Below are 62,310 nucleotides of genomic sequence, written 5' to 3' on the forward strand. Positions count from 1 at the left end.
CCCCAGATGCCCCCCGACACAGAGAGCAGCAAATTGATATCTGAGCCCCCCAGGTCCCTCCTGCACCTCCTTAAGGTCTATGAAAAGAAACCGGAGAATCATGTGGTGTTCGGGGGGGTTGTTCTGGGGAGACGTAATGTACATACATACATATAAATATATATATTTACATCTCCTTTTCCAGTGCCCGGAATCGCAGAGGTGTTTCCAGGCCACAGGCAGCTCTTCCTGGATTGCTTCTGGTTTATGCAACATCCTCTCCTCATTCCCAGTCATGTCCCAAGTCCCCCCTTCCATCTCCTCTGCACCTGGGGGAAAGTCAGAGGGAGAGCACAGATCAGGGTCTGTCTCGGGGTCTTTCACTCCATCCTCCCTCCCACAACACCCCCCCAACATGCCTACAGCACCCCACATACCCGTCCCTTGCACAGGACAAGCATAGGAAGCGGAAGCCAGGGAGAGTGGGGGGAGGAAGAAAGATGAAAACATTTGGGATAGGAGGAGATGGGCAGAAGGAGGGAGGCAGCCCGCCAGCAAGCCTGGGAACACATCCCTACCTCCTCCTGGGCTTTGGCAAACCCTGAGGCTTTAAGTTCCCAGCACAGCTCCTCGGGGAAAAGCACCCCCACCCCACTTTTGCAAACCCCACAAGTGGGACATGGTCAATCCCATTCCTTCGGCCTCCCACTGATCCAGGGAGGGGAGCTGGAGGAATCATCAGGGAAAATTAGAAATGGGCTTTTTACAGAGGTCAACCCACCCTCTTCTAGTAGGAGTGAGTTTAACCCGGTGCTGCTGCCTCCCCGGTGGTGCTCACTGCAACCCACCTGCTTTCCTTTCTCAGTGCAGCAAAAGGATGCCAGGAACCACACTGGTCCATCCCTCTCCCCAGTTATCACAAAGGGTACAGGCACAGAGTGGGGGACCCGCAGCACAGCCCCGAAAATGGGCTGAGCCTGGCACAGTACATCCCTGGAGGCGCCATCGGTGGAGAAATCCTCCCCGTGAAGAAATTACAGGGCATGAGGGATCCAGTGCCCACAAAGCCAGCACTGGCATCAAACCAGGGATGTGCTGGGCAAGCGCTGGGTGCCTCACACCTACCCCTCGCCCTGGGGTGTCACCTCATGCCACCACCCCAGCTTGCTCATCCTGAAACCGGCTCTGTCTCCAGCTCAACCCCAGGGCTGCGAGACGCAGGCTGGAGGCAGCACTGAGGGCCACCGGAGGAGAGCCCTGGAGTCACCAGGGTGATGGGGTGCTGGATGAGGCCATGTTGGGATGTGTGGTGGGGCAGGGGGCCCTATGGACCCCCTTCCCCTTCATGGCAGGGGTCTGTCCCCGACTCCGCTGCCAGCAGTAATTCCCATACCCGTGTGGTATGCGCCCTTGCGGCCGCTGTGAGTAGAATGGAAACATCTGGAAGTCACCCGCAAACGAGCGGCGCTCCCAGTTAATGAGGAAATATGAGCCGGAGACCCTGGGCAGCAACAGGATATCTGCTTCTTGTGCGCCGAGCGAGGCACCCCCTTCCCACCTAGCCACCCGCCTGCCCTCCTTCCCCAGGATATTTCCAGGGATGGGGCTCCAGGAGCACTGCCCCATCCCTGGAAATTTCCCAGGGAAGCAGGGTGGACAGGAATGCAGCAAATAGAAAAGGCAAGGAATAGAAACCCAGGTGTGAGCACCCCATCCCCAAACTGGGCTGCCCCCATCACCCTCCCTCAGCTCCCCCCAGGTGCTGGGGAAAGGGAGAAGTGGGTTTTTCTTCTCCAGAGGAGAGTCCTGCATCAGCCACCTTCAGGCATCGGGTCTGTGAGCAGCAGGGGCTGCAAAGCAAGGTGGGAGGAAGGGCCAAGGACCTGGAGGTGTGGGGCAGAGACCTCAACCCCACGCCCAGCACCCTCCATCCCTGTTGTACTCAGCCACCCATAAGACCTTGGCCCCATGCTGGAGGGATGAGTGCCGGGAAGAAGGTGGGGGGCACAATTTGCACAGCCCGGTCTTTGATGTTGCAGGAATCAAAGCAAATCCTCAGCCAGGAAGGCTGCAGGGCCACTTGTCTGCTCCCATGGTAAGCCCAATGGCCGGTCTCTCTGTAATGGTGAGGCTGGTACCGCTGCCTGGGGCACAGGGTTACGGATGGGATGAAAGCTTGGGGTGACTGAAGGTAAATGAGGTAGCCAGGCGTCTGTAGTGATGGGGCTGGGAGGGGTGCGGGTATTAGCTCCCGCCCAAGGCACCCACGGGTGGTACAGTGGCTCTGCAGCACCGTCCAGGCCCACAGCCACCTCTCATTTATCAGCCGAGATGGATAAACAGGCTGGGAGGCAGGATTGTATGGATTTGCATTCCAGGCAGGTGTATATGAAAGAAGGGGTCTCAGGAGGGTGCAACCCCTCCTAGGGAACAGCCGGAGGGGCCGCACCACCTCTGCCCCTACCCAGGCAGCCAGAGGCCAGGATGGGTACTGAGTCGTGGAGCTGGCACGTACCCTGGAGGTCTGGGGCACCAGCCCCAGAAAGACAGAAGTCACAGCCCAGCTGGCATGGCCGCAAGACCACAAGGTTTGGGAAGGGGTGCTGAAAAGGGGGGATTTCCAACAGCTTCCTGGAAGCAGAGCCCATCCTGGCCCGGAGCACAGAGATGCTTGGAGCAGGGGTGAGGAGGAGGAGGAGGAGGAGGTGGTGGAGAGCCGGCTGCCCCATGAGGAGTGGAGCGTGGCCCCTGTCCCATCTGGAAGAGATTTGTTCTGCATTCCCCGGCAGAGGCAGTTGCCGTCGCCCAGGCTCTGCTCCCTGCCGCAGCCCCTGCTGCAGGGCACAGGGATGGGGGTGAGAGGAGTGAGGGGGAGCCCCTCAGGCCGTGGGGGGACATGCTCTGGAAGGCCATCCAGAGGGAGGAGACCCAAAGAAAGGGCCTTTTCCTGCTTCTCCCACCACCCTCTTGGCTTCCTCTGAGCAGGAAGTGGGGGAACCATACCTCTGGCAAGCAGGGAGGATGCCGGTAACAATTTGTCCTCCTTTCCCTGCTAGTGGCACAGCCCACCTCACCTCAGACCTAAGCTCCCATCTCCCTCCATGATATATATTCACTTAGAAGTACCACTGAAACACATGGTCCATGTACTCTTAATCCCTAATGGAAAAGACCTCCACAGAAGGCAGAAAACCCAAGTATCCCATGTCACAGAGGAAAAGCCTGAGGCCGAGGGTGCCAAAATCCTACTGCTGCTTGGCAAACCTCTGAGCAATGAGGTGTTCCTGCCCGGGCACCCCAGCATGGGCCACCTGAGCCTAGCAAGAGGCCAGGCTCCATTTTGACATCTCCTCTGCAGACATCTTGTCATCCCTTCAGCCAGGCCCTGCTTAACCCCAACAAGTCTTGTCTCGTCTTTGCCAGCAGAGACACCTCCCTTCTCCTCCACAGGGCCTTGAATAGCTGCTTGTGCCTGGCCAAGTGCTCCCCAGCAGAGCCACCAAGTCTCACCTGGAGGTCGTGAGGGTGACCGATGGCACTGGTGATGCCGTACCCACCAGCAGGTTGCCCCTCCTTGGCACTGATAGGGTCTTCTGCCCTGTGACCATCAAGGGACAAAGCAACAAAGCATGATACCAGAGGCTTGCGGTGTCCCATATGTGGGCACAAACCTTCCCTGGTGCCACTAAGGAGCACGTCCTTGAATTTACCCAGTGCCACCCCCTCACCCTGGTCTGATGCTGTGCCGCTGATATGACGCTTGCCCTGACCTCGTAATTCTTGTCCTGACCCCGTAACTCCCATGGGGCCTACGCAGCCTTCAAGGAGGCTGTTATCCCACGGCTAACGCTCAACCCAATGCTACCCACATGTCCTGGCATAACCGCCCACCCCCAGACCCCATTCCTTGTTGGCACTACTACATCACAGGCACCATGGACTTCCCATCCAAGGCGGGATGGCATGACTCCGTGTGATATGCGAGGGGGTCACATACAGGGAGCAAACTCCTTTCCTTTGCCCCCCGGCCAGGCTTCCCTAACCAGGTTAGCCGATGACATGGGCTTCCCCCTTCCCCCAAACTCATTGGAGCAGGCGCCCGGGAGCAGGAGGCAGCCGATGCTGGAGGACGGGAAATGGCACTGGGGAAGCGGGGCGGGGGGGGGTTGGGGGGAAGCGGCAAAGAAGTTCCTGAAGTTTTCTGTCCTGGATAGTTGGAATAAATCTCATTTTCTCTGGTCTCCTTGCCGAGGCGAGGATTGGCTCGGCGGTGCTGCAGCCCGCCCTCCTCCTTCCCACGTCCCCTCCCCGCCAGCTTCGCTCCCTCTCTCCTGTGGCATCGGGGCGTCAGCCTGGGAGAGCCAGCCTTGGGGGGACAGCCGTGGGAAAAGGGGGGGGTGGGGGGCACGCCTCCCCTTTCTCCCCTCCCTGCTTCAGGACACAGAGCTGATAACCCTCGGAGCAAGTTACAGGGGCCCACGGAGAGCGGCTCCCAACTTTTCGGCTGGAGGACGGGAGAAAAAAAAATAACCCCGGTTCAGAAGAGGTAAATCCTGAAAGTTTTGATTCTTCTGTGTGGAGAGCTGGGGGGATTTTGGGAGCAGAAGGAAAAGGATGGAGAGGGTGGTAGGAGAGGGGAGAAGCAGGAGGGGTGGCAAGGCGATGGAGACAGGGAGGATGGCAAAAAAGAAAGGGAGAAGAAGGCAGGAATGCAACAGGAAACTGGGAGGAAGGAAAGCAGGAGCGAGGAGAGGGGAGACAGGCCGGGGGCCAAGGAGGGGGGGCTGGTGTCAGGAGAGAAAGGGGACGAGGAGGGGGTCACAAGGATGGGGGAAAGTAGCAGAGCACCCCCGTCTCCCACCCTGCTCTGGATACCCCTCGAAGCCCCACAGGCTTTCGGGCACCTCGATTTTGGGGGTTTGGAGGAAGAAAAGGAGCACTTTTGGGCAAGGGGGCAGGGAGGGGATGGCTGGAAACCGCCCACCTTTGGAGCCCCAGCCTCCCTCCACGTCCCAGCGTGTCTGCTTGGAAAAATACCCTTGTTAGACAGAGAGATATAACTATATATATATATAGCAGCCGGCAGCACAGGAGTTGAACTTAGGCTTGTCCGCCTACTGCCCGGCACTGCTCCAGGGAAGCTGGAAGAGGCCCAGCCTGGCCAGCCGAGCCCCTTTCTCCCTTCCCCAAAACCCTGTCCTTGCTGGCTTTCCCCATCCCAGAACAAAGTGACCCAACGGGGGAGCCTCTGCCTCCCTTCCTTTGGGGAAAAGGGAGGTTTTTCAGCACTTGGGAAGGCTGGGAAAGCCTTCCCGGCCGCCCACAGCCGTTTCCACCCGCTCTTCCCCCTGTTGAGACCACCCCAGACATGTCCTCGCCCTCTTTCGGAGTATGTCCCCTTTGGGGGGGGGGGGGGGGGGTGTAAGAAGAGGAGGAGGGAAGAGGCTGCTTTCAGCAGCTCCAGCCAACTAGACATCTGGATTATTTTCCCCCCCTTTCTGGTTTCCGCTCTTCCCAGCAAGCAGAACAGCTCTGGCCATTCCTGGCGAGTGGAAAACCAGTGGAAACCAGCTGAACTCGGGGGGGAAACAGGGGAGGCCAGGCTGGGAGGAGGAGGAGGAGGAGGTGCTGGCAGCTGGTCTTGGAGGGCAGGGGGCTTCCCGGAGGAGGCGACGAGGGAGCCGGGGAAAGGGAGGTTGGGACGAGCCGCGGGCTCTTCGTACCAGGGCTGGTGAATGCGGTGGGCTGCCGGACAGAAGTGGCATGATGACAGACGGGGGGTCCCCATGCCCAGTGGAGGAAAGGAGAGCGCACGGGTCACCCTTTGCCCGCAGAATCACGAGTTTCCCTGGCATGGAGGAGTCCGCTTGGGCAGAGGGGAGGGCTCAAAGGGGCACAGCCAGCAGGGAGACACACCGGGGCAGAGGGAAGGAGGAAAAACGGGGAAACTGGAGGGAGAAAAAGCCCAAAAGGCCTGCCAGAAACCTGCCATCCAGGTAGGGTTGGGCCTCCTTCCCTCCCTCCCTCCCTGCTCTCCCGGTGCCTGCTGCCTGCCAGCAGGCAAGGAGAGCCAGAGGCCAGGAGGTGCTGGCTCGTGTCCCTGTGGTGGCCAAGGGACAAGGAAAGGGAAACACTTTCCTCCTCCTGGCTCCCAGCTCAATAATTCTGCAGGCAGGGAGCAGGGGGATGCTCTCCTCTAGCATCCCCCTTTCCCTTGCCTCCCCACCCCGTTCCCAGGGTGATGTCAGGGGTCTGCAGGGCAGCTACGCTCTGCGGGGGACCTGGGGAGGGTGTGGAGTCCACCTCTCAGATTAGCCCTGGATGGTGCCGCACGTGCCCCACGTCATGCAGGTGCCACCGCTGAAGGACACAGTCCCAGCTTTGGGCCCCGAGCCCCCCATTGTGCTACAGGGACCACCCCAGTGGCTTTCCTTGTGCCCCGGGAGTGCCCTGACCCAGTGTCTATGGGTGGGCTTCTGACAGAGAGAGGCAATCGCTCCCCGGTTGTCGTCCAACCCCGGTTGTCCTCCCACCCCAAATCTGCCACGTGCCTGGCCCATCCCAGCTGCAAGGCAGCACCGCACCAGCCTTCGTGGGCAGGAGGCAGACGCGGGCAGCGCAAGCCAGAGAGCTGGGGGCCAGCAGGAAGCCAACCTGTCACTGTCCCAGCTGCCACCAGCCACTGCCACCCCAGGAGGCAGCCAATGGTGCTGGGAGCCTCAGGGGAGGTTTGTTTTCCCTTCCCCGGGCATTAACCCCTGGCAGATAAGAGGGGCCCTGGGTGAGTAAACATGGTCAGGGCAAGGCAAAAACACGTGTAGCCAGCCAGGAGAGCAGCTCCATGCCCAGGGCTCCCCCTCACCAGAGGATTTGCCTCCCTGGCACCACCTGCCTGCTCCGAGGTGACCTGGGGACAGGCAGGGCAGGCAGGAAGCAGCGAGGAGACCCACGTAGAGATGGAGGTCCCAGCACACCAGGAGCAAGGGATGTGAGGCTTCTGCATGGCCTCTTGGCACGCTGCCCTCCGCAGCTGGCCCTGCTGACGGGACCCAGCTCCATCCTCTTCCCCCAGCCCCTGAGTGGGGACTGAGCCCAGGGGGGCACATGTCCCCAGAGGGGCACCCAGACCACTGACGCTCTGAGCTGCCCCGCACCCCAATTCCTCTCCTTTCCCCAACCCACCCTCTCCCTCTTGCCACACACCCCGATGGGGCATCTGCTGATTTAAGTGTCCTCCCCACTGACTGGGAAGGTCATCACCGTGCCATTTTGTGCCCAGCCGCTGCCTCCCCACTTGCCCCCCAGCGCTTCCAGGACCTGCCTGAGCGCAGGGACCCATCCCACCTTCTCCTCCGACCTTGAGCCATCACCTCTCTTGGCCTGCCTCAGTTTCCCCTGCCTGCAAAGCAGCTGGCCTCCCCGCACCCCCAGCTCCCTGCTGCTCCAACGCCTCTGCTCAGCGCCTGGGGACCCAGCCAAGGGAGGACAAACCAACCAATATATAAATATTGCATTTTCCCTCCCTGCTTTCCTTCCCTCCCCAAGAAGCACGCAGTCCCCAGGCCAGGCCTCACCCTCTCCCCAAGGGTTCATCTGAATAGCAAAAAGAAGGGAGAGGTTTCTCGCCCCGGGAGCCCGGACAGCCGGGCAGGGCACCGCTCCGGGAGGAGGTGCTGCCTGGGAGGGAAATCCTCAGCCGGGGTTGCAGCATGGGTCTGGCAAAGTTGCTCTGCAGGCAGGGGAAACTGAGGCACGCCGAGGGAGGTCAGAGGGGTGAGGGAGCGCACATGTTTTAGGGGGAAATCCTTTTTCTTCCTCCCCAAGAGGAGGGCCAGGCAAGGGGGACAGCCGGTAGCAACCTCCTCACCGTTGCTCATGCACCGCCTTTAACCTCCACAGCCGGTCCCAGCGGTACAGCCGGTGTGGTCGGGAAAATCCTCTCCAAGAGCTTCACTGTTCCTCTTGTCTTGTTTAGGTGGCCAACGAGGGGTCCTGCCAGCCCACCCCAAGCTTCCGTTACCCCCTGCTCCATCTGTGACCGGCTCCCACTCACTTAGCAGCAGAAGACGGTGGATTAACCCCTAAACCCACAGCCAGACGCAGCTTCCAGCGGCCGCCATAGCACCGGGAGCGACCCCCAATCCTCCCCAGGGACACCTCCGGTCTGCCACCATCCTCACCACCGGGGACATACCCACTGCGGGTGATTTCATGAGCACAACGTAGTGCAGGGAAGCAGGGGGACAGGCACCGCTCCCACCCGCTGAAAGCCAAGGTGACGTGAGCTGTTCCTCCAAGAGCATCGTAGCAGGAGCGATGGGGAGGCCAGGGATGTGACAGGCCACTCCAGTGTTGGAAGCCCAGCAAGGGCTGTTTTGGGGGGCTTTTTCAGAGGTGGGGGTGAGGTGAGGGGTGCAACATGAGCCTGGGGAAGCTGCCGGTGCTCAGCTGGGTGTCAGGCTCCCATGGCAAGCGGCGGCTGAAGTCGGAGCTGACGCCGGACATGATCAGCCCACCGCTGGGGGACTTTCGGCACACCATGCACGTGGGGCGCGGGGGCGACGTCTTTGGGGACACCTCCTTCCTCAGCAACCACGGCGGCGCCGACACGGCCAAAGCCAACAACTTCTTCACCCGGACGCTGCGGCACGTCCGCCGGACGCCGCTGAGGAGCCGGGGCAGCAGGGGCCAAGGAGGATCATCACCTGCCCCCCCAGCCATCTCGCCCATCATCAAGAACGCTGTCTCACTGCCCCAGCTCAATGAGGGGATGTACGATGGCAGCAGTGGCCGGGGCTTGACCAGCAAGTTCTCCTTCAAAAGTGCCTCCAACAGCTTCTCCAAAACGCACCAGGCCTACGGTGAGTGAAGCGCGGGGCAGGGGCTGGCACCCAGGCACAGCGCTTCCTCTGCAGCCACTCTCCATTGCTCTGTGCCTCAGTTTCCCCACTGAGGGGCTTTAGGCTCTCAGCAGAGATAGGACATTTAAGAGTTCCCGTGAGGAGATAACCCTAACCTTGCTTTCAACTGCTGTCCTTCCTCTTGCACTTGGAGGGTCTCCTCCCAGGGTACCCCCCAAAGTGGGGCAGGGGTGGTTTCTCCTCCACTCCCTCCCCCATAGACCTACACAACTGGCAGCCTGCTTGGAGCAGTTGTAAGGGGATGCCCCCCATCTCCCCCCAGCTCTATTGCCTTCCCCATGAGCAGCCTCCCTGAGGAAGCCAAGAGGGTGCTGGGACAGGGATGCAATGCCCATGCCAAGGTAGCAAGGTCAAGGGGACCCAGGACACGGCCTTCCCCACGTCCATGCAGATGCCCCAATCCTGTCCCTAGCTGTGCCAAGCCCTCCATCTCCATGTGGTCCTCAAGGGACTCCATCCCCCCTCCCCTTTCCCATTGTGCCCAGATCCCTCCCTGCCGACCAGGGTCCTGGAGGGACCTTTGGGGCAGGGGTGTGGGAAGGACAGGACGGGACAGCTGAGTGGCTCTTCTCCGGCCCCGCAGCACCGGGCTATGGCTCAGCTTTTCCCCGGGGAGGTCTGGAGCAGAGGGTCCCGGCAGGGGAGGGATCTGGGGAGGATGCAGCGACGGGGGGGAGGTGGCTGGGCTCAGAGGGAAAGGCAAGCTGAGGCAATGCTGCCATCTCCTGGTCCCACCTGCCTGGCTCAGCCCCCACCGGCATCTTACCAAGCCCAGAGCCCACCTGGAGACCCTCCGCTGTAACTCTGGGCTTTGGAGATGTCCACACAGACACTGGCCTGTCCTCTAGAGATCAGTGCCGCCGATGGGAGCATGACGTGCCCCACTGCGGTGGCAGTGTCCCTTGTCCCTCGCAGATGTAAGGCAGGCTTCCTCCCACCTAGTTGTACCCCCCCTCACCAGCCATCTCTTCTGTGTCACAGGGCTGGAGTCTGGGTTTTGCACCATCCCTCGTGTCCCCCGCTTGGAAAAGGCCCAAGAGAGCACCTTCCCTGGGGAAGAAGAGCTGACGCGCTCAGACTCCCTTCTCTCCTTCCGCCTGGACCTGGGGCCCTCCCTGATGAGCGAGCTCCTCCAGGTGATGAGTTTCTCTGAAACCAACGGGAGCGAGGCGGGGGAGGATGGCCCAGACCTTCTGTGCGGTGAGGGGACCAAGGATGGGGTCCCTCCAGCATCAGCTGCATCCTACGGAGAGGACAAGGCAACGTCCAGCTTCTGGGACCGCTCTGGGCAGAGCAGCCTGTCGGGGGCCAGCTCGCTGCCGGGACTGTCGGTCCGTGCCAACGGTGAGGCACACACCATCGAAGGTGCTGGAGAGGACTCTGCCTGGGCTTCGGGGCTGGGGGCAGCGCCCAGAGGGACCCCATGGCAGGGGCACTGGAACGACTGCACCATCGAGGCGGGAGAGTTTGATCGGGCGGCCCAGGTCCTGGCCCGCCACTATGGTGGGACCAGCACCCCACGAAACTCGGAGAAGGGCGAGGGTCCCTGGCAGGCCCGGACGCAGACCCTGTGGGAGAGCCCCAGCAGCAGCTCGTGGCGGTCGCAAGTGACAGGGGAGACGCGGTCCCCCGAGGCCACCTGGAACCAAGGCGAGGAGGAGGAGGAGGAAGCCGAGCTCTCCAGCCTGCAGGAGGGGTATGCTGGTGCCCGGGGCGGGCACGGCAATTCCTTCGAGTACGCTGATGATGAGGAAGATGATGAAGTCAAGGTGTGAATGGCCACCCCTACCATCACAGCCCCCTGCCAGAGGCACTGGTGCCAGCGTCTTCGCCATCCTCCCTGTCCCCCTCCCTCAGGCACCACCTGCAGACCCAGTGGGCAACCTCTTTGCCAACCTGGGGGGACTGGGGGGCAGGAGGGGAGCCCAACTCCCGGGGGGCTTCCCAGGGCTGGGCCAGGCTGCTGTGGGGGGCCAGTGAGGGCTGTGCATCACAGCAGTAGGCATCACAGCCCTTCTCCAGCCTCACTGCCATTAGACACCAAAGGGACATTCCCATGTGCCAAAGAAACCCCAAACCCCTTCCTACCCCATCCCGTTCTCCCCGGCGCCCTCTCTCCCATCCCTCAGCCTGGTCCTGCCAGCGTGTCTGGGGACGTGCCCTGTCCTCCCACCAAAGCCCCCAGCCACCCTCTGTGCTGGCACGGGTGCCCTCCCAGAGATATTCCCACCCATAGCTCTGGCACATAGGGGATGGGGGCTCTCCCCAGCTCCAGCTGGTGGGAGACCCTCCTGTATGGCACATCTATCTACCTGGGGAGGTCAGCTAGGGGCTCAAGGGGCAGGCAAACCCCACAGAGATGAGCTTTCTCTTTTCCCCTCCCCAAAAAAACCCAATAACTCAGTGTTGAGGAGATGAGAGCACGTACAGAGATAATCGCAGGGGTCTTTCCACTTGCCTCCTGCCGCTGAGTGTCACTTAGGATGGCTCCTTTCCTTAGCTCCACCTCCTCGCAGCAGGGAGGGGAGAAAGTTCTTGGCTGGCTGGAGGCAGAGGTGAGGTTGTCAGGTCACCAAATTCTGCAGTTTGAGCCCTAAAAATCCTTTCCTTTCCCCCCGCCTCAGAACAAGGAGTCTCCCCCTCTGCAGCCACTCGGTCTGTGCCGCCTCATCTCCATCCTCGCCCCTTCTCCCCATTCCCCATGCACGCACCCCTCTTTCCAGCACACCCCTTCCCAGGGGTATGCACAGAGGATGGCTAATGCCCCTCGCCAAGTGGCCCTGGGCGACGCGGCTGCCCTGGAACGAGCTGCTCCCCACGCTGCCCCGCGTGCAAACCAGCCCTCACAGAAGCATCTTTGTGCCACACTGTCGAGCCAAGATGCTCGGGGGCTGAGGTCACTGGAGGGACCCTCACAGGACACCCCTTGTTCTCCAGGACAGGAGGGGGTGTGCGGCAGGGGGAGATGCTGGGCCGTGGCCACAGGGCTCTGCTCCCACGCAGCTCACCCGCCGCCCGGCCAGCTGCTTCTGGCAAGGAGCTCCTCAGAGCAGAATAAAGAGGCTCTGGCCTGCACGCGTGTTGTACGTGGGAGTGCCGCTCGCAGTCAGGCCATCGAGGTTACGGTCAAGCCCATCTCCCCCAGCCTCCCCGGGCAGTTGCCTCGTGCCGGCCAGCAGCAGCAAGCCGGGGCAGGCAGCAGCTTCAAGGAGTCCCCAACTCTGGCCACTGGCACCCAGCAGGATCAGCCTTATCACCCCTGCATCCTCTGGGGCGGGGATCCTGGCTCTCAGGACGAGCTCCCCCCATCCTCTGCTTCCCAGACCATAACACAAGCTCCAGACCAAAGACCCACATCCGTGGAATATCCTTTCTGCCTCCACTCTGTATCCCATGCACTTATTATTGTCCTTATTAAAGCAGTTTTGATACTAACTTCTCTTCTGGTGCCTCCCCTCAGCTGCAGCGACCTTATCATCTTCCTTGCTATGTCTGCTGGTGCCCCAGTCACAAAATCCCATCCTCTCCACTCTCAGCAGGATTTTCCAACACCTCTGGGATCCCTAGGTTAACTAGCCTGGTACTTTGCCGCTCACCGTGGCTAAAATGCAAAGCAACCTCCTAGCCACGCAGCCCTGCGTAACACGCAGGAGGGTGCAAAGCTTCCTCTCCAGCCTGGCAACAATTCATTTGCAGCCTGAAGTAGACGGGCAAAGCTGGCCTGGCTACCAGCCCTCCCGGCCCATCAGACATCAGCAGTGTGTGGGCTGGGCAGCGAGGAAGTGGAGAGGAAGGGCAAGGGCGCTGACACCTTGCCTTGGACCGGGCTCTCCGTAAAATGCTCTTCTACTCGGCTCTCCTCCCACCCATCCTGTTTGCTGTCACATACCGGTCTCTCTTAGGGCTGGCGAGACACTTTGTAATTAGAGCTGCGGCATCAGATAATCGGCACTAATTGCCTGTAGTCCCGTGCGAGGGACACTGACTGGGAGGTGCTGAGCCACGTAACCCAGCCCAAGTCTATCCTCTCTTCCCACTGCCTTGCCCTGCCTCACTTTCTCTGAGTAGGGTTTGGTGTGGAAATGTAGGAGTAATGGGTAACCCGGCTGGAATGTGCCAGCAGATAAGTGAGGTGAGATAAGGGGGAAAGCTGGAGGAGACAACTCCTTATCGATGGCAGGAATGCTGGCTCAGCGGCACACCTGTGCTCCCTTCCCGTGCCACCGCTTCCCCTGGTACCGCTCCTGTGGGAGGGCAAGGCACCCCTTCCTCCTGCCCGCTGGCTGCGAGAGCAGCCAAGAGGAACCTGTCAAACCTATGCCCTGAGGTTCCCAAACCTAACCTTTAATTGTGCACTTTTGTGGCACTGAATGCCACATCACTCACGTCAATGCTTTTGTTCCCTTCCCTCCCAAAAACTCGGGTTCGGGAAGAAATGGTGCATTGTGAAGAGATTACACAACCATTCCCCAAGCAATCACATAGCCTCCTCCTCCTCCTGAACCCCACCTACAGCCTGTATTGCCCTATATACTATCTGTTTAACCCTACATCCTGATCTGGAAAAGCACCTGGCGTTATCTGGGAGCTATTTCCATCCAACAAAGGCTCCTTTCCTGTCGGTGGAAAAACCTTGGGCTTCGCGAGTGCCTCGCACAGAGCCACGGAGACAGACATCTCACAGAAGCCAGAGCAGCCGGAGCAAGGAGTCTCCCAACTGCTTGGGTTTTTATTAGATCTAGGAAGCGACGCCCATCAGTCCAGCTTGAAGGAGGTGACCCTGAAGCCTCCCTTGACGCTCATGTAGCTGATCTTGTCGTAGCAGTGCCGGTTGGGGAACTCCACTTCATGCCCATCTGGTAGTTTCACCTGGAATTTGTCTGCCAGCATTTCAATGGTGATCTGGAAGAAGACAGGGGAGGAAGGGCAGGAATTGGGGACAAAGGGGAGATTAGGAGGCAAGCATCCAGGAGAAAGGCCTGTCTGTTACACATGAGGGTCAGACCCAGTCGTGACAGCCTTAAGCAAAGTGCTGGGGGTTGAGCGGAGGGTGATGCAGGAAATGAGCAGTTGATATTAAGGGTCTGAGCTGGTAACTAGGCTACGACCTGGGAACAGGATCTCTCCTGGGGCTCTTTCAGCTACTCGGATTGCAAACTCAGAGCAGGTAAACCCAAGCACGTCATTATATGCCACATGGCTTCGATTTGCTCTGAACAGGGCAGAATAAACCTGATGCCCCAATGCCCTCAGCAGCTCACCAGGACCTGGAAAAAGGAGCTTCACTGATAAACACACACAAGCCGACAGGACGAGAATGCATCGCTGATCATCACAAATTAAAGGGATCATTCCCCAAAGCTGTCACCTCGCCACCCCTTCCCCAAGAGCCAGCCACGACTCAGGAAACAAGCCTCATCTCCACAGCAATAAGAACAAGACTGCTTCTACATGCAGCCCTGGTAACTTCTCAGGACATCAGAAGGGGTGAGATAGCAATGAGGTCAGCATCCCTGGCAGGAGGAGAGGGAGGACAGATTGGCAGTATGGATCCAGGAGTGGTGAGGACAGAAGAGCTAAGGGAGAGGTTTTTGGACAATGCTCCCAATGCTAGGTTGCCTTAAAGCCTGTGTTTGCATAGGAGGGAATTAGGGAGAGATATAGCATAGAGAGCAGCAAGATCCTGCTTCTTGGAGACCTCCTTTACCTTCATACGTGCCCCCAGAGTGCTCACCTGCTGGGCAGGTACATGGGGCAGGAAGCACTTACAGAGCCTGAGATAGACAGGGCTCACGCAAAGTTCCCAGAGGATGCATAGGGGTTTTGAAGGAGGAGTGGAAATGTCAACCCTGAGGATGAGGGGCTGTTGGGAGGGAGCAGGAGGCATTGGATGGGACTGTCCTCCCATCCAATACAGCAATCTGCTAACCAGGGGCTTCACCCCACCACACACACCCCCCACAAACCCCCTGCTGGCACTGACCCCTCACCTTGATAGTGGAGCCCTTGGAGAAACAGAGGTTATCACGATGCTCTTCCTGCCAGGCACTGGAGCACCTGGAGTTGCAGACAATGACAGACTCGTTGAAGCGGGGATTTAAGTGAAGTGCCAGATCTGTGGACCTGCATCCGAGATTGATGCAGAAGCTGTGGGTGAACAGGAAGAAGGTGAGTTGTGTGGGCAGGATGGGGTCTAGGAAGACCTGAGATCCAACACACGGCTCTGCACCCCATTAATGCCTCCCATTTCCTCACTCTGTCCAGGAACCAGGACAGTTTGCATGGTGGTGGCACAGTGGCTCCCCTAATAATGAACTGTGCTCAAGCTTTTTGTACCTGGTGACCTTGGAAAACCACCTCCCTCTGCAGCCCACCTTCAGTCCTGGCAAGTTGAGGTGGTTTCTTTCTACTTACCCATCAGTATCTTCAGATATCTTGCCCTTGATCTTCAGGGTGTCCCCAGTCTTCATATCCAGGTTGAAGATTTCAAATTTTTCCTAAGGCAGAGAGAAAAATAGTCTGTGGGGCTCTCGGAGCCATTCCTCCCCCACCACTGCAAGTGAGACAGTGCTGCTTGGAGAAGGTGCCCCAGCCAGAAGAACATCTACTGCTCTCAGCTGGTGTTCCTCTCATGGCCTAAAACCCTCAGTGCTGGAGGTCTTGCATGGGCTTCTCACTCGGTAAGGGAAGAGTGGGCTGAGTGAAGCCAGGAAGTGAGAAAAGACATCAGAGAGAGAGGGGAGATGAAAACAGGCTTGTCCTCAGCAGAAGGAAAGAACATGAAAGCAGAGCTAGAAAGAGGGTTAAAGCAGAGAGAAACAACCCAGGGTTTGGTAGGCAGCATTTCCTGCGGCCCAAGAAATGCAAGTGGTGAGAGTGGAGGCAGCTGTGTCTTGCCAGTCCCTTGCTGAGCTTTGCTGAGCTGGGGACCCTGGGTGACAGACAGCAGGAGAAGCAGCCCTTACAGACATCTTCCTCAGAGAACAGAGTAACCAGGCAGGGAACCACCAGCAGTTTAGCTCAGAAATGCTTCACACGGAGGACTTTACATCCCTAGACTTCCTTGTGGCTTACACATTAACAGAACCCCCACCTCCACAAGGTCCCATGGAGTGCTATTAAGCCAGGAGACTTTGATCCAGAGAAATAGCTTCCCTATATATTTCCTCTCACTAGGGACTTCAGGAGATTTAACCAATTTCCAGCCTCCTCAGTGGGCTCCCGGTGGAGGGACCACCACACACAGCCCTTAGTGGTGCTACTCCAGCCACCGCATAGGACAAGCCTCTTCCCAGCTGGACACAAAGGTATGACTAACATGTTGATTTCTTTTCTGCATGTAACAGCTTGGACAAAAAAAAGCAACCCAGCTCCTTCCCTTCTTGCGGATCTAGATTCAGCCCCAGCTGCATGGATTGCACTAGCAATCCATGGGAGCTCTCTGCAAATTCCCATCCAAGTTCCATCAAGACCCAAACCTTTTAGCTTGAGGAGCCATGCCCAGAAGATTCAATAGCCCCATCCTCCCTAACCCTGAGACACGTGAATGTTCTCCTCACAGGGGGGCATCACCCCTGCTGTCTTCTTCCCAGGTAAGAGCTACAAGTCAGTAGACAGTGTCCCAGATTTGGCTGAACAAATTGGTGGTGTTTTGCCAGACTCTAGAAGTCAGTGGGAAGGTGAGAGGGAGGAGGCCAAGGCTCAGGAAACCAGCAGTCCCTCAGCCCCCTTCCCAAGCCCAGCAGAGAGCAGCTAAGTGCAGTCATCTTCCTGCTGCGCAGCCAGCTGGGAGGCAGCTTCTGCCCTTCCCCAAAACCTCCTGAAGCAAGCAGAGGTAAGTGCTGATAAGCACTCCTTCCCCGGCGGTGTCTCCTATTAGCAGGGGGTCATAAAGCCCAGCAGGCTTGGGAAATTTGTTTGCTGTTGAGGTCACTCAAGCTGTTGGTGAAACCTCTCCGGGCTGAGCGTGGAGCCAGCAGGAGCAGGTGCTGGGGGATTGGTGGTTTCTGGCATTGGGTCTGTTTCCCATCACGCTGCTGCATCCCACCAGCACACACCTTCTTGCCAGCCTGCTCCCCCACAGCCCTCCCAGAGAGAACGCAGAGCCCAGAGCCCTGCTGACAAAACACCGGAGCATCCCACCGCCTGGGAGAGGTTTCTCTTTCCAGCACCTCACGTTGTCCCTTTGCAGGGACAATGGCAGGACAAAGACACTGCATAGCCACCATCAGGGTTAGTTACCTGAGCTTACGTTAAGCCAGCAGGGAAAAAGAAAGAATTCTAGTGCTCAAGAGATCACATCCCAAGACAGACTCTAAACTTGGTGAGAAAAATCCTGTCCTACGTGGCTGGCGAAAGCGACACAGGAACACCGCAGCAGAGAAAAGACCCGGGTCCTGGGCCAGCAACGTAGAGGAGCCTTCACTCCACTTCCCACAGAAACCAGCGTGGAGCAGACAGAAACATCGCTCTCACCAGGATTTATCCACCAGCAGAGCATAAGGCTGCCCAGGAGGGAGAGCAGCATGTGTCTGAGGGATGGGGAAAACCACCCTCACGGATAATTATGTGCAGAGCTGCAAGTACCACGGATGTGAGAACATGCAGGGAGGGAAGACAGGCAGGAAAGAGGCACGAGCTGCTCAGAGAGGGGCCGTGAGATTGTATCGAGATAACATTAACCCCCCTCCTACAATGCTCAGCGGGGGCGTTCACCCCCCTTTTATTTGCCACTGGGAACAATAGTGGGAAACCAGGCAGCAACTCTGCCAGCGCTGGCGACTTCCTTCGTCTGCAGAGCTGAGCCTCCGCATGGTCGGACACCAGCCCTGTGCAGATGGCCTCTCTCATGCAGGGGGATGTGCTCCCCACGTAGGAAGGGTCTGAGACTTTACAGACCCCATAAGAGCTGAAATCTTCCAATGCAATTGGAGGTGGCGATTTGGATGATGAAGGGAGGGTGAAGGGGGCAGGTTGAGACTTCCCTGCAGACACTGCAAAGCAGAAAGCCTGAGGAAACGGTGATATGATGGGAACGTAAATCCCAAAGAAAGAGGAAATCCGGCTAAAGGGCATCTGCAAAGGAGGTGGAGGGTCTATGCAGTGAGGAAAATATAAGCAATGGTTGTGTAAGCTGGCAGCCACCAGTGCAAGGGATCCAGGAACCCTTCACCCCCAGAGAGTTGATCCTGTAATAGGGTACTTGCCTGGGAGTGCTTCTCCAGGGCTCCATAGAGATGCTCATCCTGGCTGGAGGGCAGTTGGCCTGTACTGGTGTGGGACACCCATGGTCACACCGCTGGCATTGGAGGAGGCTTTGCTGTGTTCCCAGAAGGTACCTTGGGACAGCAGAGACCCAACAAGCATTCACTGGCGAGAGGATGGTGGCCATGCCCTGAGAGCAAGCTGAGCTTCCAACAGGGAGCAGGTAGGCCTGCAGTTTTGCATGAGTAAAAAAAAAAAAAAAATCACATTTTAAGGAGGGAAGACACTAATACAACAAAGTGGGTTTTCAGCCAGAAGGGTGGCAGGGCAGGTCCTCTGTAGGGTGCTTCCACCACATGAAATGTGGCAGCTTCATTTGCAGAGGTCCCATAAGGTAGGTTTTGGGGTTAATAGTCCTTTCCAACCTTCCCTCCAGTCCTGGGGAGATCTCAGGCCACCAGGAGCACCCACGGGATCTCAGGACCCCCGAGGTGGCTCCAGACAGCAGCACCTCATGTACTGTAGCCTACAGCTGCCACCTCTACCACAGGGTACCCACATAGCTGTTAAGAACAGGCTGAATGCCACACTCTCTAGAAGATTGCCAAGATCCTCGGCAGCACCAGTGCTGGCAGCGGTATTTATTTTGTTTTCTTACTCGCGCAGGAGATAAGCCAGCTAGGTGTGAAGCCCTGAGGAAAACCACAGGCTCCCCCACTTCCCGGCTAAGGTAGCCCAACCGCCTGAGCTGCGCGAGGTTTCTCAGGGCCTTTTGTGGCAGGGGCAGCCCCCAAAATCCACACCAGCACACCAAAACGGTCCTCACCATCCCTCCCAATGGTGCTCTGAGGAAGGGCTCCAAGGGGCTCAGGGGAGAGGGCAGCCAACACATCCTCTCTAGACAACATGAGCTATGAACAGTCCCTTGCAGGAGTGACATGGGTCATCACCAGATGTGACACTCAGCCCAGAAGGGAAGAGGGAGAGAGGGGAAGGCAAGGCAGCCACGTTGGGTGTGAGGATGCATGTGCTGCTGCCCCCACATCAAACCAAGCTCTGCAAGAAGAGGTGAGAGATCCCTTTAGCACCCTCACGGAAGGCTGTGGTTTCAGCTCGGTGCTAATCAGACACCAAAGAAGCAGAGGAGGACGCTGCAGAGGGGAAAAGGAGCCTGTCCCACTTTGCACTGGAGGCACCAGGGAGTCTGTGCCGTGAATCGGGCATCGGCGTCCTCTCAAGGCAAAGGGAGCGGGAGAGACCAACCATGCATTCTTTCTTGGAGTAGCAGCTGCTCACTCTGCTATTATTTCCTACTGCTTCATATAATTTGTACTCCACAGCAAGCTATTGTCCCTTTCCACTGGCTATTTATTTCCTTGAATAGCCTCTGGGGAAGGATTTCAGTGCGGGAGTAAAGAAAAAAGAAAAACTCCACACAATAAATATTGAGCGGTGACCTGATTTAAACCGTGTTCTCTGACCTCATCTGGGTCCTGATTGCAGTTCCTCACAGCAGTTGCAATTAAGTCATGTTTCTGCCTTGGTTTCCCCCTTTTATGAAGCTTAGGGGGGAATGTCCCCTGCCTTAAAGGGCTGTGGGGTGGATTTCAAGAAGCTGAGCCCTGGATTTTCAGAGGCCAGGGCTCAGGACAGGACCATGAAGAGGCTTCCATCACCTCCTGATGGAGCTGCTCAGTCCTCCACCTGGCAGTTACAAAAATTCCCACATAGGTTTGACGGGACCGGTTTCCCCTTTAGTCAAAAGGTGCTGGTTTGCCTCTCAGCAGATAATGCTGCAACCTTCACCCAACCGATCCCTAAGCTCTGAAAGGCAGCCAGCTGTCTAACGGAGGAGGACCGAGAGAACAAAATGTACTTACCTCAGCCAAAGACTGAGGTAAGCAGGAGACTGGATAAGCAGGTCTGTGGATCTTGAGGGCGTGTACAGGAGAGGATTGTCCACAAGATGCAGGAGAAGCCAAGGCAATGATGAACACAAGGAGCCTAGTGCCCATGAACACTAACCTCCTACCTAAGAGGTTAACCAGAGCGGGATGGTTCCTCTGGGAACCACACTGAAGTCCCTGCATTCAGATCAACTAAAATGGAAAGGAACAAAGGACTGGAGGTGTAATCCCCTGCCACCCTTCCTGCCCCAGCTCCCTGACAGTGTGTCATCTGGAGCCCCTGTGGGAAGTATGGAAGCAGCATCCATGCTCTGAACCTGGGGGCAAGGGATTAGAGGCCATCAGCCTTTGGTAAGCTCTCTACCAGCATCACCCCCCTTCACCTGTAGGGTGCGATTTCTCTTCCTTAGGATGTGGGGAATAAGGAGAAGGAAGGACAAAGCTAGCTGAAGAGCTAAATTGTGGAAAAAAACCCCACCTTTCTGCAGGGCTAGGGGCAGCAGGGAAGGAGGGAACCTGCACCAAGCAGTGGAGCAGATCAAGAGGTCAGGGAAGGGGTGTAACCTCAGATTCCATCTCTCTCCCTAGAGGCTATAGTGCCACAGTGACTGGCATCTTCCATCTCCATGGGGAGCTCAAATGCGCTCTGATGGTTTCCATTCCCAGGGCCAAGTTATGTCCTTATACCTTTGCAGGGGACATCTCTCTTGAGCAGCTCTGAAGTCTGTGGCAATAATTTTGTGTGGTACAAGTTATGCACAGAGAGGGGAGGAAGGTAGTTCATGTGCAAGGAAGCTGGCTCAGGCTTCCTGATGCTTGAAATGGCATCAGGGCCATTTCATCAACCCAAGCAGCCAAATGAGTCATGTCTTATGGGTCCCCAACTTGCCCGAGGGAGAGGAGAATGAACCAAACAGGCAGAGGGTGGGGAAGGGAGGTCAGAGGACTGATTACATGCCACCTAGTTCCATTTCCAGCCTTCATTTCTCTAATTCTTTCCCTCATGGGGACACGCCAGGAATGTGGGTTGTGGGAAAAGCTTTCAAAAACATGCCAGGAGATAAAAATGCATTTGTGTTGAAAGCTTCCCTACTGGCAAAGAGAAAATGCATAGAAGACTCATGGCTTCCCCTTTCCTGGACTTTTGGGATCTCCGAGCTTTACCCAAACTTGCTGGATGAGAAATTATTAGCCTAATGGGAAAAAGATCTTCCAAAGAGCTCTCCACAAAGGATCAGCTTCATGAGGTCTTATGCTCCACTTGCATCTTGCACCAAAAGTTCCAACAACTTTACCCTATCGTTAAGGAAGATGGCATTTCCCTCATCTTGCACATGGGGAAATTGAGGCACAGATACCCAAATTCACATCTAAAAAACCCTCCTCTTGTTTAGATTCTCATCTTAAAGACCCCATGGACATATTTTTAAAAATAAATAAATAAAAAATCCAGCTTTGCAAACCCATCGTAGCTAAAAGGAAGCTGGGCTCCCCTAGCTAATGCAGCTTGAGTATCAGAGATGCTGATCTCTCACCACACCATCTACTATCAGTAGGAGGTACTGAGGCATTCAGCGCCTCTGAACAAAATTAGCCCTTGGGTTGGTCCAATTAAGTTCGAAAACCAGAGGCATTCAAAATGAATGGATGCCTTCCAACACTGGAAGCCAGGGGACTTCCGAGATGCCCCAAGCCTAACTCCCCTGACTTCAAGGGGACCATTTCCCACAACAAAGACAGCGTGACGCCAGCTGGCTGGAACTCGAATAAGCAAAAAAGAAATGCAGCATTGCGCCATACACAAAAGGTCCGCGGGGACCTCCCTCCATTGAGCTCCGAGCAGCAATCCCAGATATAACCCCACAGGACAGCAAGGGCATGCAGCGAGAGTGACTGCCGAGTCCCGGTGCGCCGTGGTCCATCCCGCGCAGGGAGAACAAGGCTACTGACACTGTGCAGCTCCCTTTGAGTGCATTTCTCACGGGCTCCAGTGCTGTGCCCAGGCGGGTTGGACAACTCTGAGGACTTGCAGGAATCCTTCAGACAAGCAGAAACTGTCTGAGTCACACGCACGAGGCACGATGCCAAGGGTGGCTCATCCACTGGGGGAAAAAGGGAAAAAAAAAAAAAAAAAGAAAGAGAAAGAAATGCTAAAGGAGAAATAGCAAGTTTTGAAAAGCCACAAGAATTAACAGCTCATGGGCTGGAAAGAAGGAGAGCAAAAAATAAAAAGGACTGCTCTCCCATGCTCGCGTCACTAAGCCAAGTACCCCTCACCCCGCTGGGAAGCAGCAAGCCACCTTACCACCCATCAGCTTTGAGAAGGTCTGAAGGGGCGACTCACCCTGCGTCTAAGGCCATGGCTGAGGTCTGCAGAGGAAGGGGTTGTCAAGTCAAAACTATCTGTTGCTCCAAAATCAGCTTGAACAAACTCCCTTTGATGGCCCTGCAAAATGAAATGATAAAAACCAAACCAGATGGAAATTGGAAAGAAAAGCTGCCAAAAAAAAGGGAATCCAAATCCCAAAATGACTGACTCAGTGCGGGAACTGCAGGCATCTGAAGGAGACCTAAGAAAAGACCAGGCCCACACAACCAACTCTCCCTGTTCCTCTCCTCCTCCCTCTTCCAGAGGAAACGGCACCAGAAATGTATGAACCCATGGACCTTCAGAGTGAGCCACAGGGAGCCTGACCTGCAACCACTGCAGGAGCTCCAGGGACAGCCAAAGCGCAGAGGTCCCGGCTCCACTCTCATCAGCACAAGGAGTGCTAAATTACTTTTTCCCAGTGAGGAACTACAGCCACAGCCTTTTTTAGAGTTGCCACCAGGTGAAGGAGCTTTCAAAGCCAGCACCTGAGCCTGCCAGGTCATGGCACTGCCCAGAGACGTTTCATCTCTGCATGGTACCGCAGGGAATGGGGCTGCAGATGCTTTGACCAGCTGGGACTCTCTGTCTCCCTTTCCAGCATTATACTGGGGACTAAGGGACACACCGTGCATTTGAGGACACCTTGTTTTGCCGACCAGTCCCATGGGCATCCTGTCCTTCCTCTGGACTGCTCCTGTGAGCCTCTGCTCCCGTTTCTGACACATCCCACGTAGCCAGTAGTACATAAGCCCTCACTTGACCACAGTAGATGTTTATTTTGTGTTCCCAACGGTCATGCTACGCTGTTTATTCTCTCTGGCTCTCTTTCCCTTCCCTCCAGTTTATGCCTCTTTCTGCTGTCCTTATTTTCCCCACCAAACCTATCTCTCTGGCTGCCCCCTGGTTGCTTCGTGCTGCTCCTCTCAAGAGTCCCCCTGCAGCAAAGCAGACACACAGCTTTAATGCAGTCAGATTGCTTTAATGCAAGCAAGAAGGCTTGCTCCCAAGAGGGGAAAAGGGTATTACAAACCCAATGCTTTGAACACGACTCACACCAGACAAATCTTATCATATCCCGGGATGGATAGCCCCAAACACTTTGCCATTCACAGTGCAACAAACAGACTTGCCAAGCCAGGAGATCCGATCAGAACAATGAGAGGAGGACCGTCGGCTGCAACTGCCAGGCAAGTTCCCATCAGCACACAGATACCTTATCTATTCTGTCAAGATGGGACATGCATCAACGTCTGCTGCACAACAGCAGGGAAAAAGCTAGTGGAGACCTGCTCTCTGGTCCTGAACATGCACGTAGCACTCCTTACAACACCGTCCCTGAGGAACATCTCTATTACTCACTCGGTCTCATTAGGAAAGGGGTGGGAATCTTTCCTGAACAGCTCCGGCAGAGACGCAGCTCCCCAGGGACCTGGCTCGGGATGAGCTGGAGTGCCTAGTGCCTGCTTTGGACACCATCAAGCAGCTGGCTGGCTGCAGGAGCAGTGGACAGCTTGAGGATGGCTGGAGGGAAGAGGTCTCATAGCCCACTGGTCAAGCCATGCCGCGACACTGTTGCTCTTAACCCCTCTGGCTCTCAGCATGCATCATCCTCCTGAAATTCAGCCATAGCGCTGCCACGGGCAGGCAAGCTACTCAAGATGCAAAGCTGTTTTGTGGAAGGAGGGAGGTGAAAAGAGGAGCAGCCTCTGCCAGGAGCATGTCCTCCTTCTGCACAGAGGAGGGGGACTTGGGCTGCAGATCAGGGACGGCAAAGGTGCGACATGCTTGTGGTGAGAGCCAGGACGTGGACATAGCCTTCAAAACACCAGCTGGGCTGAGGGGAACAGCAGCGCGCTGCTCAAACACAGCCCCTCCAGGCAGAGAGACAAGGCAGAGGCCGTTCGGATGCACCCAGAGGTGTGTGCCTGATCCTCCTCCTGGCTGGGGGACTCATCTGCCAGCAGCACGTTAAATGGGGGATACACAAGCTTTGCCCCCATTCTGCTACCCAAGCAAGTCCCCAAACCTGATGTAGTCTGGGGGGGGGGGGGGGAACAAGACAGAGTTGTGCATGCATGGGAAGCCCTTGGAAAATCATGTGCTCCATGGACGATGTGATGGGTTCCTCATTCTGCCTGCCCAAGGTAGGAGAGCCACAGGGGCATGTCTGTGCACCCAGGAACTGGCCCCCACACCCCCATGACCTCATGCGTTCGGGCAATGTTTCCTCATAGCATCTCTCCCACGCCACCAGGCGGGAGGTCAAAGACGGACAATGGTCCATCACACAGGGTGTAGGACACTTACTCACAACCCTGCATTCAGCCGTGCCCAGCAGACAGAGCCTTCCCCAGTTTCAGCCTGGCGCACACACTCCCACCCCACGCACACACCTACAACCTGTTGCGTGACATTTCCCATCTTCGGAGAGAGGAAAATGTGGAAAATTACGGGGTAAATATGCAGGCTGCAGGGGACTGCATTTCAAAAGCCTGCCTTCAGAGGGACCTAGGCTTACAGGGTGTAGCCATTTTGCTCTTGGCCCTGAGAGCAAGCAGCAGGGCGAGTTAAACTCTCGGCGACACCAAGACTCTGTTTGGAACAGTCCCCAGCCCGCCCTGTCCCCTAGCCGTGCCTGGGCACTGCAGCACCGCTAGCTGGCACAGCCCGAAACCACGGCAGGGAGGGTGCTAACAACCGCATGGCGTCAGCCATCGTCCCAAGGCAGTGTTTGGGCCTGGCCCCGCTCCTGTTGCATTTACTAAGACAGACAAATCCACAGGGACCAGAAAGGAGCCCAGGAAAGGCCAGGTCCGCCTTTTGAGAAATCTGCCTATGCAGACTCTGGGTCTCCCTCCTCCTCCTGGGTCGCAGTTTTCTTTTTATTCCTAACCTCACGTCCACCATGCCCCGGCACCGGGTTCACTCCGCCCTGCTGCTCCTCGCCGCCGCCAAAAGCGGGGCTGAAGCTGGCTGCGGTGCCAAGCGGCTGAGATCCGAGCAGCCTGGCTGGAGGGAGAGAGCCGCCAGACTTGCCTCCTCCTGCCTTTTCGCAGCCCAGACTTAAGCCAGCGCCGAAGTTTCCTAGGGAACCTGAGGCAGCTGCAGCCAAAGCAGGACTGGCTGGCAATGGGGGACTTTCAAACCCGGGGCCAAAAACCATCTATTCAAGCTCACCAGCTGCCAGACCTGAGGCAGCTGCACAACCCAGAGCACGTGCATTCAGCGCCGGGGCACCCTGCAGCGGGAATGCCCCCTCCCTGTGCCGCGTTGTAAAAGAGAGGCTGCACACGGCTGCGCCTCTGAGCTCCCTCCCCGGGCTGCTGCTACGCTAAACATCCCCGGCAAACGCTTCACTAAGTCACACTTCGTTGTCGCCGCAATGCAGGGAGGTATTCATCATCCAGGCCTGGGGATTTGCCGCAGCTGGGCTGCCTGATTTGCTCCAGGATGCCTAGTTTTGTGCCACCAATCTCTGCTCAGATCATGCTTGGATGCCTGTGAAAAATGCCTTTGCAATATGATTTTTCTCCTTCTCCTTCTCCCTCCCACTGTTCTTTAGAGCCAAACTGTATCTCAGCAAAATCCAGGCTCTTAAACCATTTCCCCCCAGTACTTGTGCTTTCTAATGATGCCACTTCCATCTTTGAGCGATAACACAGCAAGCCAGGGGTAGAGCGAGAACAGGTGAATCCGTTCACCTTTTCAAGCACCTCTCTCTAGACACCTGAATCCCGAGCGCACTGTATCAGCAGCGGATCTGTTCCAGTCTGGAGCTGATCTCACCAGCAGTGCAGCAAATGACTTCATCCAGGTTCCCCCTCGCGGGCTCGGGGCCTTTGATGCTCACTTCAGCCCCATAAATTTAAGGAGCTCTCTCTAACCTGGCACGTCTTCCTCTCCCCGTTCTGTGTTTGGCTCACCCAGATACATAACCTATCAGCCCCCGAGCCATGGCTATGACTAGGGCTTCTGTCCTGTCGGTTTTCTTTCATCTTTGCCTGCTGCTGATACTGTTCCTCTGCAGCAGGAGCGTTCCCGTGTTCTCGGAGCATCCCCTGGCTGTCCCAGACTCTCTTGGGAAGAGGCTATTGACAACATCAAATCCAGCTGAGCCTTCTCCAGGGGGTAACGAGGCACTGCCACCCCGCTACGCTGGCCAGGAGGGCACTGCCGCCCCCTCGGTCGAGGGATCAAGACACCTCCTGAGTTGCCCGGTCTGGAAGGAGGGCTTGAACACAAGGAAGTAGCAAGCTGCGCAGCTCATCTCTGACTCTGGTATTTGCTTCTCTCGCTTGCTTGTCTCGCTGAGCCAGTTGCTCTAATGACAGAACCAACGTGGAAAGGAAATTTAGTGTACAGAGGTCAAGGCAATTTCCCAAAGGAAGAAAGTGCAATTATCCCCACGCTAACAACCAGGGAAACTGAGGCAGCGAGCATAGATATGCATTTCCTTGAGTCTTGCTCCAAGACATGTTTAATTGCAGAGCTCTAGCCAGCAGGTTTTCTGATCCCTTATCCAGCATCCTGTTTCCTCATTCTGCTCCTGTAGTTGTAGAAAGATGCCTTTGATCACCAGGGACAGGTCTTCCTACAGCGAAAAGGGAAATGCTGAAAGAAATGGAAGGGAGCAATCCTGGTGGATGACTGCATACCACAAGAAAGTGCTGCATATGAAAGGGAAGGAGACATTTCCTATTAGATTAAAGGAGCTAAAACCTGCTCTCCCTCTAGAGAAGTATGCAACTCTGTACTTGCCTCTCTAATTGCAACCCTCCGCTGGGAAAGGTGCTTAGAAGTATTGCAAAAGGAAGGAGATTAGTCAAGGTCAGGGAAGAGCAGGGCTGCAAATCCAAGAGGATTGCGTAAGAGGTGCGTGGTCCGAGGTGATGTCAGGAGAGGTGCTGCCAGCCCCACTCCAAGAGAAAGCAGGAGAGGTAAAACCGAGCCAAAAACCCAGGAACTGGCTACTGCAGTCAGCCAGAGCAGGAAAACAAGAAAAGGGAACAAAAGACCACAGTATGGAGCGAGCTTCAGGAAAGTGAAAGGTCTCTGGCAGAACGCCTTGCCAAAGAAAGAGGAATATGACAGGGGAAAGGGAACCTCACATCACGGGCCAGAGCCGACGATCCAGCAGGAAGCACACAAAAGCTCTTGCTGTCGCACACAAGCGCATCTGAAAAACATTGCAGGCTTTGCATAAACACACAAGGCAGAGAAACCAAACAAACGTCGGGACAGAGCAAGGGTGACGGGGTGGTTTTGGCTGTCTGAAGAGGACCTGGTGGGTGGAAAAACTATCTCCCAGGCGACCCGGTGACTCCTGCAAGGCCGCCTTCCCTTCCCCACGGAGGGGGTCTTCGCCTGTTTTGTGATCCACCACGACAGCACAGCGTTTGCTAAATCCAGGTTGACCAGGCAGGAGGAGCTCTCCTGCCTGCTGCTGCCCTCTGCGGGACAGCCTGCTGCAGGGCCTGCCAAACCTGGGATCCCGCACCCCTCTGCCAGCATAAACTTTCCTTTTGCCCGCACACCAGCTACCCAGGCCTCCAGCTTGCACGTAATCACTTTCCTCTGCAACTGGCTACGAGCTAATTATAGTTCCAGGACTTTCATTCTGGAGCGGCGTTAATTACAACATGGAACATCTCACTCCATCCAAACCTAGTTTGGGATTCCAGCTGTCAGTAAAAATAAATGAAGGAACAGGAGAAAGTTTTTTCCTCACACATCATCTAACCACTATTACAGGGGGGCAAAATCCAGGCTCAGATCTCTTTTTTTGTTGTACCGAGGGTCCTTGTTATACAGAGAGCAGACGTAACCAAAGGGGAAAGAGACTCCTAAATCTATGAGAAGTAACAGCAAGGTTTGCAAGGTCACTGCTGACATGACTGTTGCGCATGAGTTCTCTCGACATTGTTTGCAACCCGCTGAAAAGAGGTGCAGCCTTCCATTCATCCTAGACTTGCTAACCACTGGGTGGTTGCGAAAGAGAGGAAAACAAACAACCTCCAGATGCAGACAGATCGAAACCCGAGCAAAAGGGTGCTGTGAAGCACCAGGCTGAAAAACCACTCCTTCAGAGGCATCGCTTTGTGGGTTGGAGAGAAGAGACGCATGCCTTCTACACAGATCATACATGACCTAGAAGAGCAGTATCTAGGCCTCAGTCTCCTAAAGATGACTTAAGGATTCTCAGAAAAATCAAAGAGGCAGTAGTGACAGGCAAGGCTGACTCATAAGATTAAAATAACTCCTGTAAAACGTGCCTGAACACAGCGGAGGGAAGGATATGGCAATTTTCTATGAAAGGCACTTTAAAAAGTCTTTGTGATGCAAGGCAGTTAACAGTTAAAAAAAGAACTACATTCAAGTGCCAAAAAGTACCTTTTAATGGCCAAAAAATCCCCCCCAAAACAATGGCTATCCATACGGAAAAGACATTAGGTGTGACATCAGGGCAGTTCCCTCGCCTGCCATCTGCGGGATTAGCACTGTAAATGAGTAACCCAACACAGGGCCGCTCTGACTCAGACATCTGTCTCCAGGATTAGACACTATAAGGCTGAATAACTCATGCTCTTATCGCGGAGGCTCCTCCGGCAGGGCCTGCCCCAGCGGCCTGTGCTTTTGAGCAGCCAGCCCTGATGAGGTGCACTGGGGACTCTTCAAACAGGTGGAGGCCTGCGCTCCCTAAAGGTCACTGAGTTGGCATCTTTCACCGGCATTATTTAAAAAGACGGGGGGGAAAAAAAAAAAAGAGCAAACAACAAAAGTAATAAATCACCAGAGGGACACAGACACACTGTTCCTTCCAAGACCCACTGGAGCAGAGAGAAAAACAAGCGATATGAAGCGTCACAGCTAGGGCTGGCCTGGATTACCAGAGCCGCAAGGAGAAAGAGGACAAATGGAGTTCGTACTCATGGAGCTCTTAGTTACTTGCAGGCCTTCACAACCTCCCGCCCCCACCGCCCCCAGCCAGGCGGGAGAAGGCCAGGCGGGGCCGGACCCTGCCAGGGCAGGCCAGGCAGCTATTTAAACATAACTCCCACCGGGGCACGGCACGTCGCTTGCTAACGTTTATAACGTCTCCTAAGCCACCGCCCGCCGAGAGGCCGCCCCCAGAACAAGGCAGGGGGGAGCGCTACGGCCGGGGCCTGGCGCCGCTCCCCTCCGGCCAGGCCAGGTGGGGCACGGGCGGGGCCGGCGGGCTCGTGTCCTTTTAAAGGACACGCGGCTCCCCCGCGCCCGGCGGGCGGAAGTGCCCTGTCTCCGCGCCGGAAGTGGCCTCACCTGCCAGCACAAGGGCTTTTCCGGGAAGGGCCGGTTTCCGCGTAGCAGGCGGTTTCCGGTGCTCTGTCTCACCCCGGTCTCTGTCTCCTTCTTCCCGGAGCCCTTCCGCTTCCTTCCCCGTCCCGCGCGCCTTTCTTTCCCCTGCGCGGGGAACTCGATGGTGCGCCGGGGTGTGGCTCGGCAGGGGGCGCGCTGGGCGCGGGGCGGCGCCCTGCGCCGCCGACTTCCGGGCGCTCTATGGTTGGGACCCGCCGGAGCGGCGCTCTAGACGGTTCGGTGCGCTCTCGATGGCTCGGCGGCGCCGGGCCGGGCGGCTGCGGGGAGACGGCGGCGGCGAGGGCCTGCCTCGCTGAAGAACCGCCGGGGCCTTCCGCCATGGAGCCCGAGACGTTGGAGGCGCGGATCAGTGAGTGCGGACGGGACCACCCTACCCCCCCCCCCCCCCCTTCCTCTGACAGGGCCTGGCCTGGCCCGGCCCGGCCGCCCCGCCAGCGGGCCCCGGCGGGGGAGGGCGGGAGCGGCGGGTAAATGTGGGGTGTGGGGGCGTATTTGGGGGGGCACTGGGGTGTGAGGGAACGGAGGGGGCTTTGGGGGGGAGTCTGAGGGTCGCACGTAGCGAGGTGTCAGGGTGGGCCGTGCGGAGGGGGTGGCTTGGGGCAAATGGGGGTGTCGGGGCCACGCGTGAGGGTGGCCGGCCGTGGGGATGGCTGTGGGTCTGAGGGTGCAGCCCTGCGGTGGAGCGTGGGGCAGGGAGTGTGTTGGGGGGCAGCCGTGTGGCGACAGGGGAGTCGGTGTGCACTGCTGGCAGGGGGGTGGCAGTGGGAGAGTTTGTGCACGACTGGACACGAGCGTGTTTTTACCTTCCACACCGTCCTCCGTCGATGGTGGAGTTGGCGGGGAGGTCGTGGGAGCAATATTGCCCCTCACCTCCACAGGGTGGGAGCCTGGGGAGATGTTCTCACCGCCTCCTTCTCCCACCCGCAGACAAAGCGACAAACCCCCTGAACAAGGACCTGGACTGGGATGGTATCAATGCTTTCTGTGAGCAGCTCAATAAGGAGCTAGAGGGGTAAGTGCTTCTTCCTTCCCCCAGGCTGTTCCAGGTCACGGGCCTGGGTTACGATTGCCTAGTAGGATTCAGTGGGGTTGTCCTGAGAGCTGAATAGGCACAAAGCTCCTCAAAGTAGGGGTGGGTGGGGTGTCCTGCTCCAGTAACAGAAGGTTCCCACAGGGTTTTAGTGTCTTATCAATGCCTTAAACTTGAAACGTGCTTTTAAACCCTGGATTCCCTGCTGAAACACTGGTACCAGGCTTTTCATAAATAACCAGCCACCTTTTTCTTTTCGCCTCACTCCTTCCAGTCCTCCCCTTGCTACCCGACTTCTTGCCCACAAGATCCAGTCTCCACAGGAATGGGAAGCTATCCAGGCCCTCACGGTAAGGGCATCTGCAGGCTGGTAGAACTAGATGGAGGGCCAGGGTGTTGGGTTGCTCCAGTTTGACTGGAGGAGCACGGGAAGCTTTGAACTCCCTCTAAGAAAGCCCCCAAGCACCTGAGGGTGGGAGAGTGGCTGAAGGTAATTCTACAAGAGAGGAGGGGTGACTGTTAGGGAAGGTCTTGTTCCTGTGCAGGATCATAGCCTATTGAAGTCGATGGGAAGCTTTTTCTTCCTTTAGTGTCATTGTGGATCTATACTGTGAAATGCCAGTATTTGTGAACTCTAAGGATATCTTCTCCCATGGACTGTTGTTGTTTCCTCCAAAGAGGAAAATCTTCCTGCTTCCCTTTGGAAGGGTGATTGGCCACCTGGGAGGGAAAGGTGGTGTCCCCCGGCACTGCTGTGAGGATAGCTACAGGCTCCATGCCTGGTGAGGGGGGAGCAGGAGGGAGCTGGCTCTTGAACCTGCTGCTGACCCTGTGCTGGGGCTCACCCGCCCCCTCTCCCCAGGTGCTGGAGTCCTGCATGAAGAGCTGTGGCAAACGCTTCCACGATGAGGTGGGCAAGTTCCGCTTCCTCAATGAACTCATCAAAGTGGTGTCACCCAAGGTGGGTCTCAGGGCATCGTGCTGGAGGAGACTGGAGCCTGGTGGCAGGAGGGCTTTGGGAAGAAGTAGTGGCTGAGCAGAAAGGTCAAATGCCCACCGGGATGTGGGGGAAACAGGACAGTGCTAGAGATTTAGTCCCTGTTCCCTGGTGGGTTTTCCGGTGGAAAGGTGAGCTTTCACCTGTCTGCTCCCAGCTGATTCTTGATGCAGGAAGCTGAGGGCCAGCTAGACATGATGCAACCAGCGCTTGTGAGACTACTGAGCTCATCTGTGTGCCTGGAGTCACCTTCTCTGCATCTCTGTTGGGCCCTGTCTGTACTGCATGTGCTCATGAACCTCCTTCAGCTTTGACATCGTGACCATGTCTCTCCTGGGTGTCCCAACCTGGTTGAGACACTCTCAGAGGGCAAGCCCAGGCCTGGTCAGTGGTGCTCTGGTGAGTACACCTGAAGCACCAAGTCATTACCTGCTTCTCTGCTGATGCTGCTGTTCCTGCAGCAGAACAAGCTGTGCGTGCTGTCCTGTTCAGTCAAGGCAGTTAACACCAGCAAGTATGGAGTTAAGGGAACACAAAGTAAATATGACTAAGGAAAACCTTCGTCTGCCAGTCACAGCTTGTGATCTATGATGATGAATAGCCAGGGACAGTGACAGCAGCACCCTAGAGAAAGTCCTCTACCTTAAACTGTTGGCCTCTGGTGGCATATCACCGTTTCTACCACCAGCGCCCCCAGCAGACCCACAGGAGAAGGCTGAAGGATGATTGTACTGCAGGGGGAGAGCAATAAGATTTGGACATCTTACCGCTGCGTGCTGGGTTGTCTGGGGCTCACCCAGCTGTAAAGGGTGTTGGGGAGTGCCCCTGAGAGAGGGCTGGGCCCTGCCCCAGGGACTGTTACCTACAGCCCTTCCCCTCCCAGCCCTGCTGCCTGCTTATTCCTGAAGGGCTGCCTTGCCGTCAGCTTCTGTAAGCAGTACCCTTTCCTTCACAAGGTGACAGAGACCTGCCTGAGCCTTGCCACCTGTCCCTGCATGTCACTGAGGGGCTGCTGGTGCAGCATTTCTCCTACCTCTTGTATTTGCTGTGGTGGAAACCAAGCACAGCATGGGACGTGTTGCAAGGGCCTCGTGAGCTTTCCTACTTGCTTCCTCTTTCCTTCTCCTTGTGCCGTTGGGAACGGTCTCACTTCTCCTGGGGGAGGGGAGAAGAACAGGCCAGGCTTGCAACAGCTCAGATCAGCTTCAAGCCACCTCTTCTCTCTTCCTCTAGTATCTTGGCAGTCGGACACCAGAAAAAGTGAAGTCAAAGATCCTGGAGCTGATGTACAGCTGGACGCTAGGGCTGCCTCACGAGGTGAAGATCTCAGAGGCCTACCAGATGCTGAAGAAACAAGGTGAGAGACAGTGCTCTAGAAGGAGAAGGTGAACAGATGGTTTGCCCTCCTTCCTTTTTTTGTCTGGGTAGAATCTGAAACAGACTCTCCCTTTCCTGTGCCCAGACCCAGCACGTCCATCAGTCTGCCTGATTCAGCAGCAGGGGCAGGCAAAGGAGCAGGCTCCTGGGGGCTCCTAGCTGGGCAGAGGGGGTTGCTGGTGGTCTGAGGAGTTTGGTGGGTTGGAGGAGACATCTGCTTGCTCCTGGAGGAGATGGGGCACTGGAAGGGGCTGGGGCTGGAGGGCTGCGAGTGCTTTGGCAGTTAATGCTGGATTTTTCTAAGGTAGGATATTAATGGAGAGCGGGGGGCAATTCTTGCATGAAAACACAATCCAGGATCATGAGTAGTGGGAACAGACCCAAACACCCTCAGTCCCAGCTGGGTTTGGTGGTTTGTTAGGGAAGAAATGACGTAGGTGGCAGTGCCATCCCCAGTGGGTGAGGCTTCCTGACTTCTCCATTGGTCTCCACTGCAGGGATCGTGAAATGTGACCCAAAACTGCCTGACGACACTCCTTTTCCGCCTCCTCCCCCTCGGCCCAAGAACATCATCTTTGATGATGAAGAGAAATCCAAGGTAAGGGCTCTGTGCAAGGAGAGGAACAGGAGGCAACATCTTCCCTGCGCCAGGATCTCCTGTCCTGTTGGGGTGGAGATCCAGAAAGAGTCAAACCCCCTGCTCCATGTGTTGTGCTTCAGAAAATGCATCACAGGAAAGATGAGGGCCTGCTCCAAAATCATGGCAAAGGAAACAGCCAGAGGTGGGGAATGTGGGTCTGTTTGACCTTTGGAGCTCTTAGCTGCAGGGTGGTGCAAAGGGTGAAGCGCTGACATTAGCCCAGCAGATTCTGGGAGGTTTGCTGCTGTGTGGTCTCCAGGCTTCTGAGTTATCTGGCCAGGAGGTTTAAATCCCAGCCCCAGATGCTGCTGCTGTTATCTCTTCCCCACCCCCAGCACTGCAAATTGCTTATTGCCTAACTACTTAAACCCTCCTGGACCCATCTTGTATTGTCTTTCCATCAGAATTGCATCACCGCTCAGGCAAGCCTGCCTTCTGATACATTTAAGCAAGTATTAGGCTCCTCTGGGTCTACTTCTGCAGCAGAAGTTTGCCGCAGGGGTCACAGTGTGCAAATGAGGATTTGTAGGTGGCCAGTGGGACTGTTCACTGACTACAGAAGGAGAGGGAAAGTGGGAGCTCTCCCTCTTCACCAATTGCACTGGCAAAGAGGCATGTGAAGAGGTCTGAGTAGGAGTCCATTACAATCACGTGGCAATTGCTGCGTTAAACTAGACTTTCTCTCTTTCTCAGTACTAGTCCTGCTGTGCTCCGGGGTCTCCATGGTGCATAATGGGCTGGCAGGAGCAGGTTTTGGATGGCAGGGGTTCTTCAGGGGAAGACCTATCTTACATAACCAGAACCACAATAGGAAAAGGAAGACGAGTTGTACTTCTTCTCTCCCTGGTCTCTGATAGCCCATGGGCTCTTGTGGCTGGGCTTTCAAACAGCTGGCTTTGTCCGCTGCCTCCGTGAGATACAGGTTTGGGGCAGGGGTAACTCCACTCGTTCTAGTGTTGCAAGGGTGACTCTGGCTTGGGCTCAAGAGATAACCTTCTCTTTTGCAGATACTGGCTCGTCTTCTGAAAAGTTCCCATCCTGAGGACCTCCGGGCTGCCAACAAGCTCATCAAGGAGATGGTTCAGGAGGTGAGACTGGGAAGAAGGGGAGCTGGGGGGATCATGGTCTGGGTGGCAGTGGTTAGCACCAAGGAAGCAGTGGCTCTCTGTCCTCATGCAGAGGAGCTTCTGCCAAAAATTTTGTGGTAGCAGCTGCGAAAGAGTCCTTGTGTGATTTCTGACATCCCTTGGCTACCCAGAGAAATGCCTCTGGGTGCTTTTGGTGGCCCAAGCCCTGCTGTAGCACTAGATCTGCTGCAATGCCACTCATGTCTGGCAGGTGCTGCCCCAGAGGTGATCTGGAGTTTTCCACTGAAGTAGGAGCTGTTTTGAGGGCAGTGTTGTTGTGACTCAGTCCAGGGAGTTGGTGTGTTGGCTGGCCCAGCCTTCCTCCTCTCCAAGTTGCAGAAAAGAGCAAGGACATCCTTCCCCATGTGCTTCCCCTCCAGGACCAGAAGCGCATGGAGAAGATCTCCAAGAGGGTGAATGCTATTGAGGAGGTGAACAACAATGTGAAGCTGCTGACAGAGATGGTGACAAACTACAGCAAGGGGGAGACAACGGAGAGCAATGAGGACCTAATGAAGGTGAGGAAAGGCCATCCCAGCATCCGTCCTGAGTTTGGCAGATGGGTGACCCTTATCCCCTCAAGTTCCTCCTGCGTCTTTTGCATCCCCAGCTGAGCATCCTGCTGCTCGCCTCAGCACCCCTTTCTCCTCTCCCTCAGGAGCTGTATCAGCGCTGCGAGCGCATGAGGCCCATGCTTTTCCGGCTTGCCAGTGACACAGAAGACAATGATGAAGCTCTGGGTAAGCATATCTGGCCTTTCTCATTCTGTCTCCTTCTCCCTCCGTCTTCTTTCAGGGACTCTGTGCTTGGGCTGATCATGGCATGGCATCCATCAGCAGCCGCCGCTCTGTTTCGGGTGGCTGTTCACTGTAGATTATTAGTCTGTGGCTTGGCACTAAGCAGGGACACATGGCAGCAATCAGGAGTGTTGCGGCTTCCTCCACTTCGCTGTAGGAGCAAGGCTTGTGCTTGTCCTGCTGAGACTGCCATGGAGGTGTCGACGTACCCTCATGCAGTTCACAGCAATAATTGCAAAAATGCTATCTGCAGTGGGCTGCTGTCAGCTCCTTGGGCCTTGCTTTGAGGGAATAGACAAAGTTGGGGTATAAAAGTCACTCACTTTGTTTCTTTACGATTTTCAAGCTTAACTCCCACCTATTCCATTTCAGCGGAGATCCTGCAAGCCAATGACAATCTGACACAGGTGATCAATCTCTACAAGCAGCTTGTGCGGGGAGAAGAGATCAATGGGGAGACGGTGGCTGGTCCCCTTCGAGGTGAGGAGACTTGGGGAATGGTGACAGGAAGGTCAAGCAGAGGGGACCCTGTTGCTGGTTTCCAACAATGTAAGAGAAGACTGAGAAAAGTGGAAAGGTGAAACCTGCAGGTCAGAGTGGGGCTGGTGAGATGAGGAAATGGCTTGTGGAAATGACTGATGCATGAAGAGAGAGAATTGGAAGGAAGAGCAGAGGGGGAATTCCCTGTCCCAGATGTGAGGAAGGATGGTAACTGGCATCAGTACACCAGATAAGGACTGGATAAATTTTCTGTCTTTCAGCTTGTTCTTTCTTTGCAGGCAGCACCTCAGCCCTTCTGGATCTGTCGGGCCTGGATCTTCCGGCAACAGGCCCATCCTACCCAGCCATGCCCACCCTTTCAGGTGGCTCAGCAGTCCCTGTGCCTGACCAAGCTGGCTCTGTCTCCTTGCTGGATGATGAACTCATGTCTTTAGGTGAGAAGGCCAGAGCAAAAGCTCACTATTCTCTCCTTGACTCTAGACGGTCTGCGTAGATGTATCTCCTTGTGGCAGGAGCACAAATGAGGAAGAGCTCTGGGAGAGGTGAAAGACTGAGAGGTAGCCTTTACTTAGTGTGAGGGAGAAGGATGGAAAAACCCTACTGTGACTCTGAACTTGAGTCCCATGCTGTTTTCCTGGCTAGTCAGAGAGAGCCTGCAGGGACATGTCCTCTGATTTGCTCTGGGAAAACTGACACAGCAGGTAAATCAAGAGTGATGCAATGGCCATCCCCAGATGGGATCACAAGGGTGGATCACCCCCAGCTCCTCATGTTTACTCCATGCAGTTGAAGTCACAAGCATCAACAGATGCATGGGACTTCCAGAAGTGCTCACATGGAAGTCTTGTGAGGTGCCAGTCCTAGAAGGGTCTAGAATCCTGCTTTTTCCAACAAAGAGTCTGTTTCCTAAGATAGGTGCTTTGAGTACAACAGCGTGAAGTAGACCGTGTGGTCAGTGGGGCTTGTCAGCCCAGTAGCATTCACTTCTCTGCCAATTGCAGTGAGAACTACACTGTAAAGGAGGATCTCTGGGCAGAAAAAAACACTATTGCCCTCCCGGCTCTCCCCTGTGCAAGGATGGGGGCCAGAGTTGGAGACCACGTTGGTGGTTCTACCCTGCTGCTTCCGTGTCTTATTCAGGCCCCGTTTAATGCTCTCACCCACTTGGAAGCTAAGCTTAAAGTTTGCTTTTATCCCTGGCAGGCCTGAATGACCCAGCACCACATCCTGCCCAGACTGGTGACAACGGTGGCTGGAACAGCTTCCAGGTAATGTGCTGGGAGCTGGGGCAGAAGGTGGGGACAGTGGTGGAAGCGACAAATGGAGTATGCAGGGAAACATCCCAAGTGTGATGGCTGCTGCTGATACACAACCCTACTTGTGGGGGCTCTCCTGTGCGCTCTTTCTACAGTCATCAGATAGCAACGAGCTCAGTATCACCCCTATCATGGCAACGCCACCAGTCAAAGCAGATGCTGGCGCATCCTCCCCCAAACCTTCTCCTTTCACCAGTGGCCTGGATGACCTGGACCTCCTGGGCAAGACTCTGCTGCAACAGTCTCTGCCTCCAGAGTCCCAGCAAGTGCGATGGTAAGCAGAAGAAGATCAGTCTTGCATATCTCCCCATCCTTTCCTTTTCTGGGGTGCTGGACATGACATTTCTGTACCCCATTCCACTCCTGGCTCTCTCTTCCTACAGGGAGAAGCAGCAGCCACTCCCCCGGCTCACCCTGAGGGATCTCCAGAACAGGAGCAACTCTGGCACCACGGCTCACAATCCCAGCGCTCTGCCTGTGCTCCAGAGTGTTTCCCCTAACCCCACGTTGCCCCTGACCTCAGAGCTGCCTGCCCCTGCTACGGTTCCAAAAGCTGCCACCACGCCAGCAGGAAGCGCTGCAGTCCCGCCACGGCCTCCTGCCACCGCGCTGCCCCAGGAGATCTCACTGGCCAACATCACTGTGCCTCTGGAGTCAATCAAACCCAGTGAGCCAGGGCGACAGAGGGGGGACAAGCATGGGGGGGAACAAACCATGTGCATGTGGAAGGGAAGACTGCGAGGAAACTTCTTGCTTGTTGGATTTTGTCGAGGTTCAGGAGGAGTAGTATCTCTTGTCACTTCTATAGAGTTTGGGTGATGGGGAAAGGTTGCTGCAGGGCCACTTCCCTCCTGGCTGACTGTCCCTGCTTTTCCCACAGGCAGCATTCTCCCTGTGACAGTGTATGACCAGCACGGCTTCCGCGTCCTCTTCCATTTCGCTAAGGATGCCCTGCCTGAGAGGCCTGACGTGCTTGTGGTGGTGATTTCTATGCTTAGCACGGCCCCGCAGCCCATCCGCAACATCGTCTTTCAGTCTGCCGTCCCCAAGGTAAGGTGGCTGCTGGGGCTGAGTTCCCCAGGCTGGGCTGAAGCATGATTCTCCCTTTGCAGGAAAGGCAGGGTGGGTGGAGAGAGCTCTGTGGGGCTGAAAGCGAGTTGTGTTACCTTCAGGTTAGCAGCAACCAGGACAATGGTTTTCTCTTTGACTAGATAGTGGAAGCTCCCCAAGTATGGGAGCAGGGCTTCTGCCTGCCAAGTCCCCGTCAGGAATGTAGGATGCTCTTCTCTCTCCCTAGGTGATGAAGGTGAAGCTACAGCCTCCCTCAGGCACAGAGCTGCCGGCGTTCAACCCTATTGTCCACCCCAGTGCCATCACACAAGTCCTGCTGCTCGCTAACCCACAGAAGGTAACAGCACAGACCCTGGGGTGTGAACAGGCTGGTCTTGCTGCCTGGGCAAAAGCCTGGTCACCCTGTCCCACTTCCCTCTATTCTCTGCAGCTTCCTAGAGACCTGAGTGGTTTGTACCTCATGACTTACTTTTCCCCCCTTCTGACTGCTTATCCTTTCTCCCGTCTCCAGGAGAAAGTGAGGCTACGGTACAAGCTGACCTTCACCATGGGAGAGCAAACCTACAATGAAATGGGGGATGTGGACCAGTTTCCCCCACCGGAGTCCTGGGGAAACCTCTAGGGCTGCCGCACGTTGCAGGCACTACACTTGCAGAGTCCTTGGGAAGCCAGCCCTGCCGGGCTGGAGCAGCCCGAGGAGATGGGGAGGGTGGGTGGGGGGCTGCTGCTCACGCTCTATTCTCCAGATGGCCGGGTGAGGGCCAGAGGGAGCGTGCCTCAAGGAGGAGAGCAGAGACGCCAGGAGATGTTCATCCCACAAGACTAGGAGTGGAGTGAAAAGCTTCATGTGGGTGAACAGTTGCCTTCCCTGCTCTTCCGAAGGCGTCACTCCCTCCCTAGTCTGTCCAGCTTCTCTTCTAACCCTGCTTTCCCCCTAGGTGCAGTGGGGAACAAGGATGAGGAGCTTAACAGCCTCAGCCTGGGGCAAGGCCTAGCAAAGGAAGATCCTTTTCCTTGTCTGTCCCTGCTGTTCTTCCCAGCCCTTCAGCTGCTTCGTGCTCTGCAGTGCTCCTTCTTGTCCCCCTTGTCCCCTCCTTGGAGCTGGGCCCCAGTGGTTCCCTGTCTGGTGGGATCGCACTGGAGCTGGTGTGGAACAAGGTTGGACAGAGACTGGGTGTCTTTCCAGCACCAGAGAGCAGGCGGCTGCTCTTGCTCTGGGGGGGATCAGGGGAGAGTTCTTCCTGTATCCCCCTCCTGCCAGCTACCAGCAGAGCTGGTGGTGGGAGGTGGGCCCTGGGGTGGGAGCCTGGGGGCTGGGAAGGTCTCTGTGTCTTCCCATCCCATCTGCAGCTGGAGCTCCTGAGCACTGAACCCCCGCAGTGGGAGCCCACACTCTCCGTATGTGCTTTTATCTACCACAGCGAGCTTTGGGGGCTGCTGCTGGACTTTGTCCCACATGCCAGCCCTGAGAGGGGTGTGCTGGGGGGGCTGAGTCTCCCCGCAGCCTCCTGCCTAACAGGGAGAGGAAGCAGCACATGGTCTTCCTAGCCCTGGCTGGGCTGGAGAGTGTGGTGGGGCAGGGGGCTTTCTCAGCTCCTCAGTGCCTTCTCACCGTGGGGTAGGTGATGGTCTGGGAGTCGAGGAGAGACTGGAGCCCAGCCTAGCACCAGGGGGCACCACCAAGCTCTGCACTGGGAGCCCGGCTCTGTACTGGGGGGGCCTGGGTGGGTACAGCTGTGCCTTGCGCACCTTCACCCGCTGCCGTGGGCTGGCCTGGCTCCCTGCGGCGGGGAGGGGGCTCACCCCAGCCGCCTGATCACTGTGACACAAGAGCGGGGATCTGCAGGCACGGAGGAGACCAGGGGGTGGCACATCCCAACCGATTCCCCATCCCTGTGGGACTCGAGACCACAGGAGCTGCTTTCCCATACCTAAGCTGGTTTTAACAGGGCCTGATTTTAAAAGCAGGGGCAAGCTGTGCCCTGCGTTGGCTTGCCAGAGCTAGGAGGAGTGTGCGAGATGGTGAGCGGGGTGCCTCATGCTCTCAGCTTGGGGACAGCAAAGATGAGGTGTCTTGGAGCTGGGCGCAGCGAGTGATAGAGGAGAGGGGGAAGGAAAGTCTTTACGCTGGGGTTCTGCTGTGTCTTACTTCCCTTTCTGGTCTCTTTTCAGGGTTTTGTATGGGTTTTTTCTTTGCAGATCTTGTTTGGTTCTTGACAGACTTGTATATATTTTCAGTGCAAAATTCTGTAAATGGAAGAAAACAAAGAAACAAAAAGATTTAAAAAGAAAACGCCCGGCGCGAAGAATCTGCTGTATTTATGGGAAATAAAGAGTTCTTTCCTGATCCTCTCCCTCTGCCCTTTGACCCAAGAAATGCACGTTCCCCTCGCCTTCCCTGACTGTGGAGGAGCTGATTCCACCCTGTGGAGGGGTCGTTTCCAGCTTGAATCCTGCATAATCACCCGTTGGTCCCCTAGGGCCTTGCTGCAATGGTTTCCCCACTCCCATGAGCAGGGAGAGGGGACGGTGGAAGTCCCCCAGCTGCTCTCAATTCCTGTTTGAGAGCAGCACAGCCGCTTCCAGGCTGCAAGCTGCCTGCTGCCTGCTTCCCCCCTTCCCCCGGGGAGAGGCGGTGGGCAGGGGTTGATGTCCCACACCCCACGGGGAACAGGTCTTGGGCTTGCTCCCATGCCCCACACGGCTGTTTGCAGCTTCACCGCTGCCTGCAGCAACACCTCTTCCTCTTCCCCGGGGCTGCCTCTCGGATGTGGCTTCCCGGGGCAGTTTTGGTGCAAGGGTGCAGGGAGGGGGATCTGCTCTGGCAAGCAGCAGCTCAGGGCTGGGAGCAGGTTTCTGACATGGTATGGGAAGGAATAGCCACGGCTCTCCCTGGCCATAGCTTGGTCACGGCTCTCCCTGGCCATAGCTTGGCCACTGCCTAATGCAGCCAGCGAAGGGCTGGGGGAGCTTTTCTGTGTCTTTGCAATAGGTGCTTGAAGCCCTTGTCTGCTTTCAGCGACCGCAATGCCTGTTAGGAGCACCCCCCAGGGCTCGTGGCTGGGGGATCAGGTCCTCGGCCACAGGTTTAGAGCAACCTGGTGTTTGGCGGGGGGAGAATGGTGCTCACTTGCTCAGCCCCAGGTTAGAAACAGAGGTCCGGCACTGCTTTGCTACGTGCTCACTGGAGCCTCACCCCTTCCACTAAGAGCTTGGCAGCCCCCACATTATTGCTCCTCAGGCTTTGGGACATAGGTGGAGTGGCCCTTCTGCCTCTTTTTCCTTTGCTGCTTGTTTCATCTGCCCACAAACTGACCGCTTCCCATCCGGGCTCGGGTGCTGGTTCCTTTGCCAGCCACATAATCTGGCCGACAGCAACCTCCGCTCGCTCTTAGTGCAGAAGGAGGAAAGTCCCAGCTGCAGGTAGCCCAAAGATAAGGCAAGGTTTGCATCTCGTAGATCCAGGAGGTTGGTGGTGGTGTGAGGGAGATGTTTTTAGACCGAATGAAAAAGCGAGCTGAGCCCTGGTGCAGCTCTGCAGAGAGCAGGCAGCACCCCAGCCTGGGAAGCGGGAGTTTGTGGTCCCTGTGCAACCGTGCGCGGGCGCCTGGCCCAGCCGTCCTGCTCGCAGGAGCCCTGCCAGCGGGCAGGAAGGGGGCCACCCCAGGGCACAGGGCAACAGCCCTTCGCCGCAGCTTTGCGGTGGCTCCCAAGAGCCTCGGCGGCGGCGGGGAGGAGGGCACAGCAGGTTTTGCAGGGGTGGCTGCGCTGCTCGCCTCCCCCCAGCTTTGGGTCCCAACGAGGGGGCGATGTCGCGGGGGTAGAAGAAGTTGGAGCTGCACCTTGAGCACGGAGAAGTGGCCCAGGGGCGTTGGCAGAGTTTGGGTGACCAGGTAGGGTACACCCCCACCCAGGAGCTGTATATCAGGCACCCCGCAGTATGCGCCGCACAGCCAGCTGGCATGGCCACGGGCTGTCCCCCGGCGCAGCTGGTGGTGGGTAAGGCAAGGTGGGGGGGACGGCAGGGGGAAATCACCCCAGCTGAGACAGAGAGCAAGCAACAGAGCGTGGGCCTTTCGCTCAGGCTCGGCAGCAGCGTGTGCTTGTCCTGCCTTGTTACGTGTTTGCTGTAATAATATTTCCCCTTTAAGGCTGGGCTGAAGTTATTTATACTTGCGGGGTGGTGACAGGAACACAGAGCGGAGTAAGAGCCCTGAACTGCTCTTACCTGATCTGCGGCGGAGGGGCAGCCGGAGGAGGAAGGAAGCTCAGAAAAAGAGAGGGAACAAGAGAAGGGAGTCCAAAGGAGGGGAAGAGAAAGCAGGCAGGGCATCCCCAGGGAGGGACGAGAGAGGGGACCAGCGGGGGAGACAGAAAAAGGGGGAAGAAGGGAAGGAGGAAGGAGAGGAGTACGGAGGGAGAGGTTCTTGGGGAAAAGCAAGGGGCAGAGCGGCTCCAGGGAGCCAAGGGGCTGCCTGCGTCCGATGCCAAGTGTCGCTGAGGGGTGCTGAGGGTACAGCTGAGTGGAGCAGCTCTCGTGGTCTCCTCCCGGCTCTCAACATGATGAAGAGGCAGTTTAATCGGATGCGGCAGCAGCTGTCCCATCCCAACATCACCAGCCGGTAAGGACTTCTTCGCTACCTGTGCCGGAGGGCTGGGAGGGAGCGGGATGCGTGTCCTGGAGGGCTTGCGCTGGGGCTGGACTGACCTTTCGGAGCCGGTGAGGGAAAAGGGGAAAGGTGGAACAACCCTGGGTTTAGAGCATCTTTGGTGTAAGCCGAGGGGCTGCAGTTCCCCAGTGCCTGTGGGGCAGCCTGTGTCCACCTGGAAACGGGCCTTCCCATAGCTTGGCTTCCGCAGGATGTGAGTGCAATGGAGAGGGACCTTCCAGCCACATGCCCATTGCTGTGCGGTGACCAGGAGGGTGTTCGCAGCTGGGACCTGCCCTCCCCACTGAGCCCGGGGTGCCCCACAGAAGCCAGATGCCCTGCATAACTCTAGCCAGCCCAGCAGCGTGGGTGTCCCGGGATGCCCTTTGAGGAGAGGACCGGGGATCCTCGGAGGACCCATGGAGAACTTAGAGTTTCATGCAAATCCCTCCAGCCCCATCCTACCTCCACTTCTTCCTTATTTTTCTCTTCGTCTTTCCAAAGCTCTCCCCTTGCAAAACCCAGAACTGAAATTACAGGGCTGGGCCCTCCCTTCCCAGCCCCCTCGCTCCCTCTCTCCTACAGCCACCTCTGCAGGTTCTCCAGTGCTGGGAGGCTGAGCAGGACCAACTGTGTCCCCTGGACCACTGAGGTCCTTCAGCTAGCCCAGCAGACCAGCCACAGCTCCTACATCCAAGTGGCCTCTTGCTCTTCTTGCATTCCCTGGAGGGGAGCATGACCCGCCTTCCCATCCCTCTTCCCTCAAGATGTCTCATCTCCGTGTTGCCTGCACCTCCCTTTCGTTTAATGCTGGGCAGGCAGGAGGTCTCAAGCAGCTCCTGCAGCCCAAGAGCAAGCTCTTCACCCGCTGCAGAGCCTTTCCTCCGTGGGCCACAATCTCACGTGATGTTGCTTGCCTTCAACCAAGCCGCCCCCATTTCCTGTGGCTCCACGGCCTCCTCCCGTGTCGGCTCTGGCGGGCGGTGAAAAGAGAGAAACATGAACTGGGGAAAATGCAGCAGCAACAGAAGCAGCAGGAAAGCAAACAGGGTTCCTGGGGCGTAGCAATGGCAGCGGGCCGTGAAGCGAGGTTTCCTCTCTGGGAGGCATCAGGGAGGTTTGGTGGTGATGGCGGCTGGTGGGTTTTGAATTTGGTTTTGAGCAGAATTTGTTGCAAAATTAGTTTCCTTTGTCAGATTCGCTCCTAACACCTGCTGCAAAACCGAGCAGAAAGCTGTTTTCATGTAGGCATTTCTGGAGGGGCTGGTGTTGGTCTCAGTCCTGAGCTTGACCACAAAGATACCCTTGCTCCGGCACTGGTGGCCCCACAGCCAGTGGCCACCCTAGCCTGCAAATATGCATGCTGGGCTCCAACAGCACTGCCCTGGATTCACCTTCAGGGGAGAGGCAGGCGGTGGGGGGTAGACGGTTTCACCAGCAAACATCCCACCCATGACATGCCCCTGCTAGGCACCCTGTCTCCAAAAAGCAGGCCACGTCTGGACGTTTTGACTGTGGTGCTCTGAACTGGAAGCCCTGTCTGATGGAGTGTCCATCAGACAGCAAGATTGGCTGCCTTGCCCTGCTCCTGCTGTTCTTGCCCCCCCGGGCTCATTCTGCCCATAACCTTGTGCACGATGGTCCAGGCCATAGCCAGCATCTCCTGCTCCCCGGAGCCCAAAGAGTGAGAGATGGGACACATAAGGACGTGCCTTCCCGAGGAGGCTAGGTGGAGGTCACCCCCATCTGCTGATGGCTTTTTCTCCTTCCTCCGCAGAACCCAAGAAGCAACCGAGCTCCTGCCAGAAGATTTGCTGCAGGTGAGGCACGGGCTGGGCCAGCAGGCGTGTGCCTGCTTGTGCCTGGGTGTGGGAACCTGCCCCCTTCCTGCCTGCCATTTGCCCTGCCAGCATGTCCAAGTCACAGGGCTGGCATCTGCCCGCATGCCGGAGGGTGACTCCAGGACCACGGCGCTCAGAGAATGGCTTCTGCCACGGGAAACGGCTTTCCCCAGCTGCTCACAGAGGGATGAATCCTGACCAGGACCTGTGCTCCCTTTTCCCTGGACCAGGAATGCTCTGGGCTGTGGCGGGATGCTGGGCAGGCTCACCTACCCCCAGAGCTGGGTGGGGGTGAGGTGGCCTCAGGGTGCCCACGGTTGGTGAAAGGCCTTCCCCAGTCCCACCATTCCACCCCCAGATTGAGCAGAGGATCGAGCCGGCCAAGCGAGCAGCTCACAGCGTGTCCAAGAGGCTCCAAGCCTGCCTGCAGGGGCAATGCGGCTCTGAGATGGACAAGCGAGTGGTGAGTAGAGTCCTCTTTCCGCAGCCCATGCTCACCTCAGCTCTGTCCCCATCCAGCAAAGTGGACAGCAGGACTCCATTTAGCAGGCTTTGCTGAAGGGTGGCCTAAAGCCCAGGCCAGGTCCCACATCTAGCAGTGGCCACCAGCAGGTGCCCAGGCAGAGCAGAGTAGGGCAACCCTCTCGACCATCACTAACTTGAGGCCTCCTGAGGCAGAGACAGTGTCTTTGCATTGAATAACCCTCCTAAGCCCTGTTGTCCACGTCCAGCCCACGGGGATGGGTGGGCCAGGGGAAGATGTGGGGACCCAGTGCAGCGTTTGTCCACTTGCTCCCATGCCATGGTGGCATGCTTCATGGGGAGGGAGCTGCCACACACCAGCTCACCACCCCTTTCCCGACTCCTTGACTCTGTGCAGAAGAAGCTGCCCTTGATGGCTCTGTCCACGACGATGGCTGAGAGCTTCAAGGAACTTGACACAGAGTCCAGCCTCGGGTAAGTGCCGAAAGGGCCAGGGGTGACCCCAAAAGATGGCAGACGCTGGCAGAGCCACTGTCTTGGCTCAGGGTCTGCCACAGTCAAGCTGAGTTGTCAAACCCTGTCCTCAGAGACAGCATTGGTGTCACAGGAGGAGAAGGAACAGCCAGTGCCTTCAGCCTCCAATTGCAGAGGGGGACAGGGTCTGGCTCAGGGTCCCACGTGGGTATGGGTATGGTGGGGGATGTAGGGTCAGAGGGTGGCATGGCTGCAGCCCACAGTCATTTCATCTCTCTCCCCAACACAGGAAAGCTCTGGAGATGGGCTGCTGCATACAGAGCTCGCTGGCCAAAATCCTGGCTGAGTTTGAGATCGCCCTGGAGCATGATGTCCTGCAGCCACTCAACAAGCTCAGTGAGGTAGCCCTAGCCACCCTCTCAGCTCCTTTCTGCCATTCTACCTCCCCTTCCCACATCCCCAGGCCTCTGCAACTCCCTCTGGCCCCTCTTTCCCACAGGAGGAGCTTCCCATCATCCTAAAGCGCAAGAAGACCCTCCAGAAGTTGATCTCTGACTGGAACACCATCAAGAGCCGGTACAGGGCACACCGTGGCTGGGGGAAGCAGGGCATATGGGGCACAGCTCCCGCTCGGGTTGGGGGAGAGAGGAAGACGACTGCCCTGGGTAGCAAATTTCCCAGGACTGGGGGCGAAGTTGAAGAGGTAACAACTCTTCGGGAGCACCCAGCCAGCCCCTCTCTGTGGGTGCATCCCGCTCTGGGCTGAGCCATGGCTCTGTGGCACAGGAGAGAAGGGCAGTGCTGTTGCTGAAGGCAGCAAAGTGCCCTGGCACTGCTCTGTGCTTCTGAGATGGCCCTGCTCCGACTCCTACAGGGTAGCCCATGTCCTGCTGGGTTCCTCTGGGAGAGCAGGGCAGCCGTGAGTCACTGATGGCTCATTTCCACACTGCCCTCCCTCTGTCTGGAGGGAGGACAGGAGGCAAGATCTCAGCAGCGGGGCTTGGGAAGGGTCCTGCAGACCCTGGGTGTTTGAGGCAGCCAACTGTTCCCTGTCTTGACCCCTTGGTGTGGCAGCATCTTCCTCTGGGTGAGGGAAGTGAGAGGTGCTGGCCCAGGAAAACCACTGCAGAGTAGCACTGTGACTTGTCATCCCCCTCGCAATTCATATACCCCTTCTGCACACCCGTCCCACTCTCCCCTGGCACTGAGGCTGTGGGTGTGCCTCTTCTCTCCCACCCCAAAGGCTGAACCAAGCTGCCAAGAGCTCCAGTAACATCACTGGCACCGTTGCTGGCCCGGGGGCATCTTCTGCTGCCAACAAACTGGAAATCTTGAAGGAAGAGGAGGAGGAGGTGAAGAGGAAGGTGGAGCAGTGCAAGGTGAGAACATCACTCACTCTCCCCGATGGGGCCGCTCCGGGGCTGGAGACCTGTTCCTCTCCAGCGGCTCCATCCGAGGTGACCACCGTGCCAAGACAGATGCAGCCAGCCAGCACATCCCGCAAGCAAACCAGTCCCTCGAGGAGCAGAACTGGGGAGATGCCCCAAGCCCAGGGGAAAAGAAGAGTAGAGGATTCGAAGCACAAGCTGCTGCAGAGAGGAGGCTCCAGGGGCTGGAGCAGGGAGCTCATGGGGTCCCCCTGGGCTGGGAGCCAGCCGAGCTGGCTGGGGTCTGTGCTGGGTGGCGGGGGACTTTCACATCAGCTTTCTCCATCTCTGCCCTGTTTCTCTGAAAAGCCCTGTGCCTTGTCTGGCCAAGCCCATGGGCTCGCGGCAGCTGGAGGTGCGTGACTTGTACCAGGACCCTGACCATTGGGCAGGTCACTGCTGCTACCCGAACGGGGTAGCAAGGCAAGGAGGAATCCCCATATGGTCCCAGTCTGTCTCACCACCGCACCCCAGAGACCCTGTCTGGGCAACTCACGGCCCGGATGGAGGGCTCCATGAAGGTGTCCCCTCTTCCTTGGGTGCCAGGGAGGAGACAGAAGGTTGCTCTTCTCTGTGTCTCCCTTCGCAGGACGAGTACATGGCTGACCTCTACCACTTCTCCACCAAAGAGGACAGCTACGCCAGCTACTTCATCAGAGTAAGTCCTCTCTCACACTCTCTCTTCAGCATGTGAACATCTCCTGGGGTATGCCTGAGCCCAGCTTTGTCCCTATCCACACCAAGCCCTTTGGCCATGGCAGGAGAGAGCCCCAGGCACCAGCAGATGCCCAAAACTGGCCTTGCTCCATGCACTGTGGGTTAATGCCACCGCCAGAACCAACTGCACACAGAGGGGCTTGTCTCAAGGACCCTCCCTCTCCAGTTTGCCCTCTACCCCTCGCTATAGTCAAGGTCCCATGGACCCCAGCGGGGAGTTTACTTGCAGTTTCCCCTTTGCCCTGTCTCCATGTGGGTGCAATGTCCTGGGGACAGGAGGGAGTCTCTCAGTGAGGCCGGTGCCGAACTGAGTGCTGTTTGCCTGTCCCCTGTGTGGCAGCTCCTGGAAATCCAAGCTCAATACCACCGGCAGTCCCTGGGATCACTGGACTCGGCTCTGGCGGAGCTGAAGGAAAGCCACAGCCAGACAGGTACCCACTAGCTCTCCACACAGCCTGGGGAGGGCCGTGGCCGAGCCTGGGGGATGTGAGAGTGGCTGGTGAGGCTGGGAAAGGCGAGTTTTCCCTCTCTGCACCTGCTGGTGCCTCCCACTTTGAGCTGGTAGAATGGGAATCGCAGCCTGAAGTGGACTGGGGATGCTGCCTGCCCTGCCTCCGCCTCTGCCTCCACCCAGCCAGCCCTGGCTAGGAGTGAGATGCTACAGCAGCTAGATGCCAGATGGCCCTGGTGGCCACCATCCCTCCCAACATCCGCCTCCCTCTTTCAGAGCCCTCCTTCACTGCAGACACTCCGGTGGCAGGGTACTACGGCGTGCCCCTAGAGACGCACCTCAAGAGCTTGGGCCGGGAGATCGCGCTGCCCATTGAAGCCTGTGTCATGATGCTGCTGGCCTCTGGCATGAGGGAGGAGGTAGGTAGCGCTCCTGACCCCCCCATCACCATCCTGCCCCCCAAAATGCAGCTGCCCCGCATCCCTTCCCTCTTCCCCCCATCCCCAGGGACTCTTCCGGCTGGCGGCAGGCGCCTCGGTGCTCAGGAAGCTGAAGAGCAGCTTGGCCAGCGGCTCCAATGCCCTGGAGGAGTTTTACTCGGACCCTCACGCTGTGGCCGGTGGGTGCCAGCGAGACGGGACGGGGGGACACAATCGGACAGTCCCTGCTGTCCCCCAGCCGCCCTAACCCCCGCTGCTCCCCCTCCCCTCCCAGGTGCGCTGAAATCCTACCTGCGGGAGCTGCCCCAGCCTCTGATGACCTTCGAGCTCTACAACGAATGGGTCAAAGTGGCCAGGTGGGTCCAGGTGTTGGGGTGGAAAAGCCTGGTTGGGGCTCAAAAAGGTCCCCCGCCACCCTCCCTCCGTCCCTCCCAGCACTCGGAGCAGGGCTGCCAGCCTCGTTTGCCACGTGGGGAGATAAGAACGCACCACCTGGTCTGTCCCATGCTCAGCAGAAATCCAGATGGCCCAAAACCTTGGAGAATAGCAATAAAAAACATGGCAGGGCAAGGGGGGAAGGCTGTAGCCTTTTTGATTGCAGGAAGAGCTTAGCCTATGAAAACCCACTTGGCCGCAATGGCGTGAGCCCCATCTCACTGGCCCACCATCCCAGTTTGGCCTCCTGCTTTCAGGATGGACCGGGTGGCTGAGGAGGCACAGCAAAAAACCCTGGGGGAGGAGGGGGAGAGCACCTCTCTAAAGGGATCGGCTCAGTGCCGTTGACCCCTGTAGTCATGGTGAAATAGGGTTGTTGCTTGTGGCAAGGCAGCGCTCACCCCCAGGCCCAGCTACAAGCTGTATTCATATCATATTAAATCCCTTTGAGCCTCTGCGGGGCAATTTTGTCGGTGCCTGGCTCAGCTGCCCGGTAAAGGCAGCAGCAGGGCATCTCCATCCCCACACCGGGCAGACGACACCGGCTCTCTCTGTGTCCCTCTCTGCCACAGCGAGCAGGCTGAGCTCTCTCCTCCTCCTTTTTCTCTCTCGCAGCTTAAAGGACGTTGAGGACCGTGTACAGAGCCTACAAGAGACCTGCAGCCACCTGCCCCGGGACAACTACAACAATCTGAGGTGTTTTGGAGGGACAGGGCTTCTTTGGCCCCAAGCAATCACACGGGGCATCTCTTCTCTCCCCAGGCCCATGCTAACCGCTCCCTCGCTCTCCTTTTACCCCACAGGTATCTCATCAAGTTTTTAGCCAAGCTAGCTGAGCACCAGGAGGTGAATAAAATGACCCCCAGCAACATCGCCATCGTGCTGGGCCCCAACCTGCTGTGGACGCAGCAGAGCACAGCGTAAGGCCTGGCTCGGAGGGGTGGGAAGCAGCTCACGCCACGGGAAAGGCTGATCCTGCAGCCTTCAGGCTGGTCTAAAGTACCTGCACCTCTTCAGTCCTCAAGTCCCATCCCTTGTCCCCGCAGCCCCCGAGTGGCACGTGTCCATTTAGCTACTCTGCAAAGTAGCAGAGGAAGAGGCTGAGACCTAGAGCACTTGTGACATGGATGGCATTCAACACCGTTGGCCTCCAACACCAAACTAGGGTTTCCAGGACAGGGAACAAGGCCACCTCCTACCCTTCCACCCGACTTGGCTGGGCTGTCTCCCCCTTTGGGCTCTGCCCGCTCAGGAATGAACACCAAAAGGGTTAACATCCCCAAAACCCTTTTATGATGCCTCCTCCACCCCTGTCTCTCAGAGACCCTGTGCAACTGGACTTGGCCTCCGTCTCCTCCATCCAGGTGGTGGGCGTGGTGGAAGCCCTCATCCAGAATGCGGACACCCTCTTCCCCGGAGGTAGGGCCAGGACCTCGCTCGGGGGCTGCAGCAGAGAGCAAAGGCGGGGAGGAAGGGAAAGGGAAATTTCTCCATCCCCAGGAGGAGGGAAGAGAGGGTCTGCTCTGGTTCCCTGACACGGGGGTCACTGGTGGAAGCTCTGCACAGCAAGGGCTTCCTCACGGGGTCTCCTCCTTACTCTCCACCCAGAGGTAGATTTCAACGTCTCAGCCATGTTCACGCCACCTGCAAACAGCGAACTTGGCGAGGCCACCCCAGTGGAAGAGCCATCCCCTGAGCCCCCTCCAGCCAGCACCCCCACACTCTCGGATGGAGAGGCGTAAGTCCAGCAGGAGCTGGGAGCTCTGGCTGTCCCAGCTCTCCCCATGTCTCTCCCTCATCCCACCCCTCGCCATGGGCCATATCCTTGCCAGATGGACGCGAAGTGCCTCATGGCCAGGAACACCATGCCCGACTGAAGCCTCACTTGCCCCATTCTTTGCGCAGCACCTCGAGGGACCCCGAGGCCAGGTCCCAGCCAGCATCCCTACCGGTGACCAGACCATCTTCTGAAGCTGCAGGGCCACCAGCTCCGCAGATGACTGACGACACCATCCGCAAAGGTTAGGGTGCCCTGGACGGCACAGTGCTTGGGAGATGATACCTCCCCAGTGCCACCTCCTCTGCTTTGCCTTCATCTCGCCATTCCCCGCACTAATGGGTGCTGGGGACATGCCTGCCACCAAATGAGAAAAAGGGCCTCCGGCCAGGGCAGCATGGCCAGGATCTGGCCCCTCATTGTGTGCTCCTTCCCCAGCCAAGGTGGGGATTGCAGGGGTGGATGTGGCCGGTCCTCCAGTGTTGGGGGGAACACCCCCTGTAAAGAGGTGTCAAAGCTCATAGCCCCCTGTGAAGGGAAGAGGGTGGGAAAAGCCTCCAAAAGCCGGTGTGCGCTTAGCTCTCCAACATGGGAGCTGGGCAAGGAGCAGCTTGTCCATCAATCTGCCTGCAGCCCCCTGCCTGACCCATGGCTGGCATTGCAGCCCCCTCTGCCCTGGGGGGAGACCCCGGTGAAGCGGACCCCAGCCCACCCCAGCTTTCTTTCCAGGCAAGCGCCCGGCTCCAGCCCGACCCACCATGCCACCGCCACCCGTGGCCCAGCCCCGGACCTTGGCTCCCACCCTGGCAGCCCCGGAGCAGGCAGCCAGCCCCAAAGCCCGGCCACGACGGATGGCCGGGGCGCCCAGCCGAGCCCCCTCCGTCCCACCGCCGCTGCCCCCCCCAGCCAGCACGTCACCACAGCCGAGACGCCCCGCCGTCGCCCAGGCCTCCTGCCGGCGAGGCCACGGTGGTGGCTACCATGGACTGTGCCCTGGGAGCCACAGACGAGGGGCAGCCGTTGCCTGCAGGAGGAAGAAGCCCCACGGCCACGTCGCCGCCAGCAGGACAGCCCACAGAGGAGAACTGAGCAGGGACGGGGAGATGGGGTCCAGTGCCCCTCTGGGGCCCAGCAGGCACTGTGGAAATGCCAGGGTGCCCTGAGGGATGGCGTGCCCCCTGCAGCTCCTCCATCTTGCCCACCCATCTCCACAGAGCCTTCCTCCCCACGCCGCCATGTCCTTGCCAGCAACCCAGGTTCCAGGCCCTGCCACCCCTAAGGGACCCAGCTCCCGGCCCAGGTTCCCCCGATCGGGGATGAGCCACCCCTGCGGGTCCCCGTGGGGTCCTCCCATGCCTGGGGAGGCGGAGGGGGAGAGGCGGGGACGCTCCCCGGCTCTGCCTGCAGTCTTTGGGCCGGTGTGGGCAGGCAGGCCCTGTGGCGCCATTTGCAGGCACGCAGCCGCCACCCCAGTCCTTTCTGCCCCATTTTGCCTTAAAACATGTTGCGCCTGGAACACACGGGCACAGACAGACAAAGACATATGAATACACATATATATATATTTTGCAACTAAATTATTTAAAGAGCTGGTGTGACAGCCGCAGGCAGGTGCGAGCAGGGTGCACTCGGCAGCCCGAGGTGCTGGAGGCCGCCTGCCTGGGCAGGCCGCAGCCGGGAGGAGAGAAGGGGAGCTCCCCGGGGACGCCAAGAAGGAGAGGCACGGCTCAGCCCCAGGGCGGGAGGGCCGCCGGCTGCCCCGGCCCGCGGAGGGACGGGGCGGAGGGGTAATGGCGGCTCCGCTGCCCACAGGCTCCAGCGACCAGCAGGGGGCGCCCTGCCGCCGCGCCTGCAGCCGGGGGAGGAGGTGTGGGTGGCTTCAGCCAATCGGCAAGCGCGCTCACGCTCCGCCCCGCCCCCTCACCGCCTCCCTGCGCCGGCAACAGGGCGGCGCGGCTGTCACTTTGGGAGCCGGGCTCCCGCCCCTCTTCCCCTCGAGGGCAACAGGGCCGCGCGGCTGCCGCTCGGCGCCCTCCTCGCCTCCCATTGGTGGTGGTGGCGGCGGGCGGTGATTGTCAGGGAGGCCGGGGCGGGGCGGGAGGCCGGCGGCCGGGAGGGCTGCGGCGGCGGCGGCATGGCGAGCTGCCGGCGGCTGAGCGGCGCGGGGCTGCGGGAGGTGCTGGGCCCGGCGCAGGGGCTGCTCTTCGACTGCGACGGCGTGCTGTGGGCGGGCGAGCGCGCCGTCCCCGGCGCCCCGGAGCTGCTGGAGCGGCTGAGGCGCAGCGGCAAGGCCGCCCTCTTCGTCAGCAACAACAGCCGCCGCTCGGTGGCCGAGCTGGAGCGGCGCTTCAGCCGCCTGGGCTTCCGCGGCGTCCGCGCCGAGCACGTCTTCAGCTCCGCGCTCTGCTCCGCACTCTTCCTCCGCCAGCGCCTCCTCGGCGGCGGGGGGGACGGGGGGAACGGGACCGGGGGCGGCCGCGTCTTCGTGCTGGGCGGCGAGGGGCTGCGCGGCGAGGTGCGCGACGCCGGCTTGCGTCTGGCGGGCGAGGGCGAGCCGGCGGCCGGCGCCGCCGAGCCGGTGCGGGCTGTCCTGGTGGGCTACGACGACCAGTTCACCTTCGCCAAGCTCGCGCAGGCCTGCGGCTACCTGCGCGACCCGCAGTGCCTCCTGGTGGCTACCGACCCCGACCCCTGGCACCCGCTCAGCGACGGCCAGCGCACCCCCGGTGAGCCCGCAGCCCCTGCCCTGATGCCCCGGGGAGGGGGGACACGGGGGGCCGAGGCCGGCGGGGTGGCCTCATTGGGGTTCGCCATCCCAGGCTCTGGCGAGGTGTTCCCCGGAGCATTAGGGCTCCCCTCATGTGTCCCTACCGGCTCCCCAAGCCATATTGCCATCACACAGCTTGCCCATCCTGTGGTGGGACCCAGGGCCCTGAGCCGCCTGCAGCCGGCGGGCACCCCGTTAGCCCGCAGCTACTTCATTTTTTTTCCTCCTTCCCGCCCCTCCAGGGACTGGCAGCCTCACAGCCGCGGTGGAAACAGCTTCGGGACGCAAGGCGCTGGTGGTGGGGAAGCCGAACACCTACATGTTTGATTGCATCGTGGAGCGTTTCGGTGTGGACCCGTCCCGCACCCTCATGGTGGGAGACCGCCTGGAGACAGATATCCTCTTCGGCAAGAACTGCGGCCTCTCCACCATCCTCACCCTGACGGGTGTCTCCCGCCTGGAAGAGGCGCAGGCCTACATGGCCAGCGACAGCGCCGCTGCCAAGGATCTGGTGCCCAATTACTATGTGGACAGCATTGCAGACTTGATACCGGGCCTGGATGAGTAGCAGTCTGTACATGTGAAGGCGGAGGGGTTGGGTTCCCCATCCCAGATCTCCATCTGTTCCCATTTCTCTCTCACTGCCCTATTCCCTCAATTCCTGGTTTCTTCACATTCCAACGCCCTTCTTTAGGGCCAAAATGGGGTGGGGGGTTGGCAGGAGGAGGCAGGATTCAGGTTGTCTCCTTTCTGCTGAGAGGTACCCATGATGGACAGAGTCCTTCTCTCCCTCCTATGCCAGCTGCCAGCATCACTGGGAGAGAGCTGGAGGCCTTCAGGCTGACAGGGGGGGTCAAATCAGTGTGTCCATGTGGCCTCTCCCCCTGCAGGGGTTAGGGACCAGCTGTCTTATTATTTTTCTCTTATATAACCAGTGGCGGCCTTTTACTGCTGTCCCTTCACTCCTAACTCTCGACTTCTGAGCTGCATCCCTGCAGTCCTTGTGGTAACCCCCTCCTTGCCAGGGGACGGGCTGGCATTGCCACCCACCGGGTCTCCATTCATGCCAGGGCATGTGGAAGGAGCATGCCAGAGCTCTGGAGCGATGAATGAGAGCATCGCTGCCTCCCACGAGTGAAAGGGAGCATCGCCTGATCTCTTCTCTCCCCTGTTCCTTAGAGATGTTTCCCCCACTACCCTCTGTCCCAACTCAGTTAATAAGTCTGCCAGTGTCCATCTGAAGGACTACAGAAAGAGAAGAGACTGGTTTGAGGGGTTTTTTTGTGCCAAACAGAGAAGCTCTGAGTGCACACAGTGGGCCTGCACTTGTTTTCAAGCGCTCTTTCCAAAGGGGCTTGTGAAGGAGAGAGGGCTCCTAGACCACAACAGCACAGCAGTAGTGAACTGTACAACTCTTCCCCAGTTCCTCCTCCTCAGTGGATTTTGCCATAGTACGGTGAGAGAAAAGGGCTGATGGGGGTCTGTGCTCCAGCTGCTGGTGTGCAGGTGAGATGGTGGTGGTATTGTCACTGCTGTGAATGTGTCGCAGCCCTCAAAATCATTCCTTGCTGCTTTGTCTTTTTACGGTTGTTTTTTTTTTTTAATTTAATGATCTTATTTATCAAACTTATTTATTGTTCAGATACTGTATTATTTGTATAAACTATGCTGACTGGTTGCACCAAGGGGACAGGGGGGTAGTGCCTTTGGGCCTCCCTTACTGTCCATGTCCCATGTTGATGTTCTTACACTCACCATGTGTCCGTATATAATAAAGTGCGAGCGTAGGCTGGAAACGGCCTCCTTTTTTTCCCCTGTGGTCCCATCAAGATGAGAATGGCCCGAGGATCTTTGAGCCCTGGAAGATGAGGACATGGCAAGACCCTTCCTCACTCAAGGGGGTGCTGCTGGGTAGACAAGAAAGGGGTGGATGATGTCTTGTGGACAGTGCGTGCTCCTGGTTGCTGCTCTCTCTTACTGGGGTCTCAGAACTGGAGTTGAGGGTGGTGGTGGCCGGTGGGTTTATGGCGTAGGGTGCAGGGTCCAGCCAGCTGAACTGGAGCAGTGAGCAATGCGATCTTTGCCAGCTGCCTTTGCATTTCACAGCATGGGTGATTCCTTGCTGGGGAACGGTGACTTCTTGAGCTGCACCTGAGGTCTTTCCGCTGCTAGTCAGGTGGACCCCGATGATCCGTGTGGCCCTGCGCTGCAGTGTCCAGCTCTGCTAGGTTAGCAGTGAGGTGCCATCTCTGTCACCCACATGTAGCTTGCAGAGGGCTGAGAACTGCCCGGGTCAGGTTTTGCTTTGACCCTTCTTAGCTTTGTTAAACTTTGAATGAAGGGAAGGTGGGTGTCATTGTACTGCTGGAGGTGACTTTCACCAGACTGTAGCTCGCCATGGCCTGTGTCCTCTCCCTGAGTTTGGCTGTGGTCCCAGGCAGGAGGGAGAAAACAGATTGGGTAAGAAGAGTGTTTGAAATAGCTTGAATGTATTTTGCCTCCGTTCCTCAGAGCCAAATCCTTCCCTTTGTCTGTCAGACCCCTGTAAGAGGTCTTGGTGGTAACCACACATCTCATCTCTTGCTTGAGAGGTCAGCTGTTCAGCTGAATAATTAGCCTCAGTGTAAGTTAGTGCTGTGTCAGCTCATGTGGCAGAACTAGATGCAACTTACTGGCCCTAGGGTGATTCCAGGTACTGCCTCCCCAACCCCACCCCCCCCAAGGTAACTTAGGAAACAGCCCTCCAAAACAAAAGAACATCCAACGAGCTCTCTTAAGAGGGCCTGGCATCTTAATCGGTCCCCTTTGTATGCCTCTGTCTCTCCCTTTTGTCTGTCCCATCTCCAATTAGACAACCGAAGGACTGGCGCTCCCTTAATGAGAGCCTGACCAACACTTGCATCATCGAGCAGAGGCAAGATCAAGACCTAATGCGTCTGCCAACTCTGGCTGCCTAACTAGAGACACACAGACCCTGATTTATTTTTCAAAGCTCTCAGTTCTTGTACGAGGCTGAAACTCAGAGCGCCGTTGCTGTGACTTGGGGCCCCTGCTGGGAAAGCTCAGTATGGCTGCAAATTGCATGGGCTGAGTTGGTTACGTGTGCGTGTACAGAGGAGACTGCACATCGAGAACATCACCGGGAGATGCCCCTTTTTTCTAGGGTGCTTTGAGGGTGAATGCTGCTGGTGCTCTCTGCCTTGTTTGCTCTGTCCTTTCCAGCTCTCCCAGATGGCAGACAGGAGGTTGGAGGCGGTGATCTCCCAGACTGGCACACGAGGAAACAGAAGGGAATCCAGTAGCTGATTGGAGTGTTACAGCTTGTGTTTGGGCCCTCTCCAAAGAGACTTTGGAGTTTGTCCTTTGGATCCCCAATGGTGGGCCTGCAGAGTAGGTTTTCTTTTTCACATGGCTGCTGCTGAAAACAGAGCTCAGCAGAGGTGACGGCTGATCCCTGTCTCTTATGACTGTGTAACTTCTTTTGATCTGGTGCACCTCTCCCTGGGGGCTTTGCTTAGAGCAGAAGGGAAATAGGCTTTACCTGGCCTTTCCTTGGCTCTTCTTGTAGCTGAGGGCACCAGGCAGGGGTGACCTGTGTCCTGTAAACGCTTCCTCTCCCCAGCAACAGAAGCAGAGGGATAAGTGCTGCCTCTAGCCTTGGGGCTGCTCTTGCTTTGAATGGGGTGACAACAGCACTATAGGGGTCCATCAGATCTGCCAGGCTTTGAGTTTGTGTGGCTTCCTTCTTCTACTATTGCTCCTGCATGTAATGAAGGTGAGTGTGATCTTATTGGAAAACTAGACTGGAAGGCTCCCTGAGGGACTGCGAGTTCTCCATCCAAGCCCTTCAGACATCTGTTCAACCACTAAGAGGTCTCTGATCCTCATGGGGGTCAGGCCTTGGTTCCCTCTGTGGTGGGTCTGGTGGAGCTGCAGAGCACATCTGCTGTTGAAACTGGGTAAGCTGCGTGTGTGGCTTGAGTGTGGCAAGCAGGTCGAGGGAGGTCATCCTCCCCCTCTACTCTGCCCTGGTGAGGCCGCACCTGGAGTACTGTGTCCAGTTCTGGGCTCCCCGGTTCAAGAAGGACAGGGAACTGCTGGGGAGGGTGCAGCAAAGGGCTACAAAGATGATTAAGGGATTGGGACACCTCTCATGAAAAAAGGCTGAAGGATTTGGGTCTCTTCAGTCTGGAAAAAAGACAACTGAGGGGGGATATTATCAACGCTTATAAATACTTAAAGGGTGGGTGTCAGGAGGATGGGGCCAGGCTCTTTTCAGTGGTGCCCAGCAACAGGACAAGAGGTAATGGGCACAAACTTGAGCATAGGAAGTTCCACCTAAACATGAGAAGGAACTTCTTTACTTTGAGGGTGGCAGAGCACTGGAACAGGCTGCCCAGAGAGGTGGTGGAGTCTCCATCTCTGGAGACATTCAAAATCTGCCTGGACACGTTCCTGTGCAACCTGCTTTAGGTGACACTGCTCTGGCAGGGGGGGTTGTACTAGGTGATCTCCAGAGGTCCCTTCCAACCCTACCATTCTGTGATTTCTTCTTGTCTAAAGCAGTTTTTCTTCCTGGGCTGAGTGTTCAAGGAAGCAGTGCAGTTGCCAAGGAGCACAGGGCTGTGGAGAGTGGAGCTGCGGCAGCACACAGGAGGGTGGAGGGGATGGGAAGCCCAGCTTGGTGTAGTGTAGGGAAGGGTATTTATATTCTCACCTTCAGAAAACTGCATCGTCCTTTACTGCCGTGCAATAGAGACAACACCCAGGTGGGTGGCAGTCGTTCCGTTACCCCAGGAACCTGGTATCCTTCATCCGTAAGTGCGGTTACTGTGGCAACCGCTGGCTGGATGGTGTCAGTGGCAACCTGCCGAGCATCGCCTGCTCTGGGCAAGGCCCAGGGAGAGGCTAGGAATGCCTGTGTTCCCCTGGCTGGGGGGAGAGGCGACTTCATCTTGCCTCCTGGACTCCAGCTGTCCTTTGGCATGGGTGGGTGGAGGATGCAGAGATCTGTGAGAAGTCTTTCTGGGCTCTTGGGAGCCTGGGGCAATGTGGAAAAGGGTTGGATATATGAGTAGGTGAGCCTGCTTCCGTAAGAAACTGTCCCTCGAGCCAGGGTGGACCAAGTTACACTGCTCTCTTGTGTGTGCAGCATTCGTGATGTGATGGCGGGTAACCTGGAAGCAGTCTGTGTGTGCTTCTCCATGGCCATCTGCTGCTTTCCTCTACCACTTTGTGACCTCTGGTTAGGCTGCTCTCACCGGCCTGAATTCTACGGCACCGAGGCTTTGGCAACATGGTGTCCCCTACTTTGAAATGTTCTTTATCGCACTCCTATTTTCCTGGGATCAGCATATCAACGGGTTGTTGTGGTTTAACCCCAGCCAGCAATTAGGCCCATGCAGCTGCTTGCTCACTCCCCCCAGAACAGGAGGGAGAAAGCGAGGGGAAAAAGGAAAAATAAAGCTCATGGGTTGAGATAAAGGCACTTTAATAGAACAATAACAGAAAAGGAAAATAACAATAATAAAAAGTAATAATGGTAAAAGAATATACAAAATGAAGTAATACAACACAAGTCGCTCTCACCACCCAAGACTGGTTGCCCAGCCTGTCCCAAGCAGTGATTGCAGATCCCTGCCCCACCCCCATTTATATACTGAGCATGATGTCTATGGTATGGAATATTCCTTTTAGCCAGCTTGTCCTGTCTATGGTCCCTCTCAGGTTCTATGGGAAGCTGAAACAGTCCCTGACTATTGTAAATATCACCTAGCAACAACTAAAACAGTATGTGTTATCAGCATTCCTCAACATTTTTCTCATACTAATCCAAAACACAGCAGCTACTAGAAAGAAAATTAACTCTATGCTAGCTGAAACCAGGACACGGGTGCTTCCTATGTTCCTTCTCAAGCATACTGCTCTCTTCCCTTTGAGAGAATCACAGAATGGTTGAGGTTGGAAGGGACCTCTGGAGGCCATCTGGTCCAACCCACCTGCTCAAGCAGTGCTCCCTGCGCCAACAGACCCGCACCATGTCCAGATGGCTTTTGACTGTCTCCAAGGATGGAGACTCCACAGCCTCTCTGGGCAGCTGCGCCAGTGCTCAGTCACCCTCACAGTAAAAGTGTTTCCTGGTGTTCAGAGGGAACCTCCTATGATCATTTTGTGCCCATTGCCTCTGATCCTGTTGCTGAGCACTAATGAGAAGATCCTTGCTCTATGTTCTTTGCACCCTCCCTTCAGGTATTTATACACATTAACAAGGTTTCCCCTGAGCCTTCTCTTCTCCAGGCTGAAAAGTCACAGCACTCTCAGCCTTTCCTCATAGAAGAGATGCTTCAGCCCCTTAATCATCTTTGTGACCCTTCCCGGGACCCTCTCCAATATGTCCCTGTCTCTCTTGTACTGGGGAGCCCAGAACTGGACAGGGCACCCCAGGCATGGCCTCACCAGTGCTGAGTAGAGGGGAAGGATCACCTCCTTCAACCTGCTGGCAACACCCGTCCTAAGGCAGCCCAGAATACTGTTAGCATCCTTTGCTGCAAGGGCACATTGCTGGTTCATGTTCAACTTGGTGTCCAACAGGAACCCAGGTCCTTTTCTGCCAAGCTGCTTTCCAGCTGGGTAGTCCTCGTCCCCAGTATTTGCTGGTGCCTGGGGTTATTCCTTCCCAGGTACAGGATTTTGCACTTCTCGTTGAACTTCACAAGGTTCCTGCCATCCCATTTCTCCAGCTTGTCAAGGTCCCTCTGGATGGCAGCACAACCCTCTGGTGTATCAGCCATTCCTGCCAGTTTTGTGTCATCAGCAACTTTCTGAGGATATACTCTGCCTCATCATCCAGATTGTTAATGAAGATGCTAAATAGGATCAGACCCAGTATTTGCCCCTGGGGTACACCACTAGTTACTGGCCTCCAGCTACACTTTATGCCACTGATCACCTCCCTCTGGGCCTGGCCATTCAGCCAGTTTTCAGTCCACCTTGCTGTTTCCTCACCCAGCTCATACTTCCATTAACTTCTCTGTGAGGATCTTAAAGATCTTATAGAAGACAGTGTCAAAGGCCTTACTGAAGTCGGGGTAGACAATGTCCACTGCTCTCCCCTCATCTACCAAGCCATCCATTTCATCATAGAAGTTTATCAAGTTGGTCCAGTGACTGACACTTCAGGAAAATGACAAATGGGCCCAAAGATATTAATCAGTGAGTAGATGCCTTTAATATGGGGAACTAATGATCTTCCTGGCTGGGAAGTTGTTAGCGTTCAGCCACATGACATGGTAAGAGACCTGGGAGGATCTGGAAGGTGTTGGGACTGGCAGGACAGAGGAGGTTTTTTTGCATGGGAAAGTGCCTCCAGAGCCAAGAGAGGATCATGATCCTAAGAACTCGCTCGATACTCACCCAACCTGATGTGAGAGTCCCCCCTTGCCAAGGCAGGCACCCCTGGCACCACCCTGTCCTGCAGCAGCTAGAGCAGGGAGGAGGAGGAGAAGGCGAGGAGCAGCAGCCTGTTACTGCCTGCCCTAGGGAGGCAGCCGGCGTTTGCTCTTCCTCCAGCAGCGGTGTGGGCAGAAGTCCCTCCCCTGCAGCACAGCTTCCCTCTCCTCACTCCTTACACAAGGCATTGCCCTCTCCATGCCATAACATGGGCTTTCAGGTACCCCTCTGCCATTCCCATGTCATTATCCGTTCTTTTCCTTCCTTATTGCTGCTTCGTTCGCTCTACGGACTCTGACGAAGCAGCCCAGGAGACTTGCGTGGCTGTGCACGTCCAGGAACTGCTGCTGTGTTGTTGGACTCTGCCTGTCTGGGAATTGCGTGTGGATAATGTGTTGGAGGTGCCTCCTGTCAGACAAGCTATTCTGGCGCTCCGTATAATCCCTGGGAGATACTGAACAGCTGAACCTGCTGAGAGCAATTAAAAGCCATTATTAACTCCACCAACTTAGAGAGTTGTACTGGTTTTTGTAGCTTCAGTGTACCACCGCAGCAAAGCACTGTCAGCTCTGTAAGCCTTCAGCACAGAGACAAGGGAGATGTGATGCCAGAAACGTTCCCAGATCACAGGACAGCTGCCCGTGACCATCCAGGTTATTCTGCCCTGTGATTTAGCCTGCTAGATGTGCAGCTCCAGCAAATAGCAGTTCCCATTCTGTAAATAAGATATTGCTGAGCACTGAGATGCTCTCTGCATTTTTTATGGGTGAGAGAAACCTGTCCACCGTTATCCACCAGGCTGTAAA

General features: G+C 57.0%; 5 protein-coding genes across 8 annotated transcripts; 4 read left to right on the forward strand and 1 right to left on the reverse strand.

Moving 5' to 3' along the window:
* Positions 1-4,224: 4,224 nt before the first annotated feature.
* Positions 4,225-12,335, forward strand: CDC42EP1 (CDC42 effector protein 1). Its single transcript, XM_054203321.1, has 3 exons — positions 4,225-4,525; positions 7,955-8,840; positions 9,882-12,335. The coding sequence occupies exons 2-3, from the start codon at positions 8,399-8,401 to the stop codon at positions 10,673-10,675; spliced, it is 1,236 nt and encodes a 411-aa protein (XP_054059296.1). The 5' UTR covers positions 4,225-4,525; positions 7,955-8,398; the 3' UTR covers positions 10,676-12,335.
* A 1,247-nt stretch (positions 12,336-13,582) lies between these two features.
* LGALS2 (galectin 2) lies at positions 13,583-29,809 on the reverse strand. 2 transcript variants are annotated; one of them, XM_054203341.1, is made up of 6 exons: positions 29,682-29,809; positions 22,356-22,457; positions 18,107-18,333; positions 15,315-15,397; positions 14,891-15,047; positions 13,583-13,802 (listed from the first exon to the last, which is right to left on the reverse strand). In XM_054203341.1, the coding sequence occupies exons 4-6, from the start codon at positions 15,368-15,370 to the stop codon at positions 13,656-13,658; spliced, it is 360 nt and encodes a 119-aa protein (XP_054059316.1). In that variant the 5' UTR covers positions 15,371-15,397; positions 18,107-18,333; positions 22,356-22,457; positions 29,682-29,809; the 3' UTR covers positions 13,583-13,655. The 2 variants fall into 2 exon arrangements, with proteins under 2 accessions (XP_054059316.1, XP_054059310.1); XM_054203335.1 differs by lacking the exons at positions 18,107-18,333; positions 22,356-22,457; positions 29,682-29,809 and adding an exon at positions 15,866-15,959.
* Positions 29,810-29,812: 3 nt separating this feature from the next.
* On the forward strand, positions 29,813-40,946 carry GGA1 (golgi associated, gamma adaptin ear containing, ARF binding protein 1). Of its 3 annotated transcripts, none has more exons than XM_054203282.1 (17): positions 29,813-30,087; positions 30,666-30,750; positions 31,043-31,118; positions 31,631-31,729; positions 32,999-33,122; positions 33,640-33,740; positions 34,790-34,870; positions 35,290-35,427; positions 35,568-35,649; positions 36,079-36,186; positions 36,486-36,641; positions 37,411-37,475; positions 37,619-37,797; positions 37,907-38,190; positions 38,404-38,573; positions 38,821-38,931; positions 39,106-40,946. In XM_054203282.1, exons 1-17 carry the CDS (start codon positions 29,919-29,921, stop codon positions 39,214-39,216), a joined length of 2,139 nt encoding a protein of 712 aa, XP_054059257.1. In that variant the 5' UTR covers positions 29,813-29,918; the 3' UTR covers positions 39,217-40,946. The 3 variants fall into 3 exon arrangements, with proteins under 3 accessions (XP_054059257.1, XP_054059275.1, XP_054059265.1); XM_054203300.1 differs by lacking the exon at positions 29,813-30,087 and adding an exon at positions 30,187-30,205; XM_054203290.1 differs by lacking the exons at positions 29,813-30,087; positions 30,666-30,750; positions 31,043-31,118; positions 31,631-31,729 and adding an exon at positions 31,755-32,164.
* A 109-nt stretch (positions 40,947-41,055) lies between these two features.
* SH3BP1 (SH3 domain binding protein 1) lies at positions 41,056-52,834 on the forward strand. The gene is given in 19 exon segments (XM_054203312.1): positions 41,056-43,216; positions 45,021-45,063; positions 45,443-45,547; positions 45,965-46,041; positions 46,331-46,442; positions 46,541-46,617; positions 47,285-47,420; positions 48,058-48,126; positions 48,526-48,616; positions 48,913-49,055; positions 49,144-49,255; positions 49,351-49,432; positions 50,127-50,207; positions 50,315-50,431; positions 50,833-50,930; positions 51,120-51,249; positions 51,417-51,532; positions 52,018-52,184; positions 52,186-52,834. Coding segments are annotated over 19 exon segments (2,010 nt in total). The 5' UTR covers positions 41,056-43,154; the 3' UTR covers positions 52,378-52,834.
* Positions 52,835-53,396: 562 nt separating this feature from the next.
* Positions 53,397-56,247, forward strand: PDXP (pyridoxal phosphatase). Its single transcript, XM_054188760.1, has 2 exons — positions 53,397-54,014; positions 54,298-56,247. Exons 1-2 carry the CDS (start codon positions 53,423-53,425, stop codon positions 54,621-54,623), a joined length of 918 nt encoding a protein of 305 aa, XP_054044735.1. The 5' UTR covers positions 53,397-53,422; the 3' UTR covers positions 54,624-56,247.
* Positions 56,248-62,310: the final 6,063 nt, after the last annotated feature.

The sequence above is a fragment of the Rissa tridactyla genome, chromosome 1 (genome assembly GCF_028500815.1).
Source record: "Rissa tridactyla isolate bRisTri1 chromosome 1, bRisTri1.patW.cur.20221130, whole genome shotgun sequence".
NCBI lineage: Eukaryota > Metazoa > Chordata > Aves > Charadriiformes > Laridae > Rissa > Rissa tridactyla.

Bases quoted from the DNA above. Each gene is read 5' to 3' on its own strand.
- CDC42EP1 (XM_054203321.1), top strand. From the start codon at position 8,399: ATGAGCCTGGGGAAGCTGCCGGTGCTCAGCTGGGTGTCAGGCTCCCAT. The intron at 8,841-9,881 runs GTGAGTGAAGCG...TCTGTGTCACAG, and splicing joins CAAAACGCACCAGGCCTACG to GGCTGGAGTCTGGGTTTTGC.
- LGALS2 (XM_054203335.1), bottom strand. The intron at 15,048-15,314 runs GTAAGTAGAAAG...GTTCACCCACAG, and splicing joins ATATCTGAAGATACTGATGG to CTTCTGCATCAATCTCGGAT. The intron at 13,803-14,890 runs GTGAGGGGTCAG...GTCTTCTTCCAG, and splicing joins CCAAGGGCTCCACTATCAAG to ATCACCATTGAAATGCTGGC.
- GGA1 (XM_054203282.1), top strand. From the start codon at position 29,919: ATGGTTGGGACCCGCCGGAGCGGCGCTCTAGACGGTTCGGTGCGCTCT. The intron at 30,088-30,665 runs GTGAGTGCGGAC...TCCCACCCGCAG, and splicing joins GACGTTGGAGGCGCGGATCA to ACAAAGCGACAAACCCCCTG. The intron at 36,642-37,410 runs GTGAGAAGGCCA...TATCCCTGGCAG, and splicing joins TGATGAACTCATGTCTTTAG to GCCTGAATGACCCAGCACCA.
- PDXP (XM_054188760.1), top strand. From the start codon at position 53,423: ATGGCGAGCTGCCGGCGGCTGAGCGGCGCGGGGCTGCGGGAGGTGCTG. The intron at 54,015-54,297 runs GTGAGCCCGCAG...CCGCCCCTCCAG, and splicing joins CGACGGCCAGCGCACCCCCG to GGACTGGCAGCCTCACAGCC.